The following is a 72,089-nucleotide window of genomic DNA, read 5'->3' on the forward strand; positions in this document are numbered from 1 at the left end:
ATGACCCCTTAGGATACAATATGACTCATGACGACATAATTTGGTGTCGTAGGACACAATATGACCCCTTAGGACACCATAGGACTCATAACGACCTAATATGGTGTCATAAGGGGTCATATGTTGTCCTTAGGGGTCATATGGTGTCCCATGACCCCTTAGTACACCATATGACCCCTAAAAACACCATATGATGTCATATGGGGTCATAGTGTGTCATAAGGTGGCAAGATGAACCATTATTAAAATATAAAAAAGCAGTGCCAATATTGCTTACAAAAATTTGACACCTAAGGGGTCATATGGTGTCCTAAGGGGTCATAGGACACAATATGATCCCTTAGGACACAATATGACCCTTTCTCCCTCCCTCCCTCCCTCCCTCCCTCTCTCTCTCTCTCCCTTCCCCCTCCCTCTCTCTCTCTCTCTCTCTCTCTCTCTCTCTCTCTCTCTCCCCCTCTCCCTCTCCCTTATATCATATTCTAATTTATTTATAAATTAATATATTATATATTAATAAACAATAGATTAATTATGTGCAAATTTAGTTATTTAATTTACTTATTAAAATCCGATATCCGATTGTACCGCAAATTTCAAATTTGAAATTTTGGCTCGGGATGCTTTGGAATTTGGCTTGGAAGTGACAAGCCTGGAAAGTCAACTGAAAAAACGTGTTTTTTCAGTATTCCTTAATTTTCCAAACTTTACACTCGTGGCTGACGACTTTTTTTATATAGCCAAAATTGATAAAATGAAAAGGTTTTTTTAAGGACGTTCTCATATTTCCAACAATATAAGGCTTGTCTTATTCCAACTTTAATATATAATTATTATTTATTTTCTAATTGAATTCTGACAAAAGTCCTGATTGATAGACTGATTGAAAAACACTCATAACTTTCAAACGATATAACATTTTTTGAATCCAAAACATGTATCACATCCTATGCTTCGTCTACTATAGGGAAAAATTAAAAAAAAAAGAGTTTCATAAGGTTTTGACTAAGTTAAGGGGGTCAGACGTAGGAGTTTCTGAATTTCTGAAAAGATGTAGTAAAAAATTCATAAATAATTATTTACTTTATAAAAAATTATAAAAAAATATGTGTCATATCCAGACATGAGTCTTATAATTGCATTATAAATATTATTAAAAAATATTATGATTTTATTGTGATTAGGGTGGTCAGACATATGCCTACTTCTTATCTTTTTCCTGAAATTTTAGTACGACTACATTAAAATTTGAAATTTTCATCAAATAGGATATTTTTTTTCCAAAAAACAACTAGTAGCTTAGAAACTACATTCGATTTTATATATATTCTCTTCTTACATATTTTAAAAATATTGTTCACAACTTATTCAAATTTTCATGTCAAGTTGCATAACTCTGATTTTCTGAAATTTCATTGCCACTTAAGGGCCTGTTTTGGCACACCATGAACCTCCACATACCCCAAGAAATGATATCAACACATGAAAAATGCCACACCTAAAAGGGAATAGTGAGAAAGGGATAAAGCCATCCTTGTCCCCCAAGAAAGAGGATGAGGAGAAGAATCACCCTTTTCCTACAGAGATTATTCATAAAAGACATGTCATTTTAGACAAAGAATAGGTCCTAACAAGGGACACACATGTACTCACATGAAGGATAATTCTATGTAAGAAAGGAAATTAAGTTATGAATAATGCAATCCATAAAGGAGATGGTGAAACTTTAAAGATGGGAGAGGATAGGAGTAAGAGAGAATCATGTTGCTACCCAAAGATATTTGAAATTGAAAAAGCATCACCTCTAATGACAAAGATCCCCCAATTAAGTTAACTACTTGTGTCATAAGGTGAGGACAAACATGAAGGTGAAATGAGTACTAAGGCACTACTTTTTCACCAAGAAAGAGAGCAAGATTTGTTAAAAGACATATACGAGCACAATCATATTGTTCTTGAATAAATTCCTTAAATGCTTTACAATTTCCAAGAGAATGAGAACCACCATGATGAAAAAGGCAATGTCCACTACCTTCTTTATGCTTAGTGATAAACTTCACAAAATAAAAAACCACATTCTTGTCATAATTCGATTTCCAAAATATTCTAGTAGCCATTTTTTCTTAATCATCAATAAGTGTATGCTTATTCTTTTGAGATTGAGGATAAGGGTTATTATTAGAAGAAGGATTGTCATTTATGATTTTAACTTTTCCACTATCAATAAGATCTTTTATTGCATTTTGAAAATCAATACAATGATTAGCATGATGGTCGTGAGTTTGATGAAATGAACAAAAAGGAGTTTTTGAAGAATAAGCAATTTTACAGGAACAAATGGCTTGTTGTTTTGCAAGATGATCTTTGAAATATTGTATCCTAAGGAGGTCATCCATAGGAGATTTATTATCATTTCCTAGTCATTTTGTGATACTTTGTATAGGAGGGTTTATAGGGACTCTAATTCCTTGTTCAAGTTTTCCAAGTCCCCATCCTCTAAAACCTTGTTTCGATATTATGTTAAAGCCACTCCTATAAGAATCTTTTAATTGACAAGGCAGAGGAACATTATAATAAATTTATTTTAAGTTTGTAGTGTAAGGATGTTTGTAAGGAATGAAGGGATTAGTAGATGAAGAAGGAATATCTTGTGGAGTAAAATTTTCCTTTCTTTCATCATGCATATCCTCTTTGGTAGATTGGGAAGGGAGATCCTTATAATCTAAGGCCTCACCTTTTCTTAATGTTATGTGGGGAGAGATCATGAACGAAATGCATAACATCATATTCTCTACAAATATTTTGATGTTGAAGATAGGCTCTAGGAGAATAAGGAGGATCTAGAGAAATGGAAACCCCATTATTTTGATTTTGCCCCCCTTGCACTAGGGTACGTGTATGAGAAGAAGATGGGGCCATATTGCTCTTCAATTATTTCTCTCCATTGGAGAAATAATTGATAGGAGTATTAACTCTTTCTTCATTAACATTACATACCCTCAAAGGGGTACAAGTGTTAGGTTTTCCATTAGCACCTCTATAATTGGGATCTACAAAAACATTGAGGCGATCTATATATGAAATGCACTTTCTTAGAAACATCACCATAAAACAACATGTACTAAAAATGAAAGATTTGAGATCAAATTGATTGAAAGGAATGAAATTTGAAAGTCTAAAAACACAATATGTCAAAGTGCTATGAATGAAAAGAAGCATTGTGAAATAGAAGAAGCCATTATCCAACACATGATTTTGGTAAATATAAGTGAAAAGCAAGGTAATCATATCTGAAATAGGAAATAAATTATATCTATTAAGTGTCATGTTTGAAAAGTGAAGCAATCCACAAATCAATTTAACAAATAAATTAGGGTTTTTACAAATTAAACCTCTAAATTTATATAATTAGAAATTAAAATGAGATATATGAGTTTGAATTTGAATTTAGAAATTTGAATTTTTAAAATTAAACAATGCCATTTTTTTTAATAAAAACGATTGTTTTATTAATTAAGAAAATAGAGATAAATGCAATCCACTAATGAATTTACATTTAAAAATTAGGGTTTTATTAAAATAACCTATTAATTTTTAAAATTAATTTGAGATTGGATCTAAGATTGCAATTTTGAATTTGAATTAGATTTGAAATAATTAATTCAAAAATTAGACAACCCGCAAGCTTAATTTTAAATTTAAAAATTAGGGTTTTTGAAATTAACCTCTAAATTTTTAAAATTTGATTGAAAATTAAACTTGTAAATGAAATTTTGAATTTTAAATTGCATAAACAATCAGATCTAAGAATATAAATCAGAATTGAAGGTGTAAGGAGTCGGGTTCACCAAAATGTAATGGGTGGAAACTTAGGGTTTCCACCATGAGAGGGATGAAAACTGCTAATTTACCATTACATTCAAAAGAGGGGTGAATCCAATAGATTCAATCACAAACCAGTATTGATAAGGACTAAATACTAATTGGATTTAAGGGGGTGAGTTGATTAGCCCTCTTTTGCGAGTTGATTTGCTGAAATTAGGTTAAAATGCTGAAAATGAAGGCAAAAATATGAAAACGGTGAGCTACAGTCATCAAATTTAGGCGCGCCCCTGGATCTGAGGAATATAAGCAGATTCAGACTTGATCCTCGAAAAACCTCCAAAAATGTCAAGACCTGAGCACTCGTCGCTCTAGTCCACCTAACTTTTCGCACACCAAAAAGGGTTGATTTGTCTCTGCAAATAATGCCTATTCTAAAGATTGCGGCTTCATACCTATTTCCTGCACAAAAAAAAAAAAGGGAATTAGGTTGGGATAGGGGCTTGCCTAAGTCAAACCCCAAATTAGGAATTAACCTTAATTGAAATATTGCAAATACTAAAATAAATGATGGAAGGATATACCTCAAATCTGCAATGATTGATAATGATACTATTCTTCTTGAATTTAGTCACATATGCTTGGAAATGATAGATTTAATGTTGCTCCACAATTGATGAATGGAGAATGAAGCCTTGAAGACCTATAGAAATGTTTGATGATGAATACTTCAATGCTTGAATGCTTGATGATTATAATTTCACCGTTGTATCATGATCTCATGTATCCTTGTATATGCAAATGACATGGGAAAGCCTCCTTATATACTTGCCCATCAAAAATCATGCTAATTTCCCTACATAGGCCAACACAAAGAGAGAATTCCCGCTCAAATTTGAGAATGCAAGAGGGGGCCAAGATAGGGCGCAATTAAGGAGGACCAAAGCATGGTGCTTTGGTTCTAGTGAGGACCAGAGAACCACACCCTAATCCTACACTATTTTCGAGCCAGACCAAGGGGTCATGCGGTGCATGAGATGAAAATGGAGCCATATTTGCATGATGAAGGCATAATCAGAACTTAATTAGGCATTGGGGATGCACACTAAGGTGAGGGCCCAAAATGTGGACTATTGTAAGGGGGTACAATTTAGGATGCTACAATATCTAGTTCTGGTATCGGTGGTATTAGTTATATCAGTTATATTTGTTGCATAATTTTATGTTTTGATATTTGTGGTATCTGTATCTTGAAGTTAGGAGTTGTATTCTTGGAGTTTGTGCTTATGAGTTTGAGTCTATGGGTCTGATAAAGCTTTATTTTTTTTTGGTAGTTGAGGCATGCATTTTGGTAGATGAATTATGTGAAGGAAGCGTGTAGAAGTTTTGGTTAAGGCTAACATGTTTATCCTATTTTTTGGTCGAGGCATGTTTTGGAGAACATGTTGATCTGAGCAGTTCATTATTAGCTAAATCATTAAGTGCTTGGACAACATATTATCTCGGTGTATGTTCTTACTAGTATGTATATATATTATACAATATAATATAATATAAGATGTGAGGAGTGAAAAATAGTATTGTGTGGCAAATGAAGAAGAGAAGAGTGTGTGTGTGAGTAATGAGAGAGTGTGTGCATGGTGTTCAACAAAGTATGTTTGTGATGTATATCAGAATAAAAAGTGTGCAAGTGATAGAGTTAGTATGCGAGCAGTCTATGGTATGAGAAGTATATGAGAAAAGGTGTGTGAAGAAGAGTTTGAGTGCAGAAGGTGTTGCAATAATCCTTTACCAGATTTGCTACAAGTAGTTGGTTTGGCAAAGTGGTGCAGTAATCCCTTACCTGACTTCCTACAGGTGATTGTGGATAGTGGTACACAATGATCTCTCACTTGAACTGTTGGGATTTTTGTGAGTTGCTATCTGAGCTTAATCTGGAACTGACCTCATGCATTAGGAGATCAATTTTCCTTAGTTCATTTATTTTCTATTGCAGTGAGCATTTCGATAGTTATATGTCTTTGTAATCTAGCAGTGAGCCAACTGGCAGTGATCCACCCATTTTGTAATCACCATATCAATATTTATATTATCTTGAGAGCTAACCCTCTCTTGGTTTTTGTTGTTTGGGTTTTCCACGTATAAAATCTGGTATTAAATTTGTGGTTGTGTTATTTATTTATTATGCATTTTCAATTTCATGTTGATAAGCTTAATTGATGAAATTGATATATCAATAAAAGTTGTTAAAGAGGGAATATTGATTCACCCCCACTCTTAGTATTTTGGTCCATTTAACCAATTCAATAGGATGATCATAATAAAGATGTGTCTTTAGACACTTAGTCATTTTTATGCATCTCTAGTGTAGTGGCATTTTGTAAATTTCAATCGGCACTTCAAGTGTCATTTTGTAATAAGCCATTGACACCTCGGGTGTCATTCTATGTATGCATGAGTACACATGTAGGACTGTATGTTTCCTAAGTCAAATAGGTATCTACTTTTGACTTAGTCATAATTAGTTGTAATCTTTCCCTATTTTTGTGCATCATTCCTCCTCTATATATATGAGAGATCTCATTGTAATAAGGATCTTTTTCCATCCTTTTGCTAATACACCAAAACTCTACAGAATTGAAATCTATCTAAGTCTTTGAGCTTATAGTGTATTCAAGAAAATTTAATCAAGAAGAAAAGAAGTTGCATCCAATCTTTGTCTTGGGACTACTTTATTGTGTGAGGTTATGATCTTATGTCATTCTTGTCTACTTTCTTTGAGGCTAAATCTTGCATTGTGAAAAGTATTTGAATTAGAAGAGGTTAAGTAGAATATTATAAACTTTGTTTTATGATATCTAATAGAAAAAGTTTGTATTAAGTGGATATTAAGGTGAAGTCTTTGTGCTTTGTTAAGTTATCTTGTTAAAGTAAAAAGTTTTATGATATACTTGGAATACTTTGTGCTTACAATATATCAATTTTGGGTTACAGCGGTTGATAGGACTTGAGTATTTGAAGGAAACTTTGAGTTATTTTGTATACAAAAGGCTCGTCCCTTAAGTCATTTCAGAAAAAAGGAAGCAATGGAAGGCTTTGTACTCTTATGGACACTTTGCTTCCATTTAGCATAGATTTTTAAGATTATTACAAGTTAGAAACATTTCATTACTTTGTTCTAAATAGAGAATTCGAGAGATACAAGCATAAGCATAGGAGGCACAATGACAAATCATGCTACTATGGTGATGAGGAAGATGTAACTGATGATTATGATGATGAACCGACAAAAGATTCAGCTAGTGGATCCAGCAATGGAAAGGAATGGGTATTCTTAGCTATCAAGGAAGATGCTTCGGAACTGCTCATTCATAATGAAGAGAAGGCCCTTGCTGCTAAAGTTGAAGATAAGGATGAATGGGTAATATACAGTGGATGTTCACATCATATGACTGGAGATAAAAGGAAGTTTTTATCTTTGCAAGAATTTGATGGTGGTCTAGTCAGATTTGGAGATGACAAAGCATGCATGATCAGAGGAAGAGGAACTATATCATTGGATGGTAAGCATAACACTGATAATGTTTATTATGTTGAAGTATATAAGGGTTGATTGTAATGAGCCGGTAGTTATTCACTATGATAACTCTACTGCTATTGATATATCAAAGAATATGGTATTTAATTCTAAGACAACACATTTCTATTAAGTATAATTTTCTGAAGGAGAAGGTGGAAGCAAATGAAGTCAGACTGGTATATGTGAACACTAAAGAGAAGATTGCAGATATCTTCACTAAACCTTTTCCTAAGGAGTCATTTGAGTACTTCAGATACAGATTGGGAGTTTTTTCCCTTCCAGTAAAGACTTGAGCAATGCTGATTAGCATCAATCCAGTATGCATTTATCAATGCTATCATTTATTCTGGATTGATGTGTTGATGCTACTACTTAGGGGGAGTAGTCAGTTGTATGGTTCAGAGGTTGTATGATTTTTCTTTGATGTTTATGTCAGATTTATGGCATTGATGTCAAAGGGGGAAATATATATGTGAAAACAGATCTTTACTATGATACCATTCTTAGAGGGACTTGTTTGACATTTTCTTGGCACTTGGATATTTTTCACATCTAGTGTTGCCATCAATGCCAAAGGGGGACATTGTTGGTAATTTGGAGGAATTGATTATGCGTTGCATTGATGTTTTGTCATTGATGTCAACACTAGCTGTTTTGTTGTCTACCGACTTCCGGTAGAGTGGTTGGACTATGATATTGATCTGGAGACCATCTCTAGTATTCTCTGATTTGGTTTGGCTTGTGGTATTGGCTTGGATTGGTTATTCATGTATTTCTGAGGCATATCACATTCAGTTGGTTTGGTATTTATGATCTGGATGCTATCATTTTTTCTAGTAAGCCTTTTGGTCATCTGTAAGGGTTTTACTAGCAGCACTTTGATGAAGATCTTTTGATGAATCCGATAAGTGATGTTGGTGCAGCTTCTAGAAGGTTATTAGGATGCTGATGGTTATCTTGTTCGTGTTCCAGTCAATCGTGGTGTTTCATTTGGCTTATGGCGACCTATTTTAGGTCTGGTGGTTATTCTATTAGGTTATGGACTGGTTTGTGTAACATGTTGGTTGATGCTCCCGATGCATCACTGATTGGATTTATTGTTTGGATTATGTTGTTTCGGTCTTAGGCCGACTTGGTTTATCATTGGTTTGCATGATTATGTAATGAATCTATTGTATTATCTTTTAGGTGGCCGACCTAATTGTTTAGGTCCCAGGTTGGTATAAATATGATATAAGATCTCTTTGTAGATCGTGGATCTTATGGGATATAGGATTATCTGTGTGTAATTAATATTGTAATCATATGCAGAATTTTTGGTCGATCATAGGTGATTGAATTGGGTTTGTGAAAGAGGTTTAAGACCTCTGGTATTGAGCTTAACCAGAACTGTACTCAGGCATAAGACATGCTACTCTTGCAGTTCACTCATCTTTCTGGATTTTATTCTGGATTTGTTTGTAGTCAGTGAGGCTCCTTTTGTGATGAGCAGTGGTCTCGAGGCAACGCGTCTTCCTTCATGTGCAGGCCCCTCTTATTGTAATCACATACTTGCTGCAGAAGTATTATCTAACTATGGGTAAGCTTCCCACCATGGTTTTTTCCTTTACCGAGTTTTCCACGTACAAATCTTGGTGTTATGTGTTATGGATGGTTGGTTAATTATTTTGTAATTTATGTTTATGCTTAACTGTTACATCTGCTATTCCGGTATTTGGTTTATGTATTCCAATAGAAGGTTATGTGAGCTTAAAGTTTTATAATTTGTTGATAACTGATTCACCCCCCCCCTCTCAGTTATGGATAATCCTAACATAGTGTAACAAGTAAAATAAGAATAGATAGAGGGAGCCTTCCCTTATAATTAAGAGAGATTGTATTTTGCCTTCTGAGAGGTATTATCTCATGTACTGGCGTGAAAATAACATTTTGTAAACCTTCCCCAATTTACAAAATTTTACCCAACAGAACAATATATTGTCATTGATCGAACATTGGGAGTGCCATGTTTCCTTTTGAAAAGAGAACAAGACAACCTTGATTCCTGATCTTTGGTCTCTCCTATTCGGTGATCGAACATTAGGGGTGCAATGCTCACTTGGAAATAGGTAAAAATGACAACTCCAAACCTTAACTCTGATGTATTTGATGTCCTTCTTACCTCCAAGCCTTGACCCTGAATTAGGTACACTACATTGATGGCAATGGATGGCATGTTGATGCATGCACCTCACTTATAAGAAGATCTTTCTTAGGCACAATATATCACCATTTTTAATAGAATGGAATTCTTTGAGCACTCTACATTCATCAATTGCAAAAACCTTGTGCCCTGGTTGTGTGTTAAGCTAAGCATGATTGCTATTGAAAAGCTTAGTTCACTGACATTTCGGGATAGTCTTTCATGATTCCATGGTGGTCTTCTTCCTTTCCTTTTATTTTTATTGTTTTTCATTTGTGATAGTTTTAAACCTAGTAACCTTTGATGTTTTAGTTTGTTTAGCCCACTTGAGATCTTGTTTCTTTTTTTTTTTCTATCAAAGACCTAGGTTTGGACTCCATCCTTCCTTAATGTTGGGTCTATATTTGTTAGGGTACTTTTGTTTTACTCATCTCTTAGCTCACCCTAAGCGTGTCCCATGTTTCGACATGACAAACACCCTTATTATTTTGCCTAAAAAACCCTTGAACCAAAATCAATACACGAGGGTCTATGTATAAACCTCCTTTGAATGCCATCTTAGGGTTAGAATAGTAAAATAAATTTAAATAGATAAACTATGAGATTTGAAGGGAAGGTTTCCAAAAATTCAAGGCCTATGAAGATAATCAACCTAAGAAACCCTAACCTTTGATCCCAATGAACAAACCAATAGTTTGAAAAACTAAGTATAATGAAGTTCAGGCATTGGGGATGTTATTTATCGTTGACCTTCAAGTTGAGGCAAAGTTTTCCTAAGGATCTTTGGTCCCTAATCTCTGAGAAGGGATTTAACATTAGAACTTTATCTTTCCCTCTTCCCTTTATCTTTCCTTCTTTCTAATGGAACTTGATTATCTTCATGGTTTAGGGGTTTTATTTTAGTTTCATGCACTACACAAATTTATGCTAAAACTAGACCAATTTTTTTCCTAATTGACCTTCCACACCTCTTCAACATACCCATTGCACACCAAGGTACTCATGCTAGTTATTTATATTGTCCATTTTAAGACAAACAATTACTTCAAATTTTCATTCATCATCCCAACCCAAAAATTATAAATTCAAAAACATGTAAAAACAAAAGAATAAATCTTAGAAAAATATTCGAACAACCTTTTTAGCAAATATATCCACTTCACCATGAATTTCACATTTAACAACATTGTTGATTTGTGTACACATCTTCTATAATGCAAAAGAAACATCTACGTCCAATGAATTCTTGCTTATCGCCCTCCTTATCATTCCTTCAACATCACTTTCCTTCAAATGTTTATACGTAGATTACCCACGTTTTATTGAATCCTTTACTGTAAACACACAATTTAACATTCACATGGACCCTCGTGCGCAGACCTTCATTGTATTGACTAGACTATAGAGGGACATTGGAATCGTTTTGTTTTCTCCATACGTTGAGTAGTGGAATCTTTTTTCACAAATGTTCAGTATTTATTACTTGGTCAGACTCAGAAAATTTCTTCCTTCAATTTAGAAGAAAACGTGTGGATCTCTATTTGCTCCAAGGAAACAGTATTTGAAAAATAAAAAATAAAAACAATTCTTAAATTTTCTCAACAACAAAAATCCATTAAAAATATTGGCCTAAGCAACTGAGAGGAAGCAGAAAATTTCGGCGAAAAGTATGGATGCTCTTTTTCCACGAAACAGCACTTACAATTCAAGTGCACTGCAGATAAAATGTTACATCTTCTCAAATCAAATGATAGGCGTTTCCCACTATTTTATTCTTTCCTTGACCCTTTCTCATATTCCACGGTCAAAGTGGGGTAGCTGCCTCGCTTCTCTTCTTCCTATTTAACCACAAACACCCCTTCCTCTTCTACACTGCTCTTCTCTTTCTCTGCCTTTCTTTACTCTCTTTTTCCAACTTCTTTATTCCGATTTTTCAAATTCTTTACTCTGTTTCTCTAAATTATTTTGGCAAAGCTTCTTTGTCACTGTGAAAGAGAGAAGAAAATGAGACAGGAAACAGTTTGTGTAACAGGGGCAGGAGGATTCATTGCCTCCTGGCTTGTTAAAAGATTGTTGACCAAAGGTTATACTGTTAAAGGAGCAGTTCGTAATCCTGGTCAGTATGTATAATAATCGCATCTATAAATCTATTACTGATTCATATCTATGATTTATATCTGATAAGAGTTGATGTTTGATTGAAGCACAGATGATGGCAAGTATAAACATCTGAGGGAGTTGGAAGGAGCCAAAGAGAGGCTACAACTTGTGAAGGCTGATATTCTTGACTACCAAAGCATGATTGAAGCTATTAGAGGATGTGATGGTGTGTTTCACATGGCCTGTCTTCTCACGGATGACCCAGTAAGTTATAGCTTTTTGAATATGTGTTTTATCTCAAAGAAAAGGGTTTATTGTCCTTGTGAAGCTTGCTCTAATGGTGATGGTTTGTGCAGGAACAAGTGATAGAACCAGCTGTGAAAGGAACTGCAAATGTGTTGGACGCTTGCGCAGAATGGGGAGTAAAGCGCCTAGTCATGACCTCTTCAGTGGGTACAGTTTACATGGACCCCAACAGAGATCCACACCTTGTGGTTGATGAAAACTGTTGGAGTGATTTGGATTACTGCGTTCAAACAAAGGTATTCTTTAAACATTATTAGTAGACTTAAAAAGCTATTGTTTCAAGAACATACTAATTCATGGGAATTTATTGGACAAATCACTAACAGATTTAATGATGCAGAACTGGTACTGCTATGCCAAAACAGTGGCAGAAAAAGCTGCATGGAAGATAGCCGAGGAGAGGAATTTGGATATGGTGGTAGTGAACCCCTCTTTGGTTTTAGGTCCTTTGCTGCAGACCTCCATGAACGCCAGTACTGCTCATGTTATGAAATATCTAACAGGTATGCAGAAGCTAGAATGTATTTCATTACCATTCATCATTTAATATATCACTTAAAATTGTCATTGAACTGTTTGATATTTATCTAGAACAAGTAGATTAAATTAAAAATATAATGTGCAGGTTCAGCCAAAACATATGCAAACTTAACCCAGGCATATGTGGATGTGAGAGATGTAGCAGAAGCTCATATATTAGTGTATGAAACACCATCTGCTTGTGGGCGTTATCTGTGTGCAGAAAGCAATATGCACCGTGGAGAATTGGTGGATCTCTTGGCCCAATTGTTCCCCCAATATCCTCTTCCTCTCATGTACTCAATAAACTTTTATCTCTTATCTTTTTCACATAATTTTCAATGGATTCTTTGCCCCCTTATCAATCAGTTCAACTAATGCTTTTGCTCCCTGTCTCTGCAGGTGTTCTGACCAGAAAAATCCAAGGAAACAGGCTTACAAATTCTCTAATGACAAGATGAGAAAACTTGGGCTTTCATTTACACCAATGAAAGAGTGCCTGGCTGATACAGTAGCCAGCCTGCAGAATAAGGGTTTTCTTCATTAGCTTTGCCCTTGAATTCAGACCCACTTTGCTTAAAGATCAAATGGTTTCGATTTTTTGACTGGTAGAAAAATTTCAAACTAACCAGCAATATTCTTCCTTCAGAGGAAGTTTAGCAATGTAATTCTGATGAAAACGGAGGGGAATATCTCCTCTTTCAAAGTTGTAAAACGTAACAGACCAAATGATAAGTTTGCTGCTTCACGTCCTGAAGAGCACAAATGTGTATTTTTCATTCATAATTTTTTAAAAATAATGACTACATCAGTCATTCAAGCTACATCTGCCCCTAAAGGTTTTATTCAATTACTTTTATTGAAACAGTGAGTGTTGTTAATTGGTAAATTGTAACCAGTCATCACGTAATCAAAATAAAACTAACTAAAAGTAGAATTTTTTAAAGTTGAACTGAACACTCTGTACAATCGTTTGGATGGGAAAAAAACATGCAGAGAAACTTTTGCACTGGGTACTGTCTACGTGACTGCCTATAAATGTTAGATTATGTATTGAAAATATAAAAGGTATTACTTATTGACTCCTTTTCTTCGAAGTGAAGTCAGTGAATCACTGAATAGAGAGGTGGGAAACCAGGAAATGGTCTTTGATAGAAAAGAGCTGTACAGAGCAGTACCTTTTCCCTCTGAAAAGAGAAGACAAAGTCAAAATATGCAATGAGTATCCATCCATATGAGACTTCTTCCTAGAGAATTCTTTCTTAACGTTGACCGTTACATAGTAATGCACTCTCACATCTATAAATTTATATTATTATTTTTATTACTAGTAAATGGATGAGGTTCTATTTAGATCTGAATTGTATATTAACTATCATATCTATAGTTTAAATTTTTTTATGTAAAGTATTAATTTAAAAAATATTGTCTTATTAATTGATTTTCTTTACATGCTATAAAGTTATCAATAGATCTATTTGCATGTTATATAGTTGTCTATATTTAAAAAAAAAAAGCTTTCAAAAAATAGTTGTTTGTATATTTTGTGTGAATGTAAATGTAAATAGGATTTTAAAAATAATTCTACTCTATGCAAGTGTAAATAAAATTTGACAAAAAAAATATTTATACAGATATAATTATGAAATATAATTTTAATAATTGTTAAATATAAAAAATAATAATTGTTGAATATAATTATTAGTCACTTAAATATAAGTGTAACCTTATGTCTTCGGACATGTAGTGTCGCGGTTTAAACACTTCGTTGGTGAAGCGGCCATCAAGATTCAAATCCCTAGACCTTGTGCCTTCACTAGACATATCTTCAAGAGAACGTCAATTAAAAAACTTTATTAACTTCACAAACACTTTTTCCTCCTTCAAATTTCAAGACACTTAGATCAAATTAAAATGACTATTGATTTAAAAGTTTTTCTCACCTTTTTGAAAAACTTCTCTAACCAAATAACTACCCAAAGATTTGTATCCCATAGAAGCAAAAAAGTAACCATAATGGGCTTAACCAGTACACTCTAAGCTTTGACCCCTAAGAAAGTCCTCTTGTCGTCCGTTTCCGTTCAAAAGTTATCATTGTTAACTGCTCAAACAAAAACAGCTCCCATGTGAAGGTACGGTGGATGCCCATAAGCTTTTGGTCTTCATTAGATTTCATCTTTACTTTGCATAATAATCTTGCGACTCAAATCAGGGCTTCCATGGAGATTCAAGTCTAATAATAACACTGCGAGCATCATTCTCGGTTGTGGGTATTTTTGCCGCAGAAGGGTATTTGTTCAATCTTATCACCAGGACAAATTTGTCATCACTTATAGAGTATCTCTGCTTCTTTTGTTGAAGCTCCATGCACTTTCTCTTCTTTTTCTAGTTTTTTATGAAAGGTGTACACGAAGCCAAAATCTTTTTTAGTAGTTAACCGGAAACTAGAATATTTTCTGCAATCAACCATGATTTTAAATAATGTTGGACAAAGGAAGTTCTCTCATTTATTCTCTTTTAGTGTCTAATTGCCAGCCAAACCTCGAACATGGATAGGGAATATTAAAATGAAACTAATAAGACGCCTTTGTCCTATCTAAATTTTATGGTTAACTTGAAGGATTCTTTAAAATTATGATAGAAGATTGTGTAGCCTTTTTCAATTCAAATTGAAATAACTTAAGTAAACATTTGCAAATGTATAGGTGTAGTTAGGTTGCTTTTGTGTTTATAGTGTATAATTAGTAAAATGTTTGAATAAGTGTTTATCTCATCATTTATAAAATAATGTTATAAAAATTTTAAAAAGATAGGTGGAAATAGTCACACCCTTAAAATGGACACATACCATTGTTAATTAACTCTTAATTACCCATAATCTAATCATAAGGTTGTCTCATCATTATAGATTAAGAAGGTCCTCAATTCTTGGTTTTGAGGTCCATCCATTAGGTTTATGGGGTATGCAGTTTCTAGAACCAATAATAGATCCTCAAATTTATATCTCTAGTATGCTCTCTAGAATTGCAAGATATGGTTTTGCACCAACTTACCCTGCCCACCCTAACATTAGCTTTAGGATTTTTTTTACTTAAAAAAAAAAAATTGGTTTTTGTTTTTTGTTTTTGTATAAATATAATAATACTTCATATTATTATTGGTGATGAGCCACATATAATTCTAATTTTCCATTAAGGATTATTTGTTTAAACCATACCATGGTCCATTTGAATAACAATGATAACTTAATGAGAATCATATTGATATAAACAATGATGACCAAAATGACTATAATCATGAAGAACATGTGGCCCATCAAAAAAATTCCTCAAAAAAGACAAAGGCTAAAACAATAATGAAAATGCTTAAGTTAACAAATGTTAGGTTTTAGATATGAAACCCTTGGTTTGAAATCTCAAATGAGGCTTAATGTTTCTTGAATGATGTTAATGAATGGCTTCATCATAGAGGAACACATTATGATCAGTCATGATTGTTGAAACAAAGATTTATACTTGAATGCTTGACTCCTTGATTGTATATCTATAGTCAATTATTCTTGATTGAACGTTTAATTGAAATATTTAGATTAGAGTTTGAGTGAGAGAGGGAGTTGTATTTATATGCAACTTACACCTTTTTGAATTTTATTTTTGAGGAATGTTGACATAAAATGGTGACTTTTTGTTACTTGCCAAGTTCACCATCGTAATTCATAATTTGGGGCCAAACTGCTTGGGCAAGGGCATTAGGTGCCCTAGTCTAGTATAGAGGTGTTAGGTGGTCATGAGTAGGGGATTGAACCAAGTTTCTAGATACAATTCTAAAAACAAGCACAATTAGGCATGAATTGGGTACACATTAGACCAACCACCAAAGTGGGTCCGAAGTGAGTGTGAAATTGTAAAGAGATACAATTTACTACATTATAGTATGTATCACAACTTTCATATGCCCATGCTAGGAAAATCCGCCATTTATATTATATCATTATTAGATATTTGTCTTCCATCCCCTATCATTCTATAAGTTTACTTGATCATTACTCAATTTACTTATTATTGATACTAGTTGGCATACTTATTTGCTTATCTCTAAAGTATATTTACTTTCAAGTATGTTTTTCCCTCTCCTTCATTTCTTGATAACATAAGAAAAAATTTGTTTGAAGAATCGTATGTTGTCTTCAACAATACTATGTTTGACTTTCATGTGGTGGTAGGTGTTATATAAAATTAAAATTATGGATACATAGATTGATCTCATATATTCACACCATGTACTCCATTTGCCTTTTCATTCAATGGCTACCAAAAAAACACTATTGTTATTTTTTGAGCAAGTGTATTTGCTAATTTTACTCATTTCATGTTCTCATTTTTCTTGGATAATTAAGCAAGCTCCTATTTTGTTCCTGATTTTCACTTTCAATTCACAAGCTACTCATACATTGAATTCCCTCTAGTTTTTGTGTTCTCAAGTAGAGCACATTCTAAAATGTGTACTTACACAGTGACACTTCCTAGGATCTATTATTCTATATAAATCTCCTTTGTATATTTTGATCTTGAATAATTACTTTACATATATATTTATGATTGCTACATAATTTGAGATGCACTCATTTTAGATTTCACATATACACCTAAGTAGTTTTATTCTGATTTTGAGTAAATATCTTCATATGTGAACATGGTGAAAAAGACATTAGGATGACTTGAAAATCATGATGAATTAGGCAACACCCTTAAGTGGAAATAAAAATACTATAAATATTTAAGTAAAAAATGTAACAAATTAAAGGACATGTCTATATTATAATATAAAAAAATAATAATAAAAATAGTAGAAAATTGAATTTAATTATAAAACACTAATTTATTTTTAAATAATTTAAAATTAATATGATAAAATCAAATATTTCAAAGAAACACTAAACTTTTCAAAACATATAAAAAGGAATTGAGTTTCATTCTTCCTAGCCTAATGTAAAGTAAATATTAATATTATTTTATTAGACCTTGTATGTAAGTAAAGGATGAATGAGTATATCTAACACATTTTTTAATTTTTAATATAAATTAATATTTTTTAATAATTTTTAATCTTTTAAAAAATATTTAAAATTAATATTTCAACCAAACTAAATTGATGAAAAAATAGTATTTAAAAAAAAATAGCTAGTTAAATTCTATAATGTCAAACAAGTTTTCCATTTAAATTTAAAGAAAAATGGTTTGAAAGTTAGGAAAGTTTTTTAAAATATATTTGTTCCTATATGTAAAATAATAATTAAGTATTGAAGTTTCAATGAAGAATAAATTATTTTTTTAGAATCATTAGAATTTTTTCCAAACTCTATTCATTTTATTAAATTTAATTTTAAAAATTGTCAATTTATAGGATAAGTGGAATTTTTTGGGATAACTAAACATGTGGTTTTGCATATTTTTGGTAATTTTTGGAATTTTCACTCACTTAAATCTTATAAAATATTTTTTATCAAGACTTCTTGATTCACATATTAGCATTTTTCTATCAAATATTTTTATTGTTGTTACCATTATTTGTCTCATCGCGATCTTTCATTCACAATACATACACATTATTACATACTTAGCCCAACTTTACCCTTATACATACATACTCCAATTGTTTATGCCTCATATTTCTTGTACCACACTGAAGTTTGATTGTTGTCCACCCAAATTCTTTTTGATCCCCTTTATTTTTCACTTTGGTGTGACTAAGTGCATGTTCTCTAAGATTGTTACTTTGAATTGGTATTTAAAGGCAATTTTAGCATTCATTTATAATCTATAGTTCATAATTTCTCCCATTCTTGAACTTTAGAGGAATAATAAATAGTCAAACATTTAGAATCGGTACACTAAATGAAGTAACAAAACTACATAAATTATTATAAGAGAATTATCTAATATCTTCTATCTTCTGCACATATTTCTTTAGGGTTGAATTACAAGAACACAATTATTAGTTAAATAATTATATCCCTTTCAAGATATTTTAAAATATTGTTGGTCTTCATATCAATCAAAGATTAATCATGAACAAAGAAATAAAAGTGCACACTAAGCAAAATCAAGTCTAAACACAAAAGATGAATTTCTGAATGCAAAACTCCCAATAGTACACATGATAAACAAAATATCTTTGTTTTTTATTTATACTTTACATTCAATTATCATAATTATCAAAAATCTCTCAAATGTTAATTTAAGTTAATTTACTTATATCTACACAGTCTATTACATTAACTTACATTAACCTTATAGAACCTTTCTTGCAAGGTAAAAAAAACCAAATTTGACATTTTTTTATTTGAATCTTTGGAAGTCATTGCTCAAGTTATCTATATATAATTTTGCACACCTTATGCTCGCTTCTCTTTTGAGATTGAACATTTAAAGATACTAATAAAATTTTGGGTTGCCTACGAGGGAAATTGCGGAAATTCGTCTTTTCTTTTACCTGTAATGGATTTCCACACCCTGTTTCAAAGCTCTGATTTTGACGCAGACAGAGATGATGTTGTCAATGATTGAGGAGTCTGGCTTAACACCTGCCAATTACATTTAAAGTTTCTGAATCCTTTGCATTGCACGAAATGACATTTCTTTGAGGCATTATGTCAAACAGTTTGCCTGCCTTGTCTGTGCCTACACTGGCCGCAGAAAACTTGATCCTTAACCAATGGGGGCATGAGTTGTCACCTTCAATTTTTCTAGTGTAGTGATTACCTGGCTTATTGCTTACCGATTTATTTAGCTCTTAGACTTGATCAATGTTGGATTACCTGCCACTGATGGTGAAACATGCGAATAATGTTGTTGATGGATTACCAGATCGTGTTAATTATGGGTAGCTTGGACAGCTGTTCGTCCTTACCCAGAAATAATAGCATTAGTTATGGGTAGTTTTGGACAGCTGTTCGTCCTGACCTAGAATTAGAAAATGGTTGTTTTTGTCAAACAAGTATTGTTAGGATAAAAACAATTGTTATTTAATAGTGGCTCTTTTTAGGTGACACCTCATAGCCAAAATTAGTTATTGGTTATTGAGTTGTCTTAATCTCAGCCGTTGGTTTGAATTAATCTCGGCCGTTGGTTTTCCAACAGAGTAGTATAAAAAGGGGTCATGGGTCATTTGCAAAATAAGAAGTCTTGAGAAGAACTTGCAGTGATAGCAAATAGTCTTGCAGTGTTAGCAAGAGGCGCAGTGATAGCGTTGATATAGCAGTGGAGGATATCAGCAGGAGATATTAGGAGTTTGTTGGAGTTCTGCCAGTAAGAGGCAAGAAATTCTTTTGTAATTCTTATATTGCTAAAGATTAATATATTTTCCATCTGTAGAACTGGTTTTCCCTTAGGGGTTTTTCCAGGGATGATTGTCCAAAAATATTGTGTCCTTGTGTTGCTTATTTCTTTCCGTATTTTTAGTGAAGTTGTAGTTGTGTTATTTTTCGATATTCAACTGTAAATTTATTTTTAGCAATTAAATAATTTTTATGAGATAGGAGATTAATAATCAGTGACTGCAATAGAATTTCTACAGATCGCACAAATCTACTTTAGCGCTTGGACATGGATCGTTTTTCCACCTTATGTTGCAATATAATGCACTTGTTAGATATTCAAATATATAGAATGGACTCTATAGTTTCATACATTTCACAAACAATAAACAATTGCCTCTTATCTCCTTCACATACCTTTCATTGTTGTCTCCTTGCAACGCACAAAAAACACACTTTCTTTTGGCTTTCTCATGTCACTACAACTACCATCTAGCATAGAGGGATCATAACGCTGCCATCTACAAATCTACACTGGTCATGCCTTCAAACACTTCTCCTTAACTTCAAGAGAGAATTAAGACTTCTACAAATCGTACAACGAGCAAGTCATCTTCACGTCAGCATTCTCTTCTGTTTTTGAAGGGAAAGTTTTAAATTACACACATTAAGCTTACATTTTTAGATTTACAAGTATTAAACACTCTAAGTTGACTAACATTTTTTAGGTTTAAAAGTGTTAAACACTCAGAATTGACTAACATTCTCTAGGCTTAATATGTTGCTTAGTGTGAATGGTTAAGGCTGGCCCTCTTCAAGCACCAATCATCTTGAAGGTAAGCTCACGTAGTCGCTGGAAAAATGGTAAACACTTGATATTATATTCAACATAGTGGCGAACATTTTATACAATGTATGGTAGTTATACAGTTGATAGTTGGACATATACCAACCAACCACACAACAATTGCAATGTAATACTAATTAATAATAACATTGCATAATTATGCCAACAATAGATAGTCTCAATTATAGATAGGAAAACTATGGGTTGTTTCTTGGAAGTCCACTATGTTATCAAAAATGAGAAACGTGACTCCAACGACAACATAATAGAAAATGGAATTTGAAAAAAGGTTGTGGATAAGAAATGGATATATATATATATATATATATATATAATTTAAAATCCATATGCCCAAATAAACTAATTGTTAACTCGTGGCAGCATTAGATAAAAGCCTAAATGTACATAGAGAGTAGGAAGCCTAAAAAGTCATAATGATTTTTTCTTTAAACACCTTCGCAGTTCAATGCAGTTCATAGTACATTGAAACGATTTGAGCTTAGAAACATGTGTTTCGTCCGTCGTGACATGAAACGATGCTTTCCTGTCGCGTTTGTAGTAATAGAAGAAGCCCATGAGATCATTCCTGAAACCAAATGGAACACATTGCATGATGTGCTCTTCCTATCATCCACACTTCCTACCAGGCCTGGAATTTGACGGCCACCCCTGCCTGTCATGAATTTTTTTATGACGGTTTAATAATTTAAATGCCTTTCGTTTTACATTTTTCAAAAAATGTTAAGTGTCAATTTTTTTTAATTTGTGAATAGTTTATTATAAGTTTTTTATTCAATTGAAGTGAAAAGAAATAATTCCATCAAAAAAATGTAAAAATTTAAAAAACAATGATAAATTAGTAATGCACTAAAAAAATCTTAAAATTACTCGTAAGTTTCTAAATTCAACCCAAAAATCTTGTTTATTATAAAAATAGAAATCATTTTAGATTTTTTTATTACAATATTTTAAAAAAGCAAAAATAATTATATCTTATCATTTCAATTGTTAGAAGTTTCTATATTGATATTTAAGACAATCTTTAAAAAATATTAAAAAATAAATTGAAAAAGTTTCTAAATTTATATAAGAAAAAACATGCTAAACATTCATATAAAAATAATATAAAATTAGAAACAATTATATCTTAATCCTACCATTTTAAAATATTCTAAATAAATTCATATATTTATAATAAACATTGTAAAATAATATATATCAATATATATGATCTATTATAATATTTTACAGCTTATTAATAATTTTAAGTGTCATACATACGGTTTGTGAAAAAAATAGCATGTCAATGCATACGTTCTACTAATTTTTTACGCTGTCAAATACGGTTCAAAAGTGGGAAAACGGCCATTTTGCCTGTCAAATTCCAGGCCTGCTTCCTACCCAATCACTATTCATGTAACCAACTAGTCCAAGCTCATTTGTTGTAGTATACAAAATACCATATCATTTGATGCTATTCACATACCTCGAGATTCTCTTACCCACTTGCCAACATGAGATCTTTTATTTTATTACTCCTAATGAAATAATTTCATTTATTTCCTATAATTTACAAATAACATATAGAAAATAATTCATATAAGAATTTACAAAATTGATATCACCTAAATCCTTTCATACACATCTAATATAAATCAACCATTCATCCTCCAACCAAAAGAATTTAAATAAAATTTCATAACGAAACAATAAATGTTAGGAACATATGCTGCAGAAAATTTGAGATAATATTCAAATAAGCACATCCAAAAAATTTCGCATTTATCTACTTTATTTATTTGTTTTTTTCTTTTTCGATCATGATGTTTACATGTATGATGGAATAAAAATTTGATATTTCGATTTCTTTTATAATTCTGAGAAATTGTGCATGCATCTTCTTCTATAATGCAAACACATCTACAACCAATGAATTCTTGCTTGTCGCCCTCCTCACCATTCATTCATTCCTTCAACATCACTTTCCTTGAAATATTCTAATTACTGCCCACATTTCTCACGGTTTATTAAATCCTTTACTATAAATACACAATTTTACCTTCACTAACCTATATTTTATTCGAGTAGACTATAGAGGGACCGTTTTATGTAGCCAGTAAACAAATATTATTATTAAAATTCACACCTTCAGTATTTGTTGCTTGGTCAGTCTTGAAAATTTCTCCCTTAAATTTAGAAAACGTGTCTATGGACAAAAATCCATTAAAAATATTGGCCAAACAATTGAGAGGAAACCGAAAAATCCGCCGAAAAGTACGGATGCTCATCTTCGACGAAACGGCATTCACAAGTGCACCCAACTAAAACGCTTATATCTTCTCAAGTCAAATGAAACAAAACAATAATATCCACGCGTATTCTGTTGTCTACTTTACCCTTTCAATTTCACAGTCAAAACGCGGTAGGTGTCTCCGTTTACTTTTCCTATTTAAAGTGAAACAAACCTTTCTTTTCTACACTGCTCTTCTCTGCCTTTCTTTACTCTCTTTCTTCAAATTCTTTCATCCGATTTTCCAAATTCTTTTATCTGCTTCCTTTTCATTGTGAAGGAGAGAAGAAATGAGGCAGGAAACAGTTTGTGTAACAGGTGCAGGAGGATTCATTGCCTCTTGGCTTGTTAAAAGTTTGTTGACCAAAGGTTATACTGTTAAAGGAGCAGTACGTAACCCTGGTCAGTATTTATAATAATCACATCTATAAATCTATTACTAATTCATATCTTTGATTTATCTGATAAGAGTTGATGTTTGATTGAAGTACAGATGATGGCAAGTATAAACATCTGATGGAGTTGGAAGGAGGCAAAGATAGGCTGCAACTTGTGAAGGCTGATATTCTTGATTACCAAAGCATGATTGAAGCTATTAGAGGATGTGATGGTGTGTTTCACATGGCCTGCCTTCTCACAGATGACCCTGTAAGTTATAGCTTTATAAAATATGTGTTTTATCTCAGAGAAGAGGATTCATAATCCTTCTGAAGTTTGCTCTAATGGTGATGGTTTGTGCAGGAACAAGTGATAGAACCAGCTGTGAAAGGAACTGCAAATGTGTTGGACGCTTGCGCAGAATGGGGAGTAAAGCGCCTAGTCATGACCTCTTCAGTGGGTACGATTTACATGGACCCCAACAGAGATACACACGTTGTGGTTGATGAAAACTGTTGGAGTGATTTGGATTACTGCGTTCAAACAAAGGTATTCTTTAAACATTATTAGTAGACTTAAAAACCTATTATTTCAAGAGCATACTAATTCATGGGAATTTATTAGACAAATCACTAACAGATGTAATGATGCAGAACTGGTACTGCTATGCCAAAACAGTGGCAGAAAAAGCTGCATGGAAGATGGCCGAGGAGAGGAATTTGGATATGGTGGTAGTGAACCCCTCTTTGGTTTTAGGTCCTTTGCTGCAGACCTCCATGAACGCCAGTACTGCTCATATTATGAAATATTTAACAGGTATATAGAAACTATAATATATTTCATCACTGTTCATCATTTAATAAGATTAAACCAACAATATATCACTTAAAATTGTCATTGAATTGTTAGATCCTTATCTAGAACAAATAGATTAAATTGAAAATATAATGTGCAGGTTCAGCCAAAACATATGCAAACTTAACCCAGGCATATGTGGATGTGAGAGATGTAGCAGAAGCTCATATATTAGTGTATGAAACACCATCTGCTTGTGGGCGTTATCTGTGTGCAGAAAGCAATATGCACCGTGGAGAATTGGTGGATCTCTTGGCCCAATTGTTCCCCCAATATCCTCTTCCTCAAATGTACGGAATAAACATTTATCTCTTATCTTTCTCACATACTTTTCAAAGGATTCTTTGCCCCCTTATCAATCAGTTCAACTAATGCTTTTGCACCCTGTCTCTGCAGGTGTTCTGACCAGAAAAATCCAAGGAAACAGGCTTACAAATTCTCTAATGAAAAGATGAGAAAACTTGGGCTTTCATTTACACCAATGAAAGAATGTCTGGGTGATACAGTTGCCAGCCTGCAGGAAAAGGGCTTTCTTCATTAGCTTTGCTCTTGAATTCAGACCCACTTTGCTTAATTAAGATCAATTGGTTTCAATTTCTGGAATGGTAGAAAAGTTTCAAACTACCGCACCAGAAATATACTTCCTTCTTCAAGTGGAAGTTTAGTCATGAAAACGGATGGGGATATCTCCACTTTCAAAGTTGTAAAACGTAACAGACGAAATGACAAGTCTGCTGCTTCAGGTCATGGTTACCACAAATGTAGATTTTCAATTCATAATTTTTTTTTAAATAAAATTTGAGCAGAACTGTTTGCACAATCGATTGGGATGAAAAATAAAACAAAAAAATGAAGAAAAGCTTTTGCATAACAGTTTATGTTAGAATTATGAAATTATAGTCTCTGATATTAGATGGTCTATTTTTATAGATGGTTTAAAATATATAAAACTATCTCATATTATATGTAGAAAGCATGTAGCTATATTACAAAAGAGACGAATATGTTCTATCTTCTATAAAATTTGAACTTATGATCTCTACAAATTCGTATAAAAATGATGGGATCACTACTTATGTACTTCTGTCCTTCGAAGTCAAGCCAGAGGCGAGAAACCAGGAAAGCAGTACTTGTTTGGGTGAAAAGAGGAGAGAAAGTCAAAATATGCATTTAGAATATCCGTGTGAGGCATCTTTCCACCGAAATCTGTAACTTTGACTGGTAACTTTGGCAAGTTGCATGGTAATTCACTCTCAGATCTGTTAAAAAAATATTTATATTTTATGTTGACTCTAATATATTAGTAATTGTCAACGAGGTTGAAATGGTGTAGTAGGTAAATTTAGTGGTATGATATTAACTTAAAAACTCTTCTTATAGAATTTTAAATTTAAAAAACAATATTATGTGTGATGGACTGCGTATAGTATTTATTTAAATAAATATAAGTTTGATTATAGTGGTATGTAAGAATTTAAAATTTTCATTTGTAAACAAGAAATATTTTTACTTGCTACTAAATAGTGAAGCATAATGTGTAAAATAAAGAAAATACTTCTAATCTAGTTAATAATCTAGTTAATATATGAGGAGTTTTACACAAAGATTTACTAAAATATGAAAAATGACAAAGTAAGCTAGATATGGTAGTCATGATACGCTTATTGAAACTAAAGAAGGTAGAATGAAGAGATGAAGGGTTAGAATGGTGAAGTGTACAAGATCTAGATAGCTTCTGTGTAGAAAACTAACATGTCATAGTAGAGGCTACCACAAAGCAATCATTACTATTGTAGAATGCTAGCAACTTGTTACAAATAAATTAATTATGACAAAATAGGAAACATACAAAATCTAGACTCAAAATCTAGAAATCATGTTTAAGACTGTCTAGTGCAATAATGATCATCCACCATACTATAGGCCTTATTAGAGTCATGGCAACGATGCACGACATTTCCTACCATTTTAGAACAGATTTTATATGCTAGGATTAAAACATAAAAGAAATCATCAACAAAAATTTAAAAAGGAATAATTTGAAAATGGAGAAAAACTAACAACAAGTAGACTGAATTGATGAACTAGTCACTTCTTTGTTTTGAGGTTCTTTGTGACAAATTGCATTTGATCTTTGTCATTCCTTCTTTACCATGGTTAGAAGTGTTAGGTTGGTTATGAAATTTCTATGAATGGAATTATGGTTGTGAAATATTTTTGGAGCCTTTGTGGTGAAAAAGTAAAAATTGTGAATAAGTGATGTCATTTAATGGCGTATGAAGATTATGTGAACATTTTATGTATTAGTACAAAATCTTTATCTATCAACAAAAAAATGGTATTTTTTTATAAATAAATTATGCAAATAATGTTTGAAAGTTAATTCCATAGACACTTAACAGAATAGGCTGATAGATTTGGAAAAAGAAAAATATCGCAAATAAGAAAGATTATATAACATAGAAAACCTTTAAAAACTACCAAAAAAAATTTGATGAAATGATTAGAAAAATAGACATTAAGTTTAAAATGAGTTTTAAACATGTGAGATAGTCTACATTACAACACCTTAAAAAAATGTCAGAAAAAAAAGTCTAATAATGAGGAGTACACTATAAGTCTGAAATGAATAAAATATATCTAGAAAATAAAACAATTCGTAATTGACAATTAGAAAAACATTATAAACCTAAATGAATAAAATATTTTTGAAAAACAAAACATCTGATAATTTACAATATTTGGCACTAAAGTAGTCTTACTTGGGTTCATGTGTAGTATTTGAAATCTTGTTCTTAGATATCATAGTAAATAAAAGCAAATCATAAATGAAGGCAATGGGGCAAATTTGGTGTGACATCAAAATAATGTAAAAGTTCCATTTTTATGTGTGATTAATACCAATGTGTTTCTATTTGAACCCTCCTTCCATCAGCTTTGTTTGTTCAAAATTAGCCTACATTTTTTGGAGAATTGATAATCAAGGTCCAGTTTGAAGCTAACACATAAAGCCTTTATGCTTATCCTTGTTGATGCATTCTGCAGGAATGTCGAAAAAATCAAACAAGTTGACTAGATCTGCTCAGATAATTATAAAGGAGCGAAAATAAAATAAAAAACCTAAACAAACTATCAATTTATTTTCAAGAAATTTCGAAACAAGAAGAAAAATCCTATAGAGAGACCCTAAACATTAAACAATACATAAAACTCATTAAAAAAAAATTAAATTAAAAAACAAAGAGAAAACGGGTCAGTGCAAGAAGTTGAGTCCACTTTTTGGCCAAAAAGTGGAAGTGCTTTCTCTGATTTTCAGGTTTTGTCTCATTTGAGCTTAAATTTTGAAACACTTGGAGATTGAATCTTGGAAAAAGTCAGCAATATAAAAGATAGCCCTCTGAGTCTACTTTCTAAATATGTAATTTATTTTAAAACCCACATAATAAAAAACTAACTTTTTGAATGGAGTTCTAAAAATTATGTTTTAAAAATGTTTGTTTCAGGACCATACCATGCATGTGTATGACCCACACTTTTTGACACAATTAAAATTATTTCTCAAACCGTTTTGGGAAATGGTTTGTAACACATTGAAGATTGATGAGCATATTTTTCTGTATTTTTTTTTTTAAATATTTTTTTTTTTTAAATATATTTTTTTTAATGACCGTAATTATCTTTTTAAAAATTTGACGTGTACGACCCAAATAATTTGGCATAAAACATTTTTTTATTTTTTTTATAAAGAAAAGAATTTTGTGTAGATTGATAATATATAATTTTTTTTCAAAATTCATTAAAATAAAAAAATATTAAATTAACAAAATTAGTTAATATTTCAAGTCTATGGACCCGATTTAGTACAAATTAAATGAAAAATAGTTAAAATAATCATTTTTTTTTTTAAATTACATATTTAAAATTTAGACAGTATAATCTGAAATGGTTTTTAATTTCATATAAAAATTCTCTAATTAGAGGCACATAAACTATTTCAAAAGTTCATATTTGTGCTTTTGTTCATGAAGATTTGAATTTGTAGGTCCATGTCTCAAGTGTGGCCATCCCAGGCCTATCTCGGACCTAATCCCAAGGCAAGAGGTGGGTTCTAGAATCCACTTCCACAAAACAGGCCCCCATTTTGAAAACAAGGGCTCGTTCCCTTTTTAACCTTGCACTTACCCAAACAGTTACTTAAAATGAAGAAAAAAACTCAATAAATGGTTTCCCTCATCTTCAAACAAGCTCTGTGAACAATCCAAGTATACCTCGAGAAACTTCTGGTATGAAATGCAGGCTTCTAGAATCTATCATGACTTTCTTTTTACATTATTCAAATTCACAACTCTCAATACTACAACCATGTCTTGGATAGATTTTCCTTTGAAAGAGAAGGATGGGCATTGGCTAAGCGCAACTAATCATGAGTTATGTGATCAATGCTATTCTTTCCCAAAAGATAGCTCTCCATGAGCCACGAGGATTCAAATCTTGGTATTGGATCAATTAATTCCAAAATTGGAGCATGTCTAGGCAAAGCTCTACACACCCATAGGGAAATCCCCACAATGGAGAATCGATCTTCCGCTTCTCAAGACCCATCCAAAACCTCTCCACAAATTTGCCATGGAAATTCTCTAAAATCCCATAGAAAATTTTACTTTCTTGAATTTGGCTAGACAAAAGAAATGGTTGAAATCTCAAAGGCCACTCGATTGAATCTCAGGAAAAAAGATCATCCAACTGGGAGATTCTTTAGTACACAATTGACCTAACAATTATGGCAACAAGAAAGATGAAATAATGAGAGAGCACATAGTGTATTTTTTCAAGGACATGGTCGAAAAATACGATTCAATTAGACTTGGGAACTACATCTTCATGAAAATCTGCCAATACACCTAGGTAATCATGCATTCTCTTGCCTCATAGAAAGAAAATAATACTAGAAATCTGCAAAGCCAATAAAAAAATTTAACTTGTGAACAAATTTGTTTCTAAAATCTTCTCAATAAAAATTGCGAGGAGCCCAAGTTAATTTCTCATAAATTTTATTCACTAGCTAGTGATTGCCCCTCCACTAAAGTTCAAAGGTAGGAACTACCAATAAATCTTGGAGGCATATGCAGCAGAAGTTTCTAAGAATATTCCAACACCCACATTCCAAATCTTTTTAGCAAATTCATGAATTTCGCATTTAGCAACTTCGTTTATTTGTTTAACTCTGTTTGTTTTTATATCTCTCGATCGTGATGTTTAACTTTGAACGTGTTGTAGCATTAAAAATTGATATCCGACTTCTTTTTTAATTCTGAAATTCACAATCCCTTCAGCATCACTTTGCAATCACCTTCCTTCAAATATTTCACTGCATTACACGTTTACTGGGTCCAAATTATAGAGGGAAGGTTTTACCTATGTAACGAGTAAAACGATTTTTATTATTTAAATTAATTGGAATCGTTCTGTTTTTTCCGTACGTTCAGTGTTTGTTGCTTGGTCAGACATGAAAATTTCTCCCTCCAATTAAAAACGTGTGAATTTCTATTTGTTACAAAAATAAAAAAGTTCTCAACAAGAAACAAGCGGTAACGGAAAATTAAAAATATTGGCCACAACATTTGAGAGGAAACGGAAAAGTTCGCCGAAAAGTAGGTGCGCCCGGTAAAAACTGTTATATCTGAACTCAGTCAAATGATAGTGCGTTACCGACTACCGAGTAAAATTATACCTAATTCCCGCGTATTATACTTTCCTTGATCCACTTTTATACGCCACGGTCAAAACGGGGTAGGTGCCTCAGTTTTCTTTTTTGGGTGGTTTATCTTCTTTCTATTTAACCACACAAACACACCTTTCCCTTCTACACTGCTCTTCCCTGCCTTTCTTTACTCTCTTTCTCCAAATTCCTTATTCTATTTCTCTGAGTTCTTTACTCTCTTTCTCTAAAGTATTTTGCCAAAGCTTCCTTGTGACTGTGAAGGAGAGAAAAAATGAGACAGGAAACTGTTTGTGTAACAGGTGCAGGAGGATTCATTGCCTCTTGGCTTGTTAAAAGTTTGTTGACCAAAGGTTATACTGTTAAAGGAGCAGTACGTAACCCTGGTCAGTATATATAATAATCACATCTATAAATCTATTACTAATTCATATCTTTGATTTGTCTGATAAGAGTTAATGTTTGATTGAAGTACAGATGATGGCAAGTATAAACATCTGAGAGAGTTGGAAGGAGCCAAAGAAAGGCTGCAACTTGTGAAGGCTGATATTCTTGATTACCAAAGCATGATTGAAGCTATTAAAGGATGTGATGGTGTGTTTCACATGGCCTGCCTTCTCACAGATGACCCTGTAAGTTATAGCTTTATAAAATCTGTGTTTTATCTCAGAGAAGAGGATTCATAATCCTTGTGAAGTTTGCTCTAATGGTGATGGTTTGTGCAGGAACAAGTGATAGAACCAGCTGTGAAAGGAACTGCAAATGTGTTGGAAGCTTGTGCAGAATGGGGAGTAAAGCGCCTAGTCATGACCTCTTCAGTGGGTACAGTTTACATGGACCCCAACAGAGATACACACGTTGTGGTTGATGAAAACTGTTGGAGTGATTTGGATTACTGCGTTCAAACAAAGGTATTCTTTAAACATTATTAGTAGACTTAAAAACCTATTATTTCAAGAGCATACTAATTCATGGGAATTTATTAGACAAATCACTAACAGATTTAATGATGCAGAACTGGTACTGCTATGCCAAAACAGTGGCAGAAAAAGCTGCATGGAAGATGGCCGAGGAGAGGAATTTGGATATGGTGGTAGTGAACCCCTCTTTGGTTTTAGGTCCTTTGCTGCAGACCTCCATGAACGCCAGTACTGCTCATATTATGAAATATTTATCAGGTATATAGAAACTATAATATATTTCATCACCGTTCATCATTTACTAAGATTAAACCAACAATATATCACTTAAAATTGTCATTGAATTGTTAGATCCTTATCTAGAACAAATAGATTAAATTGAAAATATAATGTGCAGGTTCAGCCAAAACATATGCAAACTTAACCCAGGCATATGTGGATGTGAGAGATGTAGCGGAAGCTCATATATTAGTGTATGAAACACCATCTGCTTGTGGGCGTTATCTGTGTGCAGAAAGCAATATGCACCGTGGAGAATTGGTGGATCTCTTGGCCCAATTGTTCCCCCAATATCCTCTTCCTCAAATGTACGGAATAAACATTTATCTTTATCTTTTTCACATAATTTTCAATGGATTCTTTGCTCCCTTATCAATCTGTTTAACTAATGCTTCTGCTAACTATCTCTGCAGGTGTTCTGATCCGGAAAATCCAAGGAAACAGGCTTACAAGTTCTCTAATGAGAAGATGAGAAAACTTGGGCTTTCATTTACACCAATGAAAAAGTGCCTGGCTGATACAGTTGCCAGCCTGCAGGTCAAGGGTTTTCTTCATTAGCTTCGCCCATGAGTTTAGACCCACTTCGCTTATGGATCAATTGTTTTCAATTTTTTTGACTGGTAGAAAAATTTCAAACTGACGCACCAGAAATATTCTCTCTTCAAGTGGAAGTTTAGCAATGCAATTCTAATGAAATCGGAAGGGAAGATCGTCTCTTTCAAAGTTGTAATACATAACAGACGAAATGATGCGTCTGCTGCTTACCACAAATGTATATTTTCCATTCATAATTTTTAAAAATAATGACTAAATCAGTCATTCAAGCTTTAAATTAAACTGCATCTGCCATTAAAGATTTTATTCAATTACTTCCTCTTGAAACAGGGATTGTTGTTAATGGGTAAATTTTAACTAGACAGCACGTTATAATTTCCATATTAATCAAAATAAACTTTGACTAAAGTAGTATAATTTAAAATCGAGCAGAACAATCTGTACAATCGTTTGGGATGAAAAATAAATAAAATATTTGTAGTGAAAGTTTTGCACAATTGTTTAGGAGACTGTTTGTCTATGTTAGATTAATGGAAATACAAATGGATTTTTTTTGATAGTCTATCCTTCCTTCATGTAAAAGATATATAACTGTACTACTAATCAGAAGAATATATTATATCATATAAGATTTGAACTTATATGACTTTTCATATTGAAATGACACTCGTTCCTTTTTAAGTCAAGTCAGAGAATACAGATGTGGGAAACCAGGAAATAGTCTTAAATGGAAAAGGGTTGTTGAGCTTTACAAAGCAGAAGTAATGTTTAGTGTGAAAAGAGGAGAGAAAGTCAAAAATATGCAGAGTATCCGTGTAATGGCAAGCCATCTTTCTACCGAAGTCTTTAACATTGACTGGCAATGTTGCGAAGTTGCATGGTAGTGCACTCTCAGATCTGTAAAAAAAATATTATATTTTATATTGATTATAATATATTAGTAATTGTCAACGTGATATTATAAATAAATGAGGTTGAAATTGTGGAGGTAAATTTAGTGGTAAGCTATCAACTTAAAAACTTTTTTGTTATATAATTTTATTTTATTTTTTAAATATTATGTAATTTATAGTATATATGTGTGATGGATTGTAGTATATGATCATATAAATATCTTTTTTAATAATTTGAAGTGAGTAGTATTAAGTATTTAAGAAGTTTAGTATTTTTTAAATAAATATGATTTTGAGTATAGTGATATTGTAAGGGAGAATTTAAACTTTTCACTGGTAGGCAAGTAGTATTTTTATTTGCTATTAAATAGTGAATTAGCTTTAAGCACTATTTTCGAGCATCAAGGATTTGTTGTTCCTAAATCAAAAGAGGCGTAATAAAAACCCAAAGTTTGAATTTTTACATAAACAAAAAACAAAAGAAAAAGGGACAAGGGGAAACACTAGGGGGCCAAAAAACCCTAGGGGAAATAAAGAAAAAAAAGGGTTCCCCATTTTGCCACTTAGGAAAACAAGGTGTGAGTGCAAGGCACAACAGTTGCAAACGGAGTAAAGAAGTCTATATAGAGAGAATAATAGTTGAAGGCTAAGATTGGATTGCAGCTTTCAATTTGGAAGTTTCAAAAGGATGAGAGTGCCAAGGAGGGGCTCAAGGGAGAACAAGCACAATAGATAGGGTTGCAAGTGTTCTAAGGCTACATACAAAGCCTACCAACCTAATTGAAAATGATGATGAAAAGATGAAGAATAAGAAAGTGGTGACTAAATGTGGAAAGATCATACCTAGATAGATATAGTACCTAAAGAACTAATATTGTGGTGACTCTACCATTTAAAAGAGAATACCCAACTAGCATTTTATCATGACAAATTGTTATTATTGCAAATTTACCTTGCTTCACATTAGTAGAGGGAACGTTATACAAAAGAGGAAAGGATGTGATTCTTTGATGGGTAGTATATGCAAATTAAAGGAATGTTATATTAGTGGAAGCACGTGAAGGGATATTTGGTGGAAATAACTCCAAGGAAGCCACTACCAAAAAAGTTCGTTTGACAAGACTTTGGTGGGTTACATTAAATAAAGATGCAAAACAATATGCTAGAAATTGTGAAATTTATCAGAGAATTGGAAGACCCATTTCAAGGGATAAAATGCCCTTACAAATCATATTAGCCCAAATACTATTTGAAAAATGGGCAATTGATTCCATTGGACCCATGTATATCTTTTTGTGAAGTTGTCTAAGGCCAATTTTATCATTATTGATATAGATTGCTTCACAAAATGGTTCTAGGTAGAACCAACTAGAGGTTTTATCACATAACTACCACAAATTTCATATATCACAAGATTTGAGTGCCCATTAAGCAACACCAATGATTCAGGGAAACATTGTATGAATAAGGTTATCACATAATAACTCAGAAACTTTATCATAACCCCATAATTGGAGCACTCATCACCCATAGGTTAATGGAGAAAGTGAAGTGCTAAATAAGAGTATAGGCACCACCCTAACAAGGATGTGTGACACAAACATTACATTTTAAGATATCAAGATATTGGTGGTGCTTTGGGCTTACAAAACCACCTACAAAAAATATACTAGATTTGTACCCCTTTTGAATTAGTCTATGGGATGGAGAAAAGCCTACCCCATAGAAATCATTGTTCACAATCTATGCTCTGCATTCACCTTGAAGCTAAAAGATGGAGAATCAATAATTAAAGAGGTTGGAAGATTAATAAATTGGATGAAGATAAACAACTTGCAATCCACCACCAACTTATGAAAAGGAGATAAATGGCATGGCTGGAATATTAAGTACAAATAATTTAAGAAAGATGACATAGTTTAAATATATGATAGAAAATTTTAGAAAAAAGGAAAACTAAAGGTTCAACGACTTGGCCTCTACCAAATTGATGACATCCTAGAGTCCGGGGCAATCAAGTTAAGAAGATTAGATGATATAGTTTTATAATATTGTGTTAATAGAGCCAAACTTGAAAACATTATCATAAAGACCCCAAATAGATTTTTCTTAAGACAAGACAAATTGTTGAAAGTAGGAATGATGTTAGTAGGGGATTGGCTAGATCCAAGAAAAACAACAAATTCCCTGCTACACATGACTATGAAGAGGTTATGAGGCTCCTAGTGGAAGAGACAACCCTTAGATAAGTGGTAGAATATAAGGGACATATATCATCAAATAGATATTTGTATACGACAATCTATATAATGTAATTGTAGCAAATATAGAAGAATTAGGAATGGTAAAGGAAAATATAAGGAAGAAAATGAAAAAAAATATTAGATATTGGCTTTTGGAAGGGATAAATCCCACACCATATGTACATGATGGGTATTTATTCTCTCACAAACATAGAGAGTGTGTGTGTTATATTTAATATGCATTATGATAGAAGATGAATAAATTTTTATGTACATTTCATTCCACTATTTAGTCTATTCATTGACTATGTTATCTTTTTATCCTTTTCATTATACTAAGTTTGGAGTATGAATATAACATAGAAATTATTTGGGGTTCAGTACTTTAATTTTTGTTTCCCATTTTCTTGTTAGCAATCTCAAGTTGAAAATTCTAAGAACAAATTTTTCACCATCACATCTTATCATTAATTAATTAACGTATATTACATCCTCTATTCTTAAAAGTAAATAAAAATTAACCTATATTACATTCTCTATTCTTAAAATTAATTAAAAATTAATCAAATTTTCTTCTAATATTTTTACAATTAGTTATATTTTTCTATTTTAAGTGAAACAATCTCATCCATTCATATTAAACAAATTTAATTATGACCATCAATATTCTCTTGATCAAAAATAAAGATTTAATTTATCCCCTCAACCCACAAATTTTAAATTCAAAATCTTTTGAAAACAAAACAAGAGTTGCATTGCAATGTAGTTATAGCCATACTTGGCACGACAATTTTGTTTGGGCTTGGTTATGAGATCCAAGGAAGCTATAGATGAATTCTACTCCTCTCATAACTGTACAGAGTAGGGACTAATAGATAAAAAAATAAGAAATCGGTTTCTATCATAGATATTGTTTTCTACATATCCCAATAATAAATTTAAGCAATAGATTCATGAAATTGCCAAGGAGATGTAATGTGCACAAGGAACAAACTATATGTAAAGTAATTAAATATTGATTATTCTCTATAGTTCTATTTCAATTTAAACATGGTGATAATGGTTTATACGAAATATTCATATATTGAGACCTAGTAAACAAACATGTTAGCATCACATCTAGAAAATAGTGCTATGACAAACTCATCGAACTTCTCAGCTATCATAGGACCTAAAGTTCTGTTTACTTGAATGTAAGAGAAATCCAAATATATCATTTCCTATGCAAAAAATTTAGTTACCACATCAAGGATGAACTGATGACAAATGATTTGGCTCCCCTCAATAAGACATCAAGTGAGATTAATCATTCCAATTGCCCAAACTAGATGGTACAAATAGAATACCTAATAACACTTGTAAGTTTTATTTGTTTGGACTACACTCATAGTAAATCTAGTGCCTGTCTTGAAATGTCATCACTAAAACTTATAGAAGTATATCCTATACCATGTTTAAGTTGTAGAGATGATGTTTGAAGTGACATGATGACAAGTTAGTCCAAATGCGAGGACTAAAACTAAAACCAGTACATCAAGAGACCTAAACAAAACAAGAGAGATAAATCAAAAAGATGGAAACGCTAGATCTTACAAGAAATATTTATTCTACTATTCATGTAAGTTATCACATTTAGGGCAAGTTAATAATGGATGAAATATCTTGCTCCAAATGACAAGATAAAAACTTAAACACAATATTCGCCATTCTAAGCCTAAGCTTTCGTTTGGGAGTTGACAACTTGAAATATAGCTCACTCTAAATACCAACATTAATACTTATAAGAAAGCATCAACAAAATATTGAAAATCTAAATAATTTGAAAATGGAGAAAAACTAACAATAAGAAGACTAAATGATAAACTAGTCATTTATTTGTTTTGGGGGACTTTGTGATGAATTGCATCCGGTCTTTGTCACTCCTTCTTTAGCATGGTTAGAAGGGTTAGGTTGGTTACAAAATTTCTATGAATGAAATTATGATTGTGAAATATTTTTGGAGCCTTTGTGGTGAAAAACTAAATATTGTGAATAAATTATGTCATTCAATGGCATATGAAGATAATGTGAACATTTTTGGTATTTGTATAAAATCTTTACCTACTAGCCAAAAAAAATGGTAATTTTTTTTTTATAAATAAATTGAAAAAAATAGTAAATAATATGTGTAAATTAGTCCTTATATTCAAATGAGCAAACATTAGATGAAATATCAAACTTTACATGCAATTCGTCCACATACATTAAACAAAATAGACTCTTAATTTTGAAAAAGAAAATTGAAATTAATGAAATTATTAGAACAATAGCCATTGAGTTTTAAATGAGTTTTAAGTAGGTGAATAGTTCACTTTGTGTGTCAAGAATAAAACTTAAAAGTAATACATTCCAAAATCCTAAACAAAATGCCAGGAAAAAAAAGTCTAACAATGAGTACACTATAAATCCTAAATGAATAAAATATTTCTAGAAAACAAAACAATTACATTATAAACCCTAAATGAATAAAGTATTTATAGAAAACAAAACATTTGCTAATCAACAATATCCAAGGATTCAAATCTTGGTTCTATTCAATTACTTTCTCTTGAAACAGGGAATGTTGTTAATGGGTAAATTTTAACCAGTCAGCACGTTATAGTTTCCATATTAATCAAAATAAAATTTGACTAAAGTAGTATTATTTAAAATCGAGCAGAACAGTCTGTACAATCGTTTGGGATGAAAAAATAAATAAAATATTTGTAGAGAAATTTTTGCACAATTGTTTAGGAGACTGTTTATGTATATTAGATTAATGGTAACAGAAATGGATTTTTTTAATAGATTATCTGTTTTCAGATGTATGGATAATTTATGAGATTATCCCTTCCTTCATGTAAAAGATATCTAACTGTAATATTAATCAGAGGAACATTTATTATATGTCATATAAGATTTGAACTAAAGAAAATACAAATTTATATTGAAATGACATTCGTTCTTTCCAAAGTAAAGTCAGAGAATATAGAGGTGGGAAAGCAGGAAATAGTCTTAAATGGAAATGGGTTGTTGAGGAAGTAGTGTTTTGTGTGAAAAGAGGAGAGAGTCAAAATATGCAAAGAATATATTTTATGTTGACTCGTTCTTTTTTAAGTAAAGTCAGAGAATAGAGAGGTGGGAAACCAGGAAATAGTTATATTTTATGTTGACTGTAATTGTCAACGTGATATTATAAATAAATGAGGTTGAAATGGTGTTGTAGGTAAATTTAATGGTATGATATCAACTTAAAAACACTTTTGTTATATAATTTTTTATTTTATACAAAATTATTATATAATTTATAGTATATATGTGTGATGGACTGTAGTATATAATTTTTTTTTAAATAATTTGAAGTTAGTATTATGAATTTAAGAAAAGTATAGTATTTTTTAAATAAATATGATTTTGATTATAATGATATTGTAAGGGAGAATTTAAGCTTTTCATTTGTATACAAGTAGTATTTTTACTTGTTACTAAATAGTGAATTATAATGTGTGAAGTAAGGAAAATAATTCTAATCTAGATGGGATGTTTTATACAAAAGATTTACTAAAATGTGAAAATGACGAAGTAAATTAGAAATAGTATTCATTTGTTGAAACTAAAGAAGGTAGAATGAAGAGATGAAGGATTAGAATGGTGAAGTGTACAAGATCTAGATAGCTTTTATGAAGAGAACTAATATGTCACAATAGAGGCTATCACAAAACAATCATTACCATACTAGGATGGTAGCAACTTGGTACAAATAAACTAAATGTGGAAGAATGGGAAATTCAAGCTCTAGAATCAAAATCTAGAATCATGTTTGAGACCATCTAGTCTGATAATGATCATCCCACCATACTATAGGCCATATTCAAGCAGTGCCAACCTTGGCATTTTCCTAGCATTTTAAACGTTGAATTTGTATAGTTCTTGTGTCTTCCTCGCCTAGCACTAGTTCTCCTTTCAAATTTCAGATGTAATACTTATGTGATCATCCAACTCAACACTTCTATGTATAATTTAAAAAAGGCTTGTACACTTTGATCACACACCATGATATGTTGGTGTGCTTTGCAACACCCATTTTGTAGTCAATTTTTGTTTGGATTAATTTGCAAGTTGTGGCTTTATTTGTAATCTTTGTGATTGATTTCTTGTGAGATTATTTAGCAAACTGAGGTTTTGCTTCATAATCTCTCTTTGTGCTAACATGACTCATAGTAAGAAGCTCCTTCTAAGACCAAGAAGTCACGTTTCTTCTCTCTTTTTCTCTCTCTCCTCATATGGCTCATAGTAAGTAGCTCCTTACTAGGCCTAGAAGTCATATTATATTCTTCTTTCTTGCATGCTCCATGTGTTTGATCATTATTTACTCCTTTTATCTTGATTTTTTAGATCGATGAGATCTTAAGTCCTTGGGGGTTTGGTGTTTCTTTTCTCTTCAATGTCTTGGTGAAATTATTTCGATGCTATCTTGTACTTTACTAAGAGTGTGAGAGTGAGATCATACTCCCACTAAAGTGAGGGCTAAATATAGTGTCATAAATTATATCCCCATACAATTTTATGCTCATTTGGGTCCCACCTTTGTGTTTTTCCTTCTTTGTCTTGATTATGCTTAATTCTACTCAATTATCTAATGTTAGATCTTTAAGGTCTTTTCTCTTTGTATTTTCTTCCTGACCTTGTCCCAATCCAAAAATGACTAGTCTTAGAGCCCTAGTCCGAGCAAAAGGGGCACAAATTTGAACCCTCTAATGGTCAAAAAAAGTTGATCAGTAAAAAATGCCCAATGTTAGCCTTTTTTGTATTTTCAACACGTTTTGTGAGGTTGAGTATAAAAGAAAGTCTTATACCCTCACTTAAAATATCTCTAAATTACATTTCCTCAAGAGAACTTCAATTCCAATTGAGAAAGCAATCAATCATTCTTAAGGCAGCTAAGGAGAGGTCAAGTATTCATATTTTCAAGCATTCAAGATGACATTCATGATCAAGTTTATATGAAGGCATGCATGAGTTCCTGTCTAGAAACATCAACCTTTTATGAAGGCTTCAAGGCAAGGAAATCCATAAGATAGATTCAAACAATGTAGACTAAGATGAAGACATCCAAACTTTTTAGAAGCAAGAAACCTTGGACATTTTAGACAAGTCTAAAGTGTCTGACACTTTTCCAATGAAATTTTAAGGAAATATTTTGAGTGACATCTTGATCCCAAATATGTTCTTGATATCTACATCAGACACCTTCAAGACTACGATGTTTAGCTGCATAGTCCAACACTTTCAAGATCAAATTGTAGAAACATGTTCCTCTTTGATTCCCATTTCTAGATTTGTACTTAGAGTTTGCATACTTGTTCTATAGCTTATTTTTTATGTTGATTACTCTCAATTTTGCATCATTATCCCTAGTTCTTGCATCTCATCATTCTATCGTATCCAATTGCATCTATACTCAACAAGGAAGCAACATTCATGTGCACAACTCTTCCAAGGGTTTGTAGTTGAGCCTACTGGTTTTTCCTCGATGTATGTTGATGTGAATGGGTTTGATTCCTAGTTTGCATGTTTAGGCTTGTGAACCCCAATTTCACACACTACAAATATATGGCATTAAAGAAATAGTATATCATTTTCATATCTTCTATTCATCTTTTCTTTTCTTTCAATATTTTATTAAAATATAATATTTTTTGTGAACAACACAATAGTACATGTCCCATAAAATATGGACCATGAAAAGTGGCTTTATTCACTATTCATCAAATTCTATCAATTATAGTGAAAAATTATCAATAATTGAAGGATAGTGTATAATAATGATTTATGTTTTACAATGTAAATAGAATTTATATATCCATAAATAAGGAAAAATTACCATACTTAGTTGTATTTATTTATAATGTATAAATTAAATATCAATGAACTATTATTATTATTTCTTGGACATAAATAATTAACTTTAATATCTTGTGCATGGATATTTCTTATAACTTTTTACTAAGTATTCTTATTGTTTATTTATGATTTTTTTATAGTTGAAGTTTAAATGTGTTTTCCAATATCATATTTCACTTTAGATGCATATAATATCTAATAAAAAAATCATTTTAACAACAAAAGGACATCATTATGGATGAAATGCATTTTTTATAGATTCTTTTGGCTTTTTTTTTCCCCATGTTTGAAAGAGTTGTAACTAAGTTTTTAACATACCTATGCTACTCAGAAAATAAAATATATATAATATTCAAACAAAATAATTAAATATATAATTTAGAAATATAAAAATGAGTGTCACCTATAAAATATTATGTTTTTATGATCATCTAACCGCCAAAAATGTGATACAAAATGAAAAAAATTAGCCATTATAATTAATGCATGTACATGAATGGAATGGACAACACATACATTTAAGAATTGTCATCTATAATGGAGTTAATATATTGTCCATGTATCCGAAGATTAGGACACACTGTTCTTCTTGAATTGGTAAATCAACATGTTTCCAACTAGTGTTACTACCCTTCTATCAAAGTTTCTCAATGGATTATGTAAATCATGGAATTTGATACAAATTCATCTTTGAAAATCTACCAAATATTGAGTATCAATACATCACTTAGTATATGCACCATGTAATTCTTATGAGCCTATATATACATCCTTTTTAATGAGCATATATTGTGTATGTTTGTACTTCTCATTGTTCCTATCTCTTGGATGATTCTATATGCACGACCAAATCTAAAGGTCAAGAGGGTATTTGATACCATTGTCTTTCAAGCTTAATTTTCATTGAAGCATTATTTGTGAGCCTTCAAAATGTTAAATATATTAATATAAATGGTGATGGTGATTCATAGTTAGTTGCTAGAAAGATTATAAATGACTATCATATTAAGTATTCTTTATTGTCATGACCTATTATTATAGTATTTAGGTTATTTTGATCATATTATTGTTGATGCCATTCCACAAAATGATATCGAAATGTATATACAAATGTTAATACTACATCACATTGGTATTAATGATGGCAGTACTCATTTCATATTTCTAAAAATCATTAGTTGTGGAAACCCACCATTTAGGAAAGTGGCTTATAGGTTCATGCTCCTTTTATGAGATAGGAGAGGCTCCTTAATATTTACACCTATTTATATTTAGGAGCATATGCCAAGTAATTTTTCTAAAATTACTTCCATTCACATTCATAATTATATTGTTAAATATTAGATTATTGTAGTTGCACTTTATCATTATGAAATTAATAGTTTATAACATAGAATATTAGATGATAATAAAAAATCTATTCAATTTCAAGAGGTTCACATAAGTGTATGTTGGTGGATGTATGTTAAATTATTAGTATAAAAAATATTTTATGTTGTTGGACATTGTTGCTGCTAAGATATGTTGTTGTCATTGATGTCAACATATTCCTGTGTTTTGGTGTTCTGGTGATTGCAGAGAGTTGATCTGGTTGGTTTATCTATTTGATATGCTAGAGATTTTTGATTCACTGTTGATTTCATGATTCTATGTGGTGATTTGATCGAGTTATGGATTTCGGTATGAGGATTGGTTTTTCAGTATTTAGTGTTGCAGTGTTCTGGTGTTTGATCCATTGTGCTCCATAATGATTATATCTTGAGTTGTGGATTTCGGAAAGTGTTTGGGATGTTTGTGTGTATCTTCAATTCAGATGGATCATGATTTGGTGCTCCGCAAGTTATCTTTCTATTCTTAGTTGTTGATATTGAAGTGTTCTTGAGTATCAGTGTGTTGATCGATGAAGATTTGATTAAGTGTGTTGGTGTAGCTATTGCGTATGGTTCTAACGTGCTTGTTGGTGTTTCCTAATCATTTCCTTTTTTTTTTTTGGTCTGCATTGATCATTGTGCATGTTATTGAGGATATTATGGGTCCAGTGATGTTCTTCATGTTATGCGATATTGTCGGTGGTGTAGCATGTTGCAGATGATCTTGGCGATATTTCTGGGGATGTTGCATGTTCAAGGATTTGATTTGGGTCCATGCTATGTTGTCAAACATTATATTGGTCTAGTGGTTGATTTATGTATCCTGTGATGTAATTTTGTAATTAGGTCTTGAGGGTTGAGCCGACCTTGTAGTCAAGGTTGATGATTTGTATAAATGGTTGTTATATTCATGTAATTTGGATAACAGTGGTTGTTAGAGGTTGTGTTTGCATTATCAGAGAGTGATTTATGTGTGAATAAACGAATTAATCTTTTGGTGTGAAGTGTAGAGCAGAGAGTGTTGGGCAAACAAATGTGCTTAACCAGAACTGTCATTGAGCAATTGAAGATGCTATTCTTTTAGTTCATGTAAACTGGATTGTTGTCCAAATGTCGTTTTAAGGTAGTGAACCTTCCCTGAGGGTTTTATCCTTTCAGGTTATCATATATTGAGCAGTGAGCTCTAGGTAATGTGCTTGAATGCATGTGCATTCCCCATTGTAATATTTACACATACTACTGTGGAGTATCATCTTATTGCACGGGTAGGTTCCCATCGTGGTTTTTCCCTTAATTGTGTTTTCCACGTCAAAATCTTGGTGTTGTGTGTGTTGTTGTTATTGTGTTTATCTTTGTTCTTGCCGCAGTTGATCAAATCTGAAATTGTGCTTAATTTGTTTAATCCGGTGAAAACTGATTCACCCCCCCCCCCCTCTCAGTTTTCCTTCATTTTTGTTGCAAACAATTGGTATCAGAGCTAGATCCTCTAGAAGAAGCTTGACCGCTTGAGGAGATCTGGGATGGCAACCTATGTTTTCAAGAAAGAGAGTCTGAGATTTGATGGAAGCAATTACACTATATGGAAGGATCAGATGGAGTATCATTTGAAGTGTCTTAAAGATGATTATTGGAAGATTACAAAGCATACCTACAATGTTCCTCTGAATGGTCTGCTTACTGCAAGTGAGATCAAGGATGTTGAACATAACATAAAAGCTAAATAAGCATTGTTGAGTGCCCAGACCGATTCAAAGATGACTAATGTGATGGGATTGCAAACTGCACATGAGATTTGGGAATAGTTGGAGACTTTGTATGAAGGAGATAAAAATGTCAAAGTTGCTAAATTGTAAAGTTTGAAAGGAAAGAATAAGATGTTCAAGATGGGAGAAGATGAGAACATATCATCCTTTATGGATAAAGTGAATGAACTTGCCATGAACATCAGATGTGTCGGTGGAACTCTTGAAGAAGATGAGATTGTTGCTAAAGTGTTGAGATCTTTGTCTCTTGGTTACAAATCTAAAGTTGTTGCTATTGATGAGATACAGACTGTGACCATAGTGACAAGAGACATGCTGGTTGGTAATCTTGCTGCATTTGAGTTGAGTGAATTTGGAGAATCACATGGTAAATCTGAGACTGCATTTAAATCCTTTGTATTCAGGAAGCAGAAGTATGATCTGGGAGAATGTTCATCTAGGGTTTCCAAATATGAAAGAGAATTGAGAGAGATGGAAGAACAGGAAAGAGAGTTGGATGAGCTTGAAGCACTTATTGCTTGAAGATTACCTAAGGGAGCCAGTAAGTATGATGGAAAGTTACCTTTGACATGTTTCTCTTGTAATAAGATAGGAAAATTTTCTTCTAGGTGTCCTGAAAGGATGTCAAAGTATGATAGGCATGATAAATTTGATAAGCATGATAGATATGAGAAGCAAGATAAATATGATAAGCCTTATAAGCCTAACCAGAAGTTTAGATATCAGAAAAAATGGCATTATGTTGCTGATAAAGGTGTGACAGATGAAGAATCTAAGAATGGAAATTCAGAAGATGAATTTGTATTTATTGCTATAAAGGAATATAATCTGGTACTAGTGAATTCTACAAGCTGCATTGTTGAGGAGAAAGCTTTGGCTGCTAAGATTGAAGAGAAAGATGAATGGGTAATTGATAGCGGTTGTTCACATCATACATATGACAGGTGATAAATTAAATTTGTGAATATGGAGATGTATGATGGTGGTATAGTGAGATTTGGAGATGATAAAGTTTGTATTATTCATAGTAGAGGTGTTATTTCTCTTGATGGAAAGCATAATTCTGATGATGTCTTATATGTTGAAGGTTTGAAGCATAATCTTTTGAGTGTTGGATAGATGGTTGATAAGGGATATGATGTGCAATTCAAGAATGGTAAGTGCAAGATTCTGAATGCCTCCAGTATAGAGATTGCATCAAGAACTAAGACTAAAGGTAATATCTTTCATTTGAATGTTGGTGAGAAGAGTTGTTTGATTGCTCAGATAGATGAAAGATGGTTGTGGCATAGAAGGATGTGTCATTTTAATTTTGACTGCATGATTAAGATAAGTTCTCAAGTTGTTAGAGATTTGCCTAAGATTGTGAAACCTTCTGATCCGGTATGTAAAGAATGTCAATTGGGAAAGAAAACAAGAATTTTATTCAAAAGTAAGTTGTATACATCTAATGGATTATTGGATCTTGTGCATACTGATATATGTGGTCCTACAAGAGTGAGAAGCTCACAGGGTGACATATATTTCATGTTGTTGTTGATGATTACTTTAGAATGATGTGAGTTAATTTTCTAAGAGAGAAATCAGAAGCACTGGAGAAATTCAAGATATTCAAGGCTAAAAGGTGGAGACAAAGACAAGATTGAAGCTGAAATGTCTGAGATCTGACCGAGGAGGAGAATTCACATCCAGTGAGTTTGATTCATTTTTTGAAAATCATGGAATTAGAAGACAGTTATCTGCTCCTAGAACCCCTCAGCAGAATAGAATTGTTGAAAGGAAGAATAAAACTATTTTGGATGCTGCTAGGACTATTGAAGGGAATGTTCCACAAACCTTTTGGAAAGAAGTTGTTAGCACCGTTGTATACACATTCAATCAGGTGCATGTAAAAGGTGATTCTGGTAAGACTCCTTGTGAGATATGGTTTGGTCATGTTCCTATAGTTATATATTTCAGAATTTTTGGAAGCAAATGTTATATCAAAAGAGATGAGGATATAGGAAAGTTTGATGCAAGATGTGATGAAGGAATCTTCTTGGGTTATTCTTCTAAGAGCAAGGCCTGTTGGTGTTACAATAAGAGGTTGAGAAAGATAGTGGAAAGTGAAAATGTGAAGGTTGATGAATGTCATGAGAAGCAAATCAGAGCATGTGGATATGAGTTTGATGGTCAAGATGTTATTTCAAAGAAAGTACATACTAAGAGCCTAAAGTAGAATGATCCAGTAGAGACAGCTAATCTAGATAGTGTTGCTTCCAGTGAATAAGTTTAAGTACCTGAGAATTAGAACAATCAGAAGACTCTAAGGTATGTGAGATTAAATAATTCAGAAAATCATATTATTGGTGACAAAAATAAAGGTGTGATGACTAGGAGAAGGATTGTTGCTGAAGAGATATGTTTGATTTCCAAGATTGAACCTAAAGATGTTGTTGAAGCTTGTAAAGATGAGAATTGGATAAAAGCTATGGAAGAAGAGTTGAATCAGATTGTGAAGAACAATACATGGGAACTTGTTTCGAGATCTAAAGACAAGAATGTGATTGGCACTAAATGGGTGTTCTAGAATAAATTGAATGAAGTCGGTGATTATGAGGAGACTTTTGCTTCGGTAGCTAGAATTGAAGTTGTTAGATTACTTCTTGCATATGCTGCTTATAAGAACTTCAACGTATATCAGATAGATGTGAAGTCAGCCTTTTTGAATGCTAATTTGCAAGAGGAAATCTACATTGAGAAACTGGATGGATTTTCATTATCAGATGAAGGAGACATGGTATACAGATTGAAGAAGGCACTGTATGGATTTACAGAGTCCCCTAGAGCTTGGTATGCTAGATTGGATAGGTACTTGATGAAGTTGGGATTCTATAAAGGTACTATTGATAGTAATTTATACTTTAAGGTTGATAATGATAAATTTTTTATTGTTGAAGTTTTTGTTGATGACATTATTTTTGGAGGAGATGATGATTTGAGTAAGAAATTTGTTGATGATATGCAAAAAGAGTTTGAGATGTCTATGATAGGTGAGATGAAATTCTTCTTAAGACTGGAGATTACACAAACTGATAAAGGCATTTTCATTTCTCAATCTAAGTATGTGAAGGAATTATTGAAGAAGTATGGATTAGTTCATTCCAAACCTGTTGGAACTCCTATGTTGATTGGATGCAAGTTGTCTAAGCATGATGAATATTTGAAAGTTAATTAGACCTTGTATAGATCTATGGTCGGTGGACTTCTATACTTGACTCGGACTAAACCAGACATTATGCATGTTGTTTGTGCAACGCCCTGCCAGGAAATTCCAAAGGGATTAAACTAAAACACTAGAAAAAGAGTGTAAATAATATTTTTTTAAACTTTAATAAACTAAATGATGCATTAAGATAAACATTACATTTAATTTGCACAAACGAAAGACTTAACTTAAACTCCCAAAGGGTTTCCCAACATGGTTTACATAATTAAACTAAACATTGCTTAAGGTTAATTAATCCACTTAAGATCAATTTAATCATAAAGACTCAATTACATTATACAATGATTGTTTCATACAATTGCATGTGGTATCATCAACATATCTATGTCTCATTCCTTATGATACTTTACATTACATTACATCAATGATTCTAATAAAAGATATACATTTAAGCATCTAATTCTCATCAATACATTTCTTTTACATAAGATCGAAATAATATTACATTGCACTTAACCACTAAGTCTCATAAGAACACATAATGTTTACATTAAAATTACATCTTTCCATGAAGGCATACATAACAAATAATACAATAGACCATATAAGGTCCAAGATTTACAAAGATGATCCAAGAAGACAAATAGGATCAACTGGAAATACGAGATGCTTGAATCCAAAAGAGTAACTGGAACACCTGTGAAGCCAACTCCCACAAGAAAGAACAAACACACCCGATGGAAAGTGACACTACCACCCGACCATGTGGCTCAAAAAGAACCACCCCACCGTGCTAAGAGATAGAAAGAAAACCCACTAGCAAACTGCACGGTATGCACACATGGTCTAAACATGACATCAGGAATCTCACATAAAGAATATACTCACAAACATGACTCTGCAACAAAACTCCAGGTGATATCAACAAGGCTACAACTAGTGACCATAAGGAAAGAGTGTGATCACATAGCTTGGAATGATTATCCTGGTTGGCCTCCTTAGGCCTCGACCCCCATCTTGGGTTGTCTTGGTAGCCTCTCCCGAACCCTCGGTCCCATCCAAGTCTCATGTGGACCCAAACAATCCTTTTGTGAGGATAAGGTTGTTGGTTTGCCATTCCAAGCCTTCCCACTGCATCTTGAGTCTGTACTAGTACTCAACCATGAGCGAGGTACAATTATCTTAATTAATGTTTTAGCTACCCAAACCCTTAATATATTGTTAGGTTATCACTTACTTATCCAACTTTCGAGGGGTTATCCTGCTAACCTCTTTGGGCACGACCCCCACTCGAAAGCCACTCTTCCTTATGACACTACAAAAAATTATCAAAAGAACTCCAAGGCAAAAGTACAAAAAAACAATTTACTAAAAAGAGTTCAAAACAACTGAGAAACACTTGGTCATACAAGCCCTTTCATAAAAGTTTAACCAACTGGCAAAACACAGTCTACTCACGAGACATGACTAAAGGAAAAGACAATACAAAAAATGTCTAAATCCATTTATAACTAAAGGACTTGCAATATAACTTAAATACAAAAACAATCAGAAATGAAACAACACCATCATTTATTACAGAATAAATATTTATTTTCTCTCCTTCTAATACACAATTGACCAAGTTTTCTAAACTAAGTTTCAAAATAAATCATTTATTAACAATAATCTCACAAATTTGGTTAAAATATTCAAATCAATATTTGCTATGTCTATTTGGAATTTCAAAACCATCTTAATCACATTTGAACCATATACACAAGTATATATATATAATTATAATATATAAAAAAATCATATATATTATAAATCTGATATTTTTTCATAAACCAGGAATCTCTATTTTCCTCATTTTCCAAAATAATATATATATATATATATATATATATATAATCTAATTAATAATAAAAAAACCATAAATAAATAAAAAAATCTTAAAAATTGAAACAAAAAGGAAGGGGGGCGTGGGGACCACGCGTGGTCTACCCCATAACTTGTGGCTCCTCATGGACTGTGGAGAAGGGCCACGCAATGGCTACTCACAGTCATGGCTCCCATGGCATGTGGGGCTCCCACAAACAAGGTTGTGGCTCCCACAGCTATGGATGCCACGACTGTGGGGAAGCCACAATTGTGGCTCCCCACGGGGACACCCCCTTAATCAAAATTAAAATAATTTAATTTTTTTTTTCCTCCTCTTTTTTTCAAAAAAAACCATAACAACTTAAAAAAAAAAAACATGCCCAAAAACTAATAAATTCACAAAGGGAAAATTTTAACAGTTTATTTTTTTTTAATAAAAATTTTAACAGCATAACCCCTCCAATAGAAGTATAAATTAAAATTTTATTTCCCCCTTGTCTGTGATGCAAACGCAAAGAAGTAAAAAAAAATTACCAGACAAAATTTCAAAAACTAATAAACAACAAATCACCAAAATTTCCAGGCAAATAAGTTCTTCCCAAAGGCTAGCCCTAGGATGGACATAATTTTTTTGGAAATTTAACAACTCTCAACCCAGATTTAAACAATCACTCATTTCCTAAGAATCAACTAGGAAAATTAAAAAAATAAAAAATAAAAAAATTTCATTTACACAAACAAAATTACAACCCTTTTCCTCTTTCTTCAAAACTCTACAATAATTTACCCTTACTAAATATAGCACACAACAACACAAAAATTTCTTCAATTACACTAAAATTTCAAAATAGAGGTGTGAAACTCCAAGTCTCCAACCTGTAATTGCTTTCCTGGAAGAGAAGTTTGGAGATGAGCCCAAGCCTTCTACTAATAGAAACCCCCTTCAACATAGGAAACCAGATTTTCCAAACAAACAAATTCTCCAGCCAAAACCACCTCAAAAACAGAGAGTCAAGAATTTTTTTTTCAAAATGCCCAAATCCATAATCTGGAAAAAATTTCCAAGTTATAAAGGATTTTTTTTCCACAAATATTTTTTTTAGGTCAAAATCATTTTTTAATGAAAGTTGAAAAATCTATTTCTTTTTATTTTCAAACAATACATTTGCATTTACCAATTTTTTTAATTTGAATTCATTTTTCCTCTCATATTGAAAAAAAACAATTTAAACATTTAAAATACATAAAGGTAAAAATGACTTTATCCTTTTTAAAAATAAAAATAAAAACAAATGAAAAAAACATAATATAAATTTCATTAATAATTCAACAATCAATCTTAACTAACCAATTAAAATAATTGATTAATCTATTTAACTACAAAAATGCTCTTAATCATTTCTTTCTAATTTAATTTCATAAATGCAATATTCATTAATTATTAATAACCATAAGGTATTAATAATTAATTTCTCATTAAAAATCATAAGAAGAGAATAATTTAAATTCACAAACGCATAACACACAACTCAACAAATCAAAGCAGAGACATGACCCACATACCAACATAGGGAAGGTTGACAAACATCTAACAATGCTCACTATCGAGCAAGGCTAGGGATGAAATTTAGGGCCTTAAGACTATCTCCTCCACTTCCATCAGATTAATTAGGTACGCTCAGACCTATGGAACCAGGTGAAGTCAGTACCTTGTACCTATAATTCCTGCATCTCCAAATCGTGCATACATATATATATTCAAACATGGTAGACACACCGACGAAGGAGAATTGTGACGTTCCATGTCTCATCGAAGTGAGTGAAGGAAAATCATCTCCTCACACCCCATAGACTTTCCACACATACATGATGACACATACATAGCACATCTCATGTTAGTTCATGGTCAGTAACCCAATAAAATTAACATCTAATCATCAATAAGGAAATAATGCGTAAACAACATTCACTGAATCTCAAATCAAAGCATAAAGCAACATAGCATAATATATGAATAAGACATCACCACATAATGTATCCACAAATATCCACTGAAAAAGTCAACCATGGTCAAAATAAGTATCTAAAAAGTCTGATCGAGGGAGGGGTACTACAGTTTTTTTTTGTGCAAGATTTCAAGATGATCCTAAAGAAAGTCATGTTACTACTACGAAGAGGATTTTCAAATACTTGAAGGGGACAGTTGATTATGGTTTGTGGTATCTAAAGAATGATGATTTTATGTTATGTGCTTATACTGATGTTGATTGGGTAGGTGATGTTGATGACCGGAAGAGCACTATTGGTGGAGCATTCTTCTTGGGAAAGAAGTTGGGTTTTTGGGCAAGTAAGAAGCAAGATGTTATTTCTCTATCTGCTGCAAAAGTTGAATACATTGTTGTTGCTAGCAATTTTACTCAGGTGGTTTGGATGAAGAAGATGTTGAAGGACATTAGAGTTATTTATGATGAGCCTACTGTCATATATTGTGATAATTCAAGTGCTATTAATATTTCTAAGAATTTGGTACCGCATTCTAAAACAAAGCATATATCAATCAAGTATCATTTCTTGAGGGAGAAAGTCAGTGAGGAAGAAGTCAAATTAGATTATGTATCTACAAAGGATCAGATTGCAGATATCTTTACTAAGCCTTTGCCTGCAGATACATTTGTATATCTAAGAGATAAGTTAGGGGTTTATGCCCCTCGTGATGAGAACTAGGTGCATTGAGATGCATCAATCTGGTCGACTTCATAGTCATATCTTCTTATCTGGATTGATGAGTATGTGTTGTTGCTCTAGGGGAGTAGTCAATGAGTGATTCAGTTGTTCAGATTTGTGAGTTTGTTCTCAGGGAGAGAAATTATCTGGTAAAGGGGAGAGAATAATGATCTATATGATCTTTGGCATTGTTGTCAAAGGGGGAGAGAAGCATGTGAAAAACAACCTTATCTTGGAAGCTTTGTGTGCATGATCTTAGGGGGAGACTTCTGATGTTGTTTCTTTCTTTGCATTGATTGTTTTTCACATTCATATGTTGCGAGCAATGCCAAAGGGGGAGATTGTTGGACATTGTTGTTGTCATTGATGTCAACATATTCCTATGGTTTGGTGTTCTAGTGATTGCAGAGAGTTGATCTAGTTGGTTTATCTATTTGATATGCTCGAGATACTTGATTCAGTGTCGATTTCATGATGTTATGTGGTGATTTAATCGAGTTATGGATTCCAAAATGAGGATTGGTTTTTCAGTGTTCAATGTTGCAGTGTTATGGTGTTTGATCAGATGTGCTCCAGAATGATTATATCTTGAGTTATGGATTTGGGAAAGTGTTTGGGATGTTCATATGTATCTTCAATTTAGATGAATCATGATTTGGTGCTCCACAAGTTATCTTTCAAGTCCCAGTTGTTGTTGTTGAAGTGTTCTTGAGTATCAGTGTGTTGATCGATGAAGATTTGATTAAGTAGTGTTGGTGCAACTATTGCAGATGGTTCTAATGTGCTTGTTGGTGTTTCCTAATCATGTCCTATTTGTTTTTCTGTTCTGCATTGATCATTGTGCATGTTATTGAGGATCTTATGGGTCTGGTGATGCTCTTCATGTTATGCGACATTTTCGGTGGTGTAGCGTGTTGCAGATGATCTTGGCGAGATTTTTGGTGGTGTTTCGTGTTCGAGGATTTGATTTGGGTCCATGCTATGTCATCATGACATTGTATTGGTCTAGTGGTTGGTTTATGTATCGTGTGATGTAATTTTTTAATTAGGTCTTGAGGGTTGAGTCGATCTTGTAGTCAAGGTTGATGACTTGTATAAATGGATGTTATATTCATTTAATTTGGATATCGATGGTTGTTAGAGGTTGTGTATGCATTATCAAAGAGTGATGTATGTGCGAATAAACGAATTCGTCTTTCGATGTGAAGTGTATAGAAGAGAGTCAAATGTGCTTAACCAGAACTGTCATTAGGCATTTGAAGATGTTATTCTTTCAGTTCATGTAAACTAGATTGTTGTTCGAATGTTTTTGTAAGGTAGTGAACCTTCCCTGAGGGTTGCAGCCTTTCAAGTTATTATATTTTGAGCAGCGAGCTCTAGGTAGTGTGTTTGAATGCATGTGCACTCCCCACTATAATATTTACACATTATACTGCAGAGTATCATCTTATTGTGGGTAGGTTTTGACTGTGGTTTTTCCCTTAACCGGGTTTTCCACATCAAAATCTTGGTGTTGTGTGTGTTGTTGTTATTGTGTTTATCTTTGTTCTTACTACAGTTGATCAGATCTGAAATTGTGCTTAATTTGTTTAATCTGGTGAAAATTGATTCACCCCCCCTCTCAGTTTTCCTTCATTGTTGTTGCCAACAATATTTTATATAAGATATTATTGATTTAAATTAGAAATGTATCTATATGAATTTATTCTTGAAACTATTCTACATGTTAAATATATATTAATTTGAATTTCAAGGCTATTCACAAGCTTCAATTATTTGTCTTTCCTTAGCATTTTTTGGTATGGGATTAGATTTGGTAGGGAAGATTGCCTTACTTATTTGGATAGGCACAACTTAATTATCAGATCACTAAATATTATTTAAGAAATTGATTCAAGGTAATTTCTCTCAAGTCTAGTATAGTTCCTAATATTTCTTCATGTCTTCTAGAAAAAATAAATCTAGATTAATACATATTTCAACAATTGTTATAGATAATGGTAAATCATTAAAAAATATATAAGTAAAAATATTTTTATAAAATTTTAGATTTTGCAGTTATTATCTTCTTCAATAACCTATAATGTATTTATCATTTTGATGCTATATACAAAACAATTGAGCAAATTTCAAGAAGGTGGATAAACGTGACACTAATTGAAATACATAAGTTATAGGACCATATTATAGGTTTATTATTCTACTTGTAAAATTTATGCTCATTTAGAATACACTCTTCATTCATGTGCATATGGTACCAAGGCCATTATGCTTCTCAAAGTTGAAATTACATCGTCATAGTTATCCGTACATTGTGTTATCAATGATACTACATGCATAAAAAAAATATTATAGAGACTTCAAATAGTTGATAAATGATAAGTAATGTATTAGAAAATTTGCTAGAATATCGAATTTAAAAAAATAAAATTAAAAAATCATTCAACAAAACTTTGAGATTGGATATCTGATTCTTCATATAAATAATCCAAAAATCGAATCAAGTATATTGAACTAATAAATTCATTTGATGAACACATACATCTCAAGATTTATGAGAAGGATTCTTTTTATTTCATTAAATTTGTATTTTATGATACATGGTAGTATCTGAGGTGACCTAAAAGAGTGTAGGAATATTCTAAAACACTTAAATGTTCTATCATTCAAATTATAGAAATCAACAATGACTTTAAATCTTGAGTTTAGTGAATTATTGACTTTAACATGAATAAATATTTATAATAATAATAATAATAATTTTTCATACAAATTAGTTAAAACCTAGGTGTGAACCCTAACAAATTCTTAGAATCTATATCAAAACATATTAGTGAAGATAAAGAGGTAAATCATTTTGATGCAACCAATGGATGGACTTTGTAATATTTAAATTATGTTTGCATCAAATCCCCACATTATTTATAATTAATTTGCACCGTGGAAGAGTGAACCAACACTATTGATTTTTATATTTTTATATTTTTAAATTTTCTAATGGTTGGTAACCATCTTATGATTTTCAATTCATAGTTGCAAATGGGAGGGTAGAGTTTTCAAGTTGCAAGGTGAAAGAACACGTGTGAATAGAAAATATTGTCAAAGTTTAATGGTGATGTAACACGTGTTTGATACAGCAAATAGTGATTAGGATGCAAATGGTATACTTGTGTTTCTTTTTTTACATATATTATGTTTTCTCAAGAGAAAATCTTGTTTTTAATTTTTTTTTCACATATTTGACCTCTACTTTTTGTTATTTTCATGTTATTATAATGTGTTGGACATGTTAGTTTATTTTCATAATAATAATGTTGAAGTAATTAAATATAATATTTGAGGGTTATATATTTTTTTAAGTTTACATAAAAGTTTATTGTTCATAAATATTTAAGGCACAACATTCATGTTTTATGGATAAAAAATCTTGTGTAAATGATGATTTAAGAAGAATTTAATATTAATATAATTAGTTGGGGATTTTTTTTAATTATTAGTAGGTATGAAATTTGATAACCAAATATATTTTCTATCATATGTAGAATATACTTTAAATTTTTTACTTGGGTTATCACTTTCATATATTTTAGTTTTAAGTGGGCTTTAATATTGAAGAGTTAAATGTTCTAATTATTTTATTATTTAAAAAATATATTTTTTGACTATTTTAGAGGAGCATAATTATAAGGTTGTATTCTCAATAGGTTTAACAAGTATGATATGTTATGATTTTATTGTGGTTTTCAACATCTAAATAGATTTTAGTTTAAGTGATTTATAATGTTATAGTTGTATGGATATATTCACATAGATTATAGATTCTTTGGGTATTTTATCTTTATTTTCCTTACATGTCACTATTATTGTATTTTCAATTGTAAAGAAACCAAGATCTATATATATGTAACTTGATTAATTTGTGAATGAATTAAATTATATAAGAAATGAAATTATAGAATAAATTATAAAAAACATAGATAACACATGGCATGTATTAAACACATATGGATATGAGAAATACTATTATAGGTAAAATACCCTACTAAAGGTCATTTAATATTGAGGAAACTTAAAATAGTATTTATGTAAACAAGCATATGAAGAACATAGTTTTTGATAATGTATTTTATCATTCCTTATTCCCTCATGTCATGATATATGCATATAAATGCATCTACAAACATGAAACTTGTGGCTCCACATTTATAACAATGGTTTATACAATATATTCTCGATATCATATATCTTTTCAATATAATTGTCTATATTCAAAATAATCTAGTAGGTTCCTATGTAGGTCACAACCTTTCACCTCATAAGATTTGGTTGTATAATTTAATCAATAATTTAATTATCTATTTATAAAGATAAATTTTATAAATCATCCCTACCTTGTATTATAATAATAAAGCTTATAAGTTAGATCCTTATATATGATTTTTAGGAATCCTAAAGTTAAATGCAATATCCTAATAAACATCATAATCTAATACCCCACTTTAAAATTTGTAGGGGTCGTGCTATTAATTTATTTTTGAAAGAAAATTTGAGACTCCTCTAATACAATTTACCTATTCGAAAAGTATGTTATAAGGATCAAATATATGCCAAGATGTAAATAATTTGTTTTAAATATATGATAAACTTCTTGTCATAGTTTAGATCCTAGTTTCTTCAATATAATATATGAAAGTTTCTTATAATTTTTTTATTGGAGCGTGAGCCTCCTCAAAACAACCCACTAGGATAATATTACAATAATTATCATATGTCTGAAATACAATAGAATTCCCTTAGGTCTTACTTATACTTGTAGTTCTTACAAGGACAAGTCAAATTTCATGTGTAATAGAATGCTTTATTTGGGAGAAGCAATATAGAGGAAGATATACATAGTTCTTGTACAACTTTTATAGAGTTATTCACAAGGAGATGTAATTTTCATGAACACTCTCCTTAATGGAAACTCTTGGAGGCCAGGAAATATATTAGAGGCATTACATATAGAGGATTTGTAAAGTGATTGTCGAGATTTAACATTAGCTCACATAGATTATAATATATCCATAACATGACAATCAATTTAATAAAATTGATAATACTTTCTATCTATTGATAAATTTTCCATGAATGAAGAACATGTAAAATTTAATGTACTTTGTTCTTTGAACATGATTCTTCAAAAATATTAGTAGAACTTTTGGTTATTTGTAATATAAAGGATATCAATTGGATGGAAAATAGAGAACCCTTCAACATAGAGCTTATAGATTACAACATAAGGCATTCAAAGAGTAGAATAAATAGTAAGATTATTTTGATAAGTAGGAGGTATTTTCCACAGCATGTCAAACTATGATACTGCTATCAGGGTTCAATTGTGTAGTTTTTAAGTCAAACATCATGTTTAGATAAGCTAAACATTGAACCTTTTATTTAATGTTTCGATAAGCTAAGGGAGAAAAAAAATTGAACCTATTATATTTTTCACATTTACTTGGGAAAACTATTTAACATAAGTTTTGAAGGCTAGAAAATGTAAGATTATTGGATGAAGCCTTATAAATGATTAAAAAAAAATACTAAAAGGTCTTATAGAAGCTAAGAATGTTTTTTATATTAATAGCAGCAAAACAATATTACTAACCATATTATAAAATAACCCAGAGGAAACAAAACCATACTAGAAAACCATTAGCAACACATTAGAAATGCATAGAAAGTCTCTATAACAATAATAATAACTAAAACAATCTTAAAAGTGTTCATATCTAATAGCATATCATAGATCATATACAAAACGATCAAAAAAACTAAGAGACTAATAGTATGGGCTAGCTAAAGAGTTGGCCCTAGTCTTTAGTTCAAGGAACTTGAATAGTTCCTTTTGTTTGTCATCCTTGTCATCATATTTGCAAAGCTTCTTCTCTTGTAGAAGATAGAGCATTGTGGATGATCTATGCACGACTTTAGAGCTAAATTTGGAAACACTCACCAATGTACTTTCTACTCCCACACCTTAGCCTTAAGCGCTAAGAATTTCACAATAATAGTATCACAATTGATACAAGTGTGATCATTTAGAGGAAAATCTACAAGGGTAGTCTTAGTGTTTTCAAAGTATAGTGAATTGGTGTCTTTAGACTAGTTGTTAGTGGTGTTAACCAGGCTCTCCCTATCATCCCTAATATATTCATACTCTTCTTTAGAATCTGAATTCCTCTCTTTACCAGGATCAACACTAACCAACTACTTATTCTTAGTCATTGGGAAAACCGCAAGTCTATTAGACCTTCTAGGGTTAGTGTCACTAGCATCCTTAACTACCTCTTCTCTATAATCTTGAGTAATCTCCTCTTTAGTATCAAATTCCTCAATCTACAATTGGGTCTTGTTCATTTTACTATCAAGGATTTTTTTGTTTCCTCAACTTACCCATTTTACCCAAATGATGAGGTGAAGGGTTGTGCCTGAGGTCACAAATACCTTGATTCACCATGTTGAGGGGACTCTGAGGAGTGGATTTTCTATCATGGGAGGTAGGTAAAATATGATAACTCAATGATGAACAATAAGTACCAAACCGGTACTGAGAGGGGGGGGCTGAATCAATACAATCACAAAAAATTTTCCCGAACTGGTTTGACTGCAAACACTGCAAATGTCTGACAGACAGTAACACCGGTCTGAAACATAGTGCAACCGGTAAAGCTAAGAATGACTGTGACAAGCATTAACTGGCTAATCACTTAGCTTTCCACTCAACTTAATACTACACTTCCATTTCACCCTTATGCATGAATAGGTAATCTATCATCAGAAATATAATAACAACTAGCTCAACATGATTTACGTTCAGACACAAATCACTTAAATCATCACATGAAAAATACTACACATGACACACAGATTTTTTCATGTGGAAACCCAACTGGGAAAAACCGCGATGGGGATGAATACCCACAAGCTGCTTTTGAACTCTTTAGAAGTCTACTCTGTTAGGAGCCTAGTTTGGTTAAAGACTGTTACAACACATTATGCTAGGAACCGATCCTGTTAGAGATCACCCGGTTAAGGGATGGCTAAATACCCAGTTAAGGGTTAAACCTTGTTAGAGGTTACCTTGTTAGAGAATTTCAAGAACTCAATGTGTTTGAGTCACCCTGTTAAAGGGTTTACAACAAGCTGGTTAAAGCTACCGGTTAAGGGTTTTTCCAACTGTTGAAGTGGTTAAAGATCAACAGGTATTACAATGATCTGATAATAGCACTCAATCCCTAATGCAGATCCGCTTAAGTTCCTTCCTTCTGCACACACACTATGCAGGAATCAATCCTCTTATCTCATCTGGTCTGGCAAGAATCACGTATCTCTGCACTTAGATACACACACACCATTTGCCAACAACCTCAGTATGAAACACAATATTGACCTTATAGGAAACAGATAGGTCGGTAGCATAAACCCTAAACCCTAAATATTTAGGTTAAGCAATTTAGGCGGTTCAATCCTAGCCATTGAACACTTTACATTTGAATACAACGGTCTTGAACAAATCTCAAGATATTCTCCATCATTCGTTCTTCACCATTTCATGGAGGCGATAACCCATCACGCGTTCTCCACTATTTACAAGGACTTCTCACATTCCCGAGGTAGATAGGATCAATCTCCTTCATGCAAGATCCTTCACGTGCACAAGGCTGACATGGCAACACGATCTAATCTTGATTACAATGCTAGCTCATCACACAATGTCATCAGTTGAATCACACAGGCTTGGAACACTTCAACCGGAAACCTTTAAGCTAAGACTACCAACCAGTAGTCATACCATATTAAGCCTTACTAAAAAACATTCCATATGCCAGTTCACACTCCACCATACCGGTTCACTTGGACAAACATACCGCTTCACCTATTGCTCATTTATCGGTTTATACCGCTATACCGGTTCTCTTTGTCAGCTGCTTAGCTTCAATATACATGTTCACTTCTTTGCACGTATACTGATTCACCACATTATACCGGTTCACTTTTCAGCATATTGCTGGTTCACTCTCCTATATATTGACATCAATGACAACATAATATCATCATGTCAACATACTCTGCACAAATGCCAACAATAAAGGTAGTAAGAGTAACAAGAGCTTCACTATCCAAATTTCTAGAAGAAGGGAAGGCCTGACCAGAGCCCAAATGCTGAATGCACTTCTTTTTGCTATTAGGGCCACCCAAGCCCTCCAAGATAGTAGTAGCCAAAGGATATTTAGAAAGCAGAGGATCCTCAACAACAATAGTCAATTTAGGGGGACACAAAGGAAGATGGAAGTGATAAAGGAAAAAGATAAGCCTCTAATGAAGAGGGATGGGCAATTTATTAGGGTTTTTAGTAGTCATCTACATGGCATCTTTAGTGTATCTTTCCAAAGACGTAAGAAGAAAAAAGGGAAAGATAATCATGGATTTATGGGAAAAATGGTTGAGGAGGGACAAATGGTATAAATAATAGACTCTAAATATTCCCTCCAAATTAAAAACTTCATGAGCATCAAGCATACCTATCCCTATAGTGGTGGTAATTCCTCTCTATCAAACCCACCATGAAGCTTGATGGATTTTTCTCCCTCCTTTAAAAAAGGGCCAAGCTAGCCTTATCAACAACTCTTCTCTTCTTCTTCCATTTCTTATCCCTACTAGTCATTCCAGTAACCTTCACAATGACCTCTTCATTGATTTCAAAGGAAATACCACCAACCCACACCCGTTGGTTATCCTAGGAGCCAAAAAATTAGACCAATAGACTTTCATCATAACCATTCAATAACTCCATGAATTGGGAAACCCCACCCTCACTATAGATAGCTAAACTATGGCATCATCCTTGAATTCCTCATAGGTACTAGGATTAATATGAATTCTATCACCACCCTGTTAGGTCCCAGAGACAACTGAGAGGGGGGGTGATTCAGCTGTCTAATAAACCAAAAACAACTTAACCAAATTAATGCTTAATACCGGTAAACCAGTTCAATATGCCAGTAGACAGTTTTAATAGTTAATTGCTATACCGGTAAGGGTTAGTGCATGAAACATAAACACAAAGTTATCCACAACACATAACACCAATATTTGTACGTGGAAACCCTGTAAGGGGAAAAACCACGGTGGGAAACCTTACCCACAATCTGATGATACTACTACAGATAGTAAGTGTACATAAATGGGGTCTGCACATACAGAAAGGCCAACCGCCTAGAGCTCACTGCTCAATCACAAAATGGGAGTCACACTTACTACAGTTGGATGGTTAAATCCAATAAGAATGTACTGCACAAAATAGCATCTTCATATGCTGGATTCAGTACCGATGTAGTTCTGATTGTCTTCACAAAACCTTCCTTCAATCTTCAAATGATGTCTGCATGTATAGTTCTGCTTATTTTCGCATATACCTTCACACAATCCTTTTTCGCATTCCACATTTGATCTTACAAATAAGATCTTGCATTTATACCATAACCTAAGACCAATTTTAGTAGGTCGGCTCTACAAGATATTACAATAAAAACATTTTACAAACAATATAATATCTGATGCAATAACCGATTGAACATGTCGGCTTAATGCATTTACAACAATAATTAATCATCTCCATAGCGTGCCATGTTGATCTAGAAAAGATAAACTTGCGGGTGTAACCCTAGACCTATTTGCTAGTAACAGCAAATATGCAACTATGAGTATACCAATGAACAAAACTCCAGGACAAGATGTCCAAATGATGTCTTCGACATAACCATGTGTTTTCCATCTCATTCCAAGTGTCGGTGATCATTATATCTTGTTGGTGTACTAGATACCGGTGACTGTGCATGAATCACTTGCTTGCCGGTGAATGTTGTTGATTCTCCAAAGTGCCAGAGTTGATAAGAGTTTAGTAGGTGTTGACATCAATGATAAAACCATACCAAAATACCAACAATCTCCCCCTTTGGCATTGATGGCAACACAAGATGGAAAAACCATCAAAGTGCCAAAACAGAAATGCCAAATACCAAAAACCAACAATCTTCAAAAAGATCATAAACAGAAATCAAAATACAGATACAAAGAGTAATAACCTCTCCTAAACAACAATCTCTCCCCCTGGGAGCAACATGTGTTTTCCTTGTGTTTCTCAAAGTTTTTCCATACCAATCTCTCCCTCTTTGACATCAAATGCCAAAGTTACAATAAAACCAAGTTCATATACAAAATACCAATCAATTCAGTATACCAACTACTCCCCCTGAGAAGTAGCTTCTCATCAAGGACCGGAATAAAGATTTCTCTGTTAATTCTGTCGGTTGATGACAATCATCAACTGTTTAAGTCTCTACCAGTGGTGGTATGACTCCAAGCTGATCTCTGAGATATTCAAAAGTCTCCTTAGGCAAAGGTTTAGTGAAAATATCTGCAATCCGCTCTTTAGCATTCACATAAACTAGTTGTATCTCCTTTGCTTCAACATTTTCCCTTAGAAAATTTAGTTTGCTAGAAACATTTTTGGTTTTAGAATGTAATACCGGATTCTTAGATATATCAATTGCTGCAGTGTTATCACAATAGGTAGTAATAGGTTCCTTGTATTTTACCTTTATGTCTTTCAACATTTTCTTAAGCCATAGTACCTGTGTATAGTTAGTTGTTGCTGCAACATATTCTGATTCTGCTGTTGATAAAGATGTACAACTTTGTTTCTTACTCAACCAAGAAACTAGTCTGTTTCCAAGAAAGAATGCTCCGCCACTGGTGCTTTTTCTATCATCCACATCTCTTGCCCAATTTGCATCTATGTATGCACACAATTCAAAGTTTTCATCTCTAGGATACCAAAATCCAAGATTTATAGTGCCTTGTAAGTACCAGAAAATCCTTTTTACTGCTGATTCATGATTTTCTCTAGGATTACTTGAAATCTTGAAAAAATACATACTGCATTCATAATATCAAGTCTGGTTTGTGTCAAATACAGTAAACCTCCTATCATAGATTTGTATCTAGTTGGATTAACAAGTGTAGATTCATCCCTTTGTGATAATTTGTCATTTGTTGTCATAGGTGTGCTTACTGGTTTAGAGTTCTCCATCCCAAATTTCTTTAGTAACTCTTTTAAGTATTTGAATTGACTCAAGAATATACCTTTATCAGTCTGTGAAATCTGCAATCCTAAAAAGAATTTTATTTCTCCAATCATAGACATTTCAAATTCTTGCTGCATTTTAATAGAAAATTCCTTACATAATCCATCTTCTCCTCCAAAGGTTATATCATCAACAAATACTTCTATAATCAAGATGTCCTCGTTAGTTACTTTATAATATAAATTGTTGTCTGCATTTCCTTTAGTAAAACCAATCTTTAAAAGATACTTATCCAATCTTGCATACCAAGCTCTTGGAGCTTGTTTTAGTCCATACAGAGCTTTCCTCAACCTGCATACAATGTCATTGTCATCTGTCAAAGAAAATCCATCAAGTTGTTCAATGTATACTTCCTCTTCAAGATCTCCAATCAAAAATGCACATTTAATATCCATTTGATAAACTTTGTAGTTCTTGTGTGCTACAAAAGCCAAAAATAATCTGACTGCCTCAACTCTAGATACCGGTGCAAAGGTTTCATTGTAATCAACTCCTTCTTTCTGAGAATATCCCTTACACACTAGTCTTGCTTTATTTTTGACAACCTTACCATCTTCATTAAGTTTGTTTCTAAATACCCATTTGGTTCCAATTACATTTTTATCTTTAGGTCGGGGAACTAATGTCCAAGTGTTGTTTTTCTCAATTTGTTCTAATTCTTCTTCCATAGCTTTCATCCAAAATTTATCTTCACATGCCTCATTAACAGATGATGGTTCAATTTGAGAAATAAGACATACCTCTTCATTTGCCAATCTTCCTCTTGTCATAACTCCTTTAAACTTGTTTCCAATTATCTGATCTTTAGAATGATTCAGTCTTACATATCGGGGTGTCTTGGTTTGCTGTTGTTCCTCAATTACTATGGAATCCTCAGATGATACCAGGGTAATTGGACCTTCATTATGTACTGGTGGATTCAGAGTAGGTTCATTTGTCAAAATTTCTGTTGCCAGTTCAGAGTCTATATACCTTCAAGTTCCTTTGAATTGTTCATCAATTTTTACATTTGTACTTTCAACAATTTTCTACAATCTTTTGTTAAAACATCTATATGCCTTGCTCTTAGATGAATAACCAAGAAATATTCCTTCATCACTTCTAGGATCAAATTTGCCAATATACTCATCTCTTCTGATATAACATTTACTTCCAAAAATTCTGGAGTACATAAGAGTAGGAGTATTACCAAACCATAGTTCATGAGGGGTCTTACCAGTTTCACCTTTGATGTGAACTTTGTTGAATGTATAGACCACTGTACTGACTGGTTCTCTCCAATATTCATGCGGTAGGTTTGCTTCTGATAACATACTTCTTGCTGCATCCAAGATAGTTCTATTTTTCCTTTCAACAACTCCATTCTGTTGTGGTGTCTGAGGTGCTGATAGCTGTCTTCTGATTCCATTTACTTCACAGAATGTATTGAATTCCTTAGATGTAAATTCACCTCCTTGATCTGATCTTAAACATTTGATTTTCTTACCGGTTTCATTTTTTACCATTGCTTTGAACAGTTTGAACTTTCCAAGTGCTTCTGATTTTTCTCTAAGAAAAGTAACCCAACACATTCTAGAATAGTCATCAATGATTACCATGAAATATCTATCACCTTGTAAGCTTTTAGTTCTAGCTAGACCACATAAATCAGTGTGAATCAAATCAAGAGCATTATTTTATTTTTTTGGAATACTTTTGAAACTAGCTCTAACTTATTTTCCAAATTGACATTCCTTACATACTGTATTCTGAGGTTTGACAATTTTAGGTAAATCTCTAACTACCTTAGTAGTACTGATCTTTACCATGCAATCAAAGTTTACATGACAGAGTCTCTTATGTCATAACCAACTTTCATCTATATGTGCAATTAAGCATGTCTTTTATTGTTATTTAAATGAAAGATATTACCTCTAGTCTGATTACTGGTTGCAATTTCCAAACCAGTTCTATTCATGATTTTGCATTTTGCATTTTTGAATTGTAACTGAAATCCTTTCTCAACCAATTGACCAACACTCGAAAGATTATGCTTTAATCCTTCAACATAGTAAACATTGTCAGTGTTATGCTTACCATCAAGAGATATTGTACCCTTACCTTTGATTGAACAAGCTTTGTCATCTCCAAATCTCACTAAGCCTCCATTGTATTCTTGAAAGTTCAAGAATTTACCTTTGTCTCCTGTCATATGATGTGAGCATCCTGAATCAATGATCCATTCATCCTTTACTTCAACTTTAGCTGCCAGAGCCTGTACTACCGATTGAGCAGTACGTGCCAGTTGATCTTCTGTTATAGCAACAAAAACCCATCCATTGTCTGTTGGATCCTCATCAGAATCATCAGTCACACCTTCATCAGCAATGTAACAAGATTTGTCTTTATTCTTCTTAAATCTTTATCTCTGATATTCAAGGTTAGGCTTGTATGTTCTTCTAGCTTCTTCTCTTAGTCTAACATATCTATCAGGGCATCTTGAAGCCATATGACCAATCTTATTGCAGTTAAAACTTTGAAAGGGTGCTTTACCTTCATACTTACTTCCAACTAGACCTTTAGGCATTTTCCTTGCAAATAGTGCTTCAAGTTCTTCATTTTCTTTCCTACTTTCTTCAAGTTCTCTTGCATAAAAGGCTTTCCAATCAGATTTGTCAAATGATGGAGCAGATGATGTTGATGCTTTAAAGGCCAAATCTATCTTTATAGTAGCAACAAGACCAAATTCCTCAATTTCAAAAGCTGAAAGTTTCCCAATTAATGTATCCCTAGTAACTGATGTATTAGGCATTGTTCTTAACTCATTTATAGCAATGACTTTCATTTTATATGCTGGTGGCAATCCTCTTAAAACTTTTGAAACAATTTCATCCTCACTTAAGGTTCCTCCACAACATTTAATACCCAAAGCAATTTCATTTACTCTTTCCATAAAAGAAGAAATCCTTTCATCTTCTTCCATTTTCAGATGTTCATACCTGACTCGGAAGCTTTCAAGTTTTGCAATTTTGACTATGGAATCTCCTTCATTCAGTGTTTCCAAATGATCCCAAATAGCTTTAGCAGTAGACCTATCTGATAGTCCCATGATTTGTTGATCTGATAATGCGCTCAAAAGTGCTTCTCTTGCTTTTCAATCATTTTCCTCATCTTTAGTTAAGTTAGCTGGACTAGGCTTACCTTGTACAGAAGCAGTATAACCATTCATTGTAACATCCCAGATGTCTTTTCCAATGCAATTTAGATGTGTCTCCATTCTGATCTTCCATATGCCATAGTTGGTTCCATCAAGTTTAGGACTGTCCTTTCTAAAATAATTAGTAGACATTGGATCTCCTCAAGTTGTTAAACTTCTACAAAAGAGGACTAAGCTCTGATACCAATTGTTAGGTCTCGAAGACAACTGAGAGGGGGGGGTGAATCAGTTGTCTAATAAACCAAAAACAACTCAACCAACTTAATGCTTAATACCGGTAAACCAGTTCAATATGTCGGTAGATAGTTTTAATAATTATTTGCTATACCGGTAAGGGTTAGTGCATGAAACATAAACACAAAGTTATCCACAACACATAACACCAATATTTGTACGTGGAAACCTTGTAAGGGGAAAAACCACGGTGGGAAACCTTACCCACAATCAGATGATACTGTTGCAGATAGTAAGTGTACATAAATGGGGTCTACACATGCAGAAAGGCCAACCGCCTAAGGCTCACTGCTCAATCACAGAATGGGAGTCACACTGACTACAGTTGGATGGTTAAATTCAATAAGAATGTACAACACAAAGTAGCATCTTCATATGCTAGATTCAGTACCGGTGTAGTTTTGATTGTCTTTACAAAACCTTCCTTCAATCTTCAAATGATGTCTGTGTGTACAGTTCTTCTTATTTTTGCATATACCTTTACACAATCCTTTTTCTCATTCCACATTTGATCTTACAAATAAGATCTTACATTTATACCATAACCTAAGACCAATTTTAGTAGGTCGGCTCTACAAGATATTACAATAAAAACATTTTACAAACAATATAATATCTGATGCAATAACTGATTGAACATGTCAGCTTAATGCATTTACAACAATAATTAAACATCTCCATAGCGTGCCATGTTGATCTGGAAAAGATAAACCTACGAGTGTAACCCTAGACCTATTTGCCGGTAACAACAAATATGCAACTATGAGTATACCAATGAACAAAACTCTAGGACAAGATGTCCAAACGATGTCTTTGACATAACCATGTGTTTTCCATATCATTCCAAGTGTCGGTGATCATTACATCTTGCCGATGTACCAAATACCGATGACTGTGCATGAGTCACTTGCTTGTCGATGAATGTTGCCGATTCTCCAAAGTGCTAGAGTTGATAAGAGTTTAGTAGATGTTGAAATCAATGACAAAACCATACCAAAATACCAACACACCCATTATCAAATCAGTAGCCAAAAACAACTCAAACTTAGCAATTGTTAGCTCACACTCGGGTGTTTTAGACCAACAAGCCAAAAGAAAAAGACAATAGAACTGTAATAAGATTAAAATATTGCGATGTGTGTTGTAGCAATAAAAATTATTACTAGGCACCATCCTAACAAATTTCCAGTTGAGTCGCTCAAAGGCATAGGTATAGCTTATGAAATAGAGGAGGGAGAGCCACATGCCAACCATCAAAGTCATATAATTATTGAATAATAAGGATTTTTGGAGTGAAGGATAATTAATAGTATGGATCTTAGTGAGAATATAGTGGTTACTAAAGCCATCATTACAATGTTTAGTTGCCAAATCATTCAAAAACCTAGTATGAATGAGTGCCACACAAGAAAGACAAGCATAGGAAGGCCATATCATCAGCAAGACCCACCACACGATATAAAGAAGTTGACTAGATATATAGTGAGTACAAAAATCATCATTACAATACTTAGTTGTCAAATTGATCAAAAATCCATTATGAGTGAGCGTTACATTGTAGGCCAACCATAGGAAGGCCATGTCATTAGCAAGGTACACTATGCATCGTGGAGAAGCTGGCTAGAAATCTGCATATACACTCTTGTCAGAGTCAACATCTAGATGGAAAATTCCCATAAGCACCAATCCAAGCCATAACTAACAACCAACTCTTCCACCATCACTGTCAGTAATTTGGAATTGCCACTCTAATGAAAGGAGCCTTCTAACACATTCAGGAAAGCAAGTGAAATTCCACTACCATCTTAAGGAGGCCTTGATCAGCGCCAAAATTTCCATGCTATAAATCACCTTGTTACCTTCTTTGTAGATGTGTTTTAGCTCAAACCTTTCCAAGACTAAGAGGAGTTTATGTATGTCATTAATGATATCGTCCAAAGCACAACCCAAGCAAATAGAACCTTTAACAATATTAATAACCATTTTGGAATCCCCTTTAGTGATGAGGTACTTGATACCAATGGATCTAGTGTATGTCCTCCAAAATACCCTAGAGAAATAATCTAAAATCTACTATCCAAAATGAGATAAAAAAAAATTTAAACATCCATTACTACTATGTTATCATTAACATAAATTAAATCCAACACTGTCTATTAATAAGATCACATAAATCAACATGAATATAACCATAGAACTATGTTACGCAAGAAAAATAAAGACATATTAAACCATCAACATATCTCAATTATACTCTTGCAAACATAACCAATCCCTAGGGTATCTCAATGCCATTACTTGACACCATTCTAACAAAACTCTCATCCATCTAGAAAATCACATTCTATCATTAAATTAACCATTTACTTTCCATGCAATTAGAATAACAATAACACATATGCATAACTTAACCATATTACATTTCCATAGGTTCATTATACACACTAACCAAATGTTCCTAACATTCCTACTACCATCTATCACAAATGCATCATAGATCTATTAAACCATTTCATTTAGATAACTCATATTTACCCAATGCAATTCAAGACAACCATTACTATTCTTTCTATCATTCGATCCATAGGATGACATATCTCAATTCCATCTAACTAATTCAAATGAAACACTTTACATATAAGTTAGCTTATTACTTTTTCATATAGAAATCATAAACTCATATTACATCAAGAATATCCAATACATCAAAGAATAATCAATGAATTCTTCTCCTAATCACTACCCCACGTCCTATTACAATTACACTTACAAATACATGAAGGTACATAATACAAAGATACATAATCTCTTCTTCATATACAATACATCATGATGCAATGTTTCCTTTTCCAATACATATTAAATATCTCCATTAGAATATCCACATAATGAAGAGTCCAAGAATCCAATCCATTCATGCAAGAATCCAATGACAAGCATCCCAATGGAAGAAGGAATTCAACCACCCCGACCATGTGGAACCAAATAGGAACCACCCCCTATGCTAGGAGATGACATGAAGTTCCAACTCACACTCAAGACCTAGGGTGACACCTAAGCACCAAAAGGATTCAACTTCACAACCACACAATGACATCAAGAAATTAAGATCAAATACAACACATGGCTAAACCACAATAAACGCTCCTGAGGTGAATTCAATCAAATTAACATTTAGGGAACTAGGACTAACATGTAGGGAAGAGTGTCATCACATGCTATCAAAGAATATCCTAGAACTCAGCCTCGACATCCATGATACACATGCAGAATCATCTCAACCTTTGAGGAAATCAAGGGAGATCGGTTTATATAGTTACCAGATCTGCCACCTCACACGACTGCACCAGCAATCCAATCATGAGATGGGAATCCACACACACATTTCTTATCTTATTAAGATGAGATACCTCTACCCAACCCATGACCTATGATTAATTTATTATGTTATCACTTGATCATTACAAATAACCTCCAATGAGTTATCCAAATGATCTAGACCCTGGCTCCACAACTCAAGGAATCCTCACAGTCCATTCCTCATGACCTTGACAAACTCATGGAAGCCCACTCTCCCTACCCATTCTCCTAGTCCTTAGGGTAAAACATACAACCAAAGAACATGTAAAGACCACCATAATTTCAAAATAACATAATTCACAAAATACACATAATTAATAATAAATCATTGCCACATGTCTAGATATACAAGATTAGAGACAAGAAATTACATGTCAACATATGAAGTCAAATTACATAAGCTGACAACAAGATAAGCATAAGGAAACATATACCTTTACACTAAACCATAAGGTTGAAAACAATAAATGTACAAAGACCAAATCATGATGACCACCTTGACGAGAAATTTCGACATCTGTAGATCCCTCAAACACATCATGGGTGAGAACATTGTTGGAGTGTGTTTCCACCCTATCATGAAGTAGTTACACTTCCCCAGAATCTTTCATGACACAAAAGATACCCAGCCTAGCATGAGGAAGACTAACAATGTGAAACTGGCAAGAGTAATGGAATTGTGCGACTAACATGATATATCTATGCTCTACACTAATGTAACAATATCATTTTGCACAATATGCATATAACGCACATACAAAGACATAATCAACACTCCTTGATTACATATCCAGAATCATATCCAAGATCTTAGTTCCATCTCAAACACAAAGAAACACAAGAATGCATCCATGCTTTTCTAATTGATGATTTTCTCCCACATAAACTCAATACACTCACATCATTTTATAGATATTAATTAATTACATGAGACTTCTAAGGAGAGCACATCATGGCTAGTGATTTTGAGAAGTAACTTCAACATACCTTTTAATCAATTATAAGAAACTCACAAAAGATCTCACTTCAATATATATTGCGCACATAATCATATGTTAGTTTCATCCTTCTTCAAATTAGAAATCTTTAACTTTAATAAAAGATATGATAGACTAAATTTAATGAGTCAAATGTCATCAGTAAGGATACTAGTTCAAGACTTTGATTCTTGATCTAAAGTCTCCATCTCCATTAGTCAATCATCATAAGAAATATTCTAGTATATAATATCAATATTTCATTTATTTATATTGTTCCATATTTCTTCCCAATATTCCTAAATCATCCATACATATTGATAATATGAATTATATATATAAATACTAAACCAAAAAAAAAAAAAAAAAAAATTCACATGAAACCTTTGAATTTATATTATTTTGAAAATAGACTATGTTTACCAAAAAATTTATTACTAAACTCTGAATAAATATGAATCCTTTATTTTTATTTAATTAAACATTTGCCTAACTTCTTTTTAAAAAAAAAAGAAAAAGAAAAAGTAACTTGAGTAAAGTTCATTCTTTCCTAAGGAAGGATTAAATGGTCCCATTTAAACTTCTCACCTAAGATTTTAAAACTAACTCTATTTACTTCTCTTTCTTTTCCTTTTCCCTAAAAGAAATAATACCTATACGCGGCATCATTTCCTTAAATCATGCAAGCATGGGAATTATGGGAGCAAGACTTCATTTGAACTTCCCACATTTTAAGGAGCTCACGGGAGAGAATTTAAAGATAAACTCCAGTTTAAGAGAAAATGACATTAGCAAGAGTAAAACGTGGGCATCATTTATTATTCCTCCCCACACTTTTAGTAATATTTAACGTCTCAAAACAGTTTGAAACTTTTACTTTCAAAACATTCATTCTTATTAATAAGAGTGGGCTACACTCAAAGTAAAGAAATCCATTTAAAAAAATAAATCTCTATTCTTTTTAGGTTTTTTAAACAATTTCATATTGAATAGAATCTAATATAGTATTTTTTAGTTTTAAGATATAATTTCATTCAGTAAACCTTTTAGTTATTTAATTTTTAAAAGTCACAATATATTATTATTTATTTTAAATATTTGATATAGTAAATTACTATAATAACATAATATGTATTTAATTATTAATATAATTTATTTTATTTTATTTTATTTGAGATTTAAAGGAATCATATATTAATTAAAATATTAAAATTATATAACAAGAAATCATATTTTGGGATTAAATAAATATACAATTAATTTAATTATTAAATAACAATTGTGAAAATAATAAGGGTCGTGATAGAACACAATCCAACATCAATAAGGCTCACAAATAACATAGAAACGATCATAACAAACTGGGAACAATCCACCCATGAAAGAGAACATAATGCCATACGCATGGAAGAGAGCCTTCACGAAATCATCACATGCCAACCAAGAATGCAATCCATAAAAGGAATCAAAACCATATTAA

At 32.5% G+C, this 72,089-nt stretch overlaps 3 protein-coding genes across 3 annotated transcripts; all 3 read left to right on the plus strand.

The window, feature by feature from the left end:
• Positions 1-11,471: 11,471 nt before the first annotated feature.
• On the plus strand, positions 11,472-13,294 carry LOC131035844 (cinnamoyl-CoA reductase 1-like). The gene is made up of 6 exons (XM_057967590.2): positions 11,472-11,700; positions 11,794-11,948; positions 12,041-12,226; positions 12,331-12,493; positions 12,616-12,805; positions 12,912-13,294. The coding sequence occupies exons 1-6, from the start codon at positions 11,589-11,591 to the stop codon at positions 13,054-13,056; spliced, it is 951 nt and encodes a 316-aa protein (XP_057823573.2). The 5' UTR covers positions 11,472-11,588; the 3' UTR covers positions 13,057-13,294.
• Positions 13,295-23,164: 9,870 nt separating this feature from the next.
• LOC131035840 (cinnamoyl-CoA reductase 1) lies at positions 23,165-25,016 on the plus strand. The gene is made up of 6 exons (XM_057967583.2): positions 23,165-23,363; positions 23,455-23,609; positions 23,703-23,888; positions 23,993-24,155; positions 24,295-24,484; positions 24,591-25,016. Exons 1-6 carry the CDS (start codon positions 23,252-23,254, stop codon positions 24,733-24,735), a joined length of 951 nt encoding a protein of 316 aa, XP_057823566.2. The 5' UTR covers positions 23,165-23,251; the 3' UTR covers positions 24,736-25,016.
• A 5,039-nt stretch (positions 25,017-30,055) lies between these two features.
• On the plus strand, positions 30,056-31,748 carry LOC131035818 (cinnamoyl-CoA reductase 1). The gene is made up of 6 exons (XM_057967540.2): positions 30,056-30,299; positions 30,391-30,545; positions 30,639-30,824; positions 30,929-31,091; positions 31,231-31,420; positions 31,526-31,748. Exons 1-6 carry the CDS (start codon positions 30,188-30,190, stop codon positions 31,668-31,670), a joined length of 951 nt encoding a protein of 316 aa, XP_057823523.2. The 5' UTR covers positions 30,056-30,187; the 3' UTR covers positions 31,671-31,748.
• Positions 31,749-72,089: the final 40,341 nt, after the last annotated feature.

This window comes from Cryptomeria japonica, chromosome 7 (assembly GCF_030272615.1).
Source record: "Cryptomeria japonica chromosome 7, Sugi_1.0, whole genome shotgun sequence".
Lineage (NCBI taxonomy): Eukaryota > Viridiplantae > Streptophyta > Pinopsida > Cupressales > Cupressaceae > Cryptomeria > Cryptomeria japonica.

What these genes read in the sequence shown, in the direction of transcription:
- LOC131035844 (XM_057967590.2), top strand. Translation starts at nt 11,589, where the DNA reads ATGAGACAGGAAACAGTTTGTGTAACAGGGGCAGGAGGATTCATTGCC. An exon ending in AGGAGCAGTTCGTAATCCTG is followed by an intron (nt 11,701 to 11,793) that starts GTCAGTATGTAT and finishes ATTGAAGCACAG; the next exon opens with ATGATGGCAAGTATAAACAT. An exon ending in GTCTTCTCACGGATGACCCA is followed by an intron (nt 11,949 to 12,040) that starts GTAAGTTATAGC and finishes TGGTTTGTGCAG; the next exon opens with GAACAAGTGATAGAACCAGC.
- LOC131035840 (XM_057967583.2), top strand. Translation starts at nt 23,252, where the DNA reads ATGAGGCAGGAAACAGTTTGTGTAACAGGTGCAGGAGGATTCATTGCC. An exon ending in ATTACTGCGTTCAAACAAAG is followed by an intron (nt 23,889 to 23,992) that starts GTATTCTTTAAA and finishes GTAATGATGCAG; the next exon opens with AACTGGTACTGCTATGCCAA. An exon ending in CAATATCCTCTTCCTCAAAT is followed by an intron (nt 24,485 to 24,590) that starts GTACGGAATAAA and finishes CTGTCTCTGCAG; the next exon opens with GTGTTCTGACCAGAAAAATC.
- LOC131035818 (XM_057967540.2), top strand. Translation starts at nt 30,188, where the DNA reads ATGAGACAGGAAACTGTTTGTGTAACAGGTGCAGGAGGATTCATTGCC. An exon ending in AGGAGCAGTACGTAACCCTG is followed by an intron (nt 30,300 to 30,390) that starts GTCAGTATATAT and finishes ATTGAAGTACAG; the next exon opens with ATGATGGCAAGTATAAACAT. An exon ending in ATTACTGCGTTCAAACAAAG is followed by an intron (nt 30,825 to 30,928) that starts GTATTCTTTAAA and finishes TTAATGATGCAG; the next exon opens with AACTGGTACTGCTATGCCAA.